The 56,091-nt window shown below is 32.5% G+C and overlaps 3 protein-coding genes, 3 long non-coding RNA genes and 2 pseudogenes across 9 annotated transcripts; 4 read left to right on the top strand and 4 right to left on the bottom strand.

The window, feature by feature from the left end:
- The first annotated feature begins 8,921 nt into the window (after nt 1-8,921).
- Nucleotides 8,922-9,818, top strand: LOC129905164 (rRNA-processing protein FCF1 homolog). The gene is made up of 2 exons (XM_055980571.1): nt 8,922-9,032; nt 9,098-9,818. The coding sequence occupies exons 1-2, from the start codon at nt 9,030-9,032 to the stop codon at nt 9,695-9,697; spliced, it is 603 nt and encodes a 200-aa protein (XP_055836546.1). The 5' UTR covers nt 8,922-9,029; the 3' UTR covers nt 9,698-9,818.
- Nucleotides 9,819-15,197: 5,379 nt separating this feature from the next.
- On the bottom strand, nt 15,198-22,270 carry LOC129905858 (T-complex protein 1 subunit delta). The gene is made up of 5 exons (XM_055981480.1): nt 21,987-22,270; nt 16,468-17,120; nt 16,264-16,403; nt 15,518-16,202; nt 15,198-15,455 (listed from the first exon to the last, which is right to left on the bottom strand). The coding sequence occupies exons 1-5, from the start codon at nt 22,075-22,077 to the stop codon at nt 15,438-15,440; spliced, it is 1,587 nt and encodes a 528-aa protein (XP_055837455.1). The 5' UTR covers nt 22,078-22,270; the 3' UTR covers nt 15,198-15,437.
- Nucleotides 22,271-24,443: 2,173 nt separating this feature from the next.
- On the top strand, nt 24,444-25,707 carry LOC129916490 (putative nuclease HARBI1). The gene is made up of 3 exons (XM_055996513.1): nt 24,444-24,853; nt 24,903-25,038; nt 25,669-25,707. Exons 1-3 carry the CDS (start codon nt 24,444-24,446, stop codon nt 25,705-25,707), a joined length of 585 nt encoding a protein of 194 aa, XP_055852488.1.
- A 2,950-nt stretch (nt 25,708-28,657) lies between these two features.
- Nucleotides 28,658-30,039, bottom strand: LOC129906059 (uncharacterized). 2 transcript variants are annotated; one of them, XR_008770712.1, is made up of 3 exons: nt 29,729-30,039; nt 29,476-29,664; nt 28,658-28,823 (listed from the first exon to the last, which is right to left on the bottom strand). It is a non-coding gene; the product is annotated as an uncharacterized LOC129906059 (long non-coding RNA). The 2 variants fall into 2 exon arrangements; XR_008770713.1 differs by lacking the exon at nt 28,658-28,823 and adding an exon at nt 28,849-29,128.
- Nucleotides 30,040-30,647: 608 nt separating this feature from the next.
- Nucleotides 30,648-31,961, top strand: LOC129905653 (uncharacterized). The gene is made up of 4 exons (XR_008770628.1): nt 30,648-30,728; nt 30,811-30,880; nt 30,933-31,556; nt 31,620-31,961. It is a non-coding gene; the product is annotated as an uncharacterized LOC129905653 (long non-coding RNA).
- Nucleotides 31,962-33,456: 1,495 nt separating this feature from the next.
- LOC129912759 (cytoplasmic dynein 1 intermediate chain-like) lies at nt 33,457-35,159 on the bottom strand (annotated as a pseudogene).
- Nucleotides 35,160-37,270: 2,111 nt separating this feature from the next.
- LOC129912991 (uncharacterized) lies at nt 37,271-38,600 on the top strand. 3 transcript variants are annotated; one of them, XR_008771954.1, is made up of 4 exons: nt 37,271-37,362; nt 37,417-37,914; nt 38,132-38,230; nt 38,302-38,599. It is a non-coding gene; the product is annotated as an uncharacterized LOC129912991 (long non-coding RNA). The 3 variants fall into 3 exon arrangements; XR_008771952.1 differs by lacking the exon at nt 37,271-37,362 and having other exon boundaries at nt 37,431-37,914; nt 38,302-38,600; XR_008771956.1 differs by lacking the exons at nt 37,271-37,362; nt 37,417-37,914 and adding an exon at nt 37,922-38,042.
- Nucleotides 38,601-44,976: 6,376 nt separating this feature from the next.
- LOC129912979 (uncharacterized) lies at nt 44,977-48,370 on the bottom strand (annotated as a pseudogene).
- Between the last annotated feature and the right edge of the window lie 7,721 nt (nt 48,371-56,091).

Raw genomic sequence — 56,091 nt, 5'->3', positions numbered from 1 at the left:
GGTTGAAAAATGTGAGTTTTCCTATTCATACTAGTAGGCTAAATTTAAAACTATTTCATAGGGCACGTTCAGGAAATATTAGGGACTAAATATTTAGGCAACGTCTTTTTCTGAACGGAAATTTGAGTAAATTGGGCACGTTCAGGAAATATTAGGGACTAGATATTTAGGCAACGTCATTTTCTGAACTGAAATTTGAGGAAATTGACTAAATTAGTTTGGATATGATGCTATTGTCAAATTTCAAAATTTACTTAAGTATTTTACCGATCGCATGGGGAATACACCAAATTTTACTTATAATGAATAAATAATATTAATTATACGCGATAATGCACTTTTTACTCGTTTTTCACACAAATAAATTTAATTTTGCTAAATTATTTCTTTAATTTAAAACAATCTGCTGTCATTTTGACAAAAAAAACTTTCCTAAATTTTTAGGGAAAATTTTCTTGCCTAACTTTCCAGTTAGCTTTCCAATAAAATTACCTAAATTGGAAAGATTTTTTTTTGACAGCTGACCAATCAGAGACCGAGAAATTACCTAAATATTTAGTGCCTAACGTTTCTGAACCTGCCCATTCTTTATACAGCAACTGATGCTCTGTCATTTCCCCTAAAGCCTGAAGACATCAATCTTGGTGATGCGATTAATAGAACTCAAGATATAAGATTTTTAAGCGGCTTTGTTTTGGAGACTTTTCTGTTTAATATTTTTTGTTTGTTATTTCGAGTTCAAAGCTCTCCAAGAAGAGAGCTGATATGGTTAGTTAAAAAAGCTTATATCTTGATTACTATTTGTCGTATCACCGAGATTGAAGTATTGAGGCTTAGGGGAAATGACAGAGCATCATTTATTATTATCAGAATGTGAATTTTTGCTTACAATAGCCTACTCACATTAATTGGAAAATTCACGTTTTTTAACCCATCGAAAACCATATAAAGCCGCGATTAAAAGCTGCCAGACTTTCGATTTCGTTATTAGAACGCATAAGGCTATCAAACTGCATACTCACATTTTGGTTAGGTATACCTCCACTCCCCAAAATTTGCTGTGGGCTCTCGGTCTAATATATTTTTTGTACTAATTTCGTTACATATATATCAACATTAGGGCGTTCGTTTTTTAAGGGTTTTTGAGAATCAATTTCCTAAGTGAAAAAATTATTTCAAATTAATAGAAAAAAATTCCCTTATTTTTGTAGTTTTTTATTTCGCCCCACAAGAGTTAAATATTTTTCTCTTTTGAAATAGTTCATTTTTTTAAACATAGCCTGAAAGTAAAAATATTTGATGAGATTCTTGTCTACATTTAACACCGTTCTCAAAAAGGTATAAACCATCTTTCTAGGACCAGGGGTTTAGTCAGGATATCGTCCCGTTTCTGCTTGAACCTCGTTACTACATTTTTTTAAAAGATTTTTTTTTTGTTAAAGATCGCTTTATAACTAACAGATAGAATAGATGCAAAGGTCTAAGTGTAGAAATAAGTCGATCAATATGCTTTAAACATAACATAATTGCCCTTTGTTCAATTCATGTTTTTAATTTTGAGAAAAATGTCTATTTATTTTAAGAACTGAACAAAATTTGCCGTGTAGTGTAGATACGTGGGTCAGGCATTTTCCATTTTATTTTTTATTTTAATAAAACATACATGCTATAGTATTTAAGAACTTCATCATTTCTCAATTTTTCAAATCAATTTATTTCAATGATAGGAAGAAGTATGTGAGCAAAAAAATATCCGCTTTAAAATTTTGAACACTTTATGTTAAAGGTTTAAAAGATAGAAAACGGCATAACCTTAAAACAAAGCATCAAGCCTTTTACTTAAAGTGAAAAATTGTAATTTAAATGGAAGTTTTTCTTTTGGCCAAAGTTATCGAAAACTCATTACATATAATAATCGTTTTTATTTTATTTAAAGATAACACAGGGATACAAAAACTATTTCGTGGATACATAATCTAACAAGGGGAATGTACAGAGAATATAAATATTGATACTATTCGAAAAATTATAAAATACTCTTTTAAATATCATTTTATAGCGAAACCTAAACTAAAAGATCAATTTTTTAATAAATGCACTAGGAACCTAAACAATTTTCTTTATGTTCGAGATTCTTGATAACTTTTCGTAATTCTATCGTATAAAATAGTGTCTAACACACTGTGTGTTATATAAGATACCTTCAAAGCTCGTTCAAAAAAAAAAAAAACACCCCATTTAGATTATTGAAAATCCCAAAAAAAAAATTCAAAATATACTGGCTAATCGCAATCAATCTCTAATTTTATTTACTTTAGACTGTTTACCATCAACATTTTAAAAAGTCCACCGCCCTATTCTCCACTTACATTAGATCTAGACCCTTATTTAGCCTTGCAGCAAATAATCAATTACCCTTAAAATGTGAAAATGATTAGCACCCACTTCAAATAGCCCTTAGAATAAGAATTTGTTCATCCCTTCAAAAAGAAAGAAAAAAAAAACCAAATGAACCAACCTATACAAAACCCAAACGAATAAACTTCAAGTAAATAGATATCCAGATTAAAATGAAGAACCGTATCCCCTTTCCAATAATATAAGGTATAGGCTTGGGGGCAGATAGCAGATTTATATTTATTTACACAACATCAAGCTCAAGCCCCTATTTTTTTGTATAAAGAAAAAATATAAAAAAAGAACTCCACCAATGACCGAGATTTGTCTTCTTCTTATTCGTCTCCTTTTCTAAAGTCGCATTTATCATCCTTAACAGAATAAAAAAAAAATCCGATTCCAAAGAAAAATATCCGATTCACACCATTTTGAATTTCGAGAACTTCATATTGCGTTGTGATTCCTTATTTTTCTTTCGGACTTTTATATCTATGTATATTGGATGAGGGACTATAAGGACTAACCCTTTTACAATAAGGATGCTGCCTTCCCATCAGGAATATTATGACACAAAAACGATTTTCTTCTTTTTGAAATCATACCCAACCGGGTCAAGTGTTTTGATTGGAAAAAGTGTAAATCGAGATTAAGTTGACGACAATGTCCTTAAGAGATAGAGAAGGAGTAGAAGAAGGATTTTGAAGTTTCTGATCAAGGTTATGAAGGCTAGAAAAATAAATACACAAAGTCATCTTACTGTTTATTATCTTTTTTTTTTCAAGATCCTTGATATCAAACACGGAAAATAGAAAAAAAAAAACAGCCTTGATTTTTCTTTTTTTAAATCAAACAAATATCCTGTCCTTTGTTTGATTTGTTTTTTAATTAAATTAATATTATCATCCTATCAGATTTTGAGACAATGAGAACAAAGAATAAAATCACCACCGGAAGTGCGAACAGATTTTTATTTATTTTAAAATGCGAACACATTTACTCGCAAAAATAGAGAAAATAAAACATGTCCTTCTGTAACATCCGCTCTGATATGCCGCCATCAAAGGAACAAATTTACTTACTCAAGCATTGTATTTGTATGTGCCTTTGATTAGTGTCTAACGAACCGTTATCATAGTTGATGTCAGTTTAACAAAAGGTGGGCAGATCTAGCAAAGGAATGGGAAGTTGGGTTGAGGGTGGGTGGTGATTTAAACTTTTTTGAACAGCAACTAAACATATAAAAGTCTCTGTCGAATAAGGGGTAGGGGTTTGACGTTTTCATTGCAGTTAAAATGATTAAAGGTTTCTAATTCCTTTGTACGGAAAACGGGGCATGGTCTTTCTAGGAAGCGACTCTTGCTGTTTTCAAAAACTTTTTTTTTTTTTGCTTTCTTTTCTTTAAACTGTACCTACTATAAGCTAGAAGCTATAATACATGTCTGTGAGAAGAAGGGGCATTCTCACCATATGTGCGTGTATATTGTAGGAAGGACCCTTCTATATGATACGGAAGTAAAGATAACGCTTTAGAAGGTTCTTATCAACTAGATTCCATTCGTTTGGCAATTCAAATAATGGCCAGAGACGGAATGGATTTCTTTTTTTTTTTCTGTGTTTGTTAATGAAATGGGAAATTGTAGTAGTAGAATCAGTTTTGTATTAGAATTTGATTTAGAAATTGAAATAAGGGTGTGGCTATACTGGTTTGAATTTAATCACAAAGAAGATGGATGCGTTTAAAGTTGAATTTTTTTTACTGTTGCAGATAATTGTGAATAAAATTGAATGCTAGTTTTCAATCACAGTAATAAAATCTACAAAACTCCACCAATGTCAAGCATAAAGCTTCAAAAAATCTTAAAATGTCTATTAATTCAGTTAGAGATTTCAGATTTGTCTATGATAGGTGTGTTCCAAAATTACGAGTTTAATTAAATTCATTTGAATCGTATTCAAGATTTGGGGTATAGAAGTGATATCGCTATTTTTTTCTGGCACAAAAGTATGGAAAATTTCAAAGTCCAAATAATTAAAATTTCAACCTTGTTTCAAAATGAATTTCATGCTCAGATGATAGTTGTATTATTATTATTTATAAACCAACTCACAAACGGTCAGATAACTAAATCGTTTATTCCTCAATTTACCCACAAACATAACAAATTGTAGTAAATGAAGCACTTTTTTCCGAAATTCATTCTAATTTTCTAATGATGCATAATGCATTGTTATAATAAGTAATTTCTGTAAAAAAAAAAAAAAACATGTTTTAGCTACTTATAAGTTGGTTAGTAATTTTTTTGATAAAACTTTGTAGAAAATTGCGAACTCCTTTTAAAACTGATTTTTTTTTTTTTTTTGCGCAAAGTGATCTTATTTTGAGCAAAAACTATTTTAATATGTTTTTAAATAAACTGTTAAATGGACTAGGTTTTGAAAAATTAATTTTCAAAATCAAAATTTTGAAAAAGAAGCGTAAAAAGAAATTCGAACTAATTTTTTTTTTTTTTTTATTTAATGTAATTCCATAAGTACCAATTTTGTTTTCAAAATTCAATACTCTTATTTGTTTTTAAACAAAAACAGAAAACTGGATCCAAAAATATCTTGTCGTTTATGATAAATTAAAAAAAAAAAAACTACTTTTTTTCAAAAAAGTCATATATTTTCATTGAAAATTAATTTTTCAAAAACTGGTTCATTAAACACTTAAGCAGATTTATTTAGAAACAAGAAAAAGTCTTCTGCAGAAAGTCATTTTTGGTGTAACCGTTTATTTTTTATAATTTTATTTTCCAAATTAAGCCAATTTTTTTAGAAAATTCTTGTCTTGACTCAACCTACATGCTTTAGTTTTTTGGTACATTTCTCCAGTATATCGTTCCTCTAAGTCAGGCATGTCAAACTTGCGGCCCGCGGGCTGCATGCGGCCCACATCGTATATTTGTGCGGCCCAAGCTTAATTTAGGTACAAATTGCATTTTCAATTTTTAAATTCAATTTTTGTTTAAAAAATAAAATTTAAATGTCTCTTATGAACACGAACAAACCGGGGAATCCAATAAAATTGTTTTGAATTTCTCCATTTCAACACGATGTTCACTGCAGAGATTTTAACTTTTTGCGATTTATGTCGCAATGGAGAATTTCCAGCTTATATGAGTTCTTGATGGGTGAAAAGGTAAACAAACATTTTTTGTATTGAAAACAACCTTTTTTTTTGCTCTATTTAGTATTGGAGTGCAGTTTGACCAATGGGAAAGCAGTGAAAAAGTTCCATACGATTTGTTTCATCCTAAGTGAATTTTCGGGAATAAGCTCTGAATTTGTTTATTTGTACAAAAGATTTAAGTCAACTTTCAAACAACCAAAAATTCGATTTAAAGTCGACTTGCAGTCGCTACTTTTTTCTTAAATGAACACCAATGAAAAAAATTCGCTACTTTTTCCCGAAAAATCCATCCTTTTTTAATCTCTTTTTGAGACGGGTTTATAAATATAGAATCAGTACGTAATCATTTGCAAATGGAGCTAATCGAAATAAAGTGTGGCTCCGTTTAAAGATCCAAATTCGATGAAGCTGGGATGCCTGTGTTGAAATATGTTAAAATATGTTTACTGTATTCGTTCACACTCTATTTTTAGTTTATAATCTAATACTTTTTATGTTTCTTATCAGAAAATATTTTCAATAAATTTTTTATTCATTAATATTGTTTCAACAAAATAAGTCGTCTATTTTATTTTCTTGCTTTTGTTTGCGCTGAAGATATTTTAAATTCTACAGCCTGAATTTTACAAATATTTACCAAGCAGATTTGAGAACACTCGAAAATTGGCATATGAAATCATTTGTATGCTTGGAAGCACTTATCGATGCGAGCAGCAGTTTTCACTTATGAATCGAAATGAGTCACCTGTTAAATCCAGAATAACAGATCTACACCTTGGGTCTGTTTTAAAAGTAATAACAAGTAGAGAAGATGGTACAACAAGTAGAGAAGATGGTACAGAAGGTGGTTCAAAACAATCAAATGAAAAGGTAAATATAAATTCAGGGTCCCCAACATAAATACATCAGGGCACAAAATAAAAACATTACGGTATTGGTGGCATTCCGGATATTACTTCAGAACAGAGGCCCCAATACCTATTAATTCTTGGCTCCAAAAAAAAATATATTATATTTTAGGGGCCTCTAAGCACTTAATTTTGAGGCTCTAAAAATAATTTTTCACGGGCCCCAAAATAAAAAAAATTATGTCTGATGATGGAAAATAAAATATGTATTTATTACTTCAGAACAGAGGCCCCAAGAACTATCAATTCTAAGCTTAAAAAAAATTTATTTTAGGGGTCTCTAAATATTTAATTTTGGGGGCCCCTAGTACAAGTGTTTACTACTTTTATGAGAGACATTTTAAGTAAGTATAGCAAAGTGCATAACGAACATATTAAAACATTAAAATAAACCTAAAAATAAATAAGCCATACAAAAAAAAAACGTATGGCGTATACGTAATTTTTTTTTGTAACTAAGGGGCCCCCAAATATCAAAGGGGCCCCAAAATTAGTCTTACCCCAGGGCCCCGGCGACTCAACGTACGCCACTGTCTGTTTCATAAAAATTCTAATGATTTCTTTTTTTTTTGCGGCCCATAGAAATTTAGATCCTGCTATTTTGGCCCGTGAATGCCATTGAGTTTGACAAGCCTGCTCTAAGTGGTTGCCAACCCAAAAACCACACATAGAGAAAAAAAAAACTATTTTCATAGTTAAAATCGGGATAACTATTTTAAAAAGTTCAAAATAGTTATTTTTGACTATTTTATATACAGGGTGTCCTGGGATGAGATAAGAAGATTTTGAGGGATGATTCTTGGGTACCTATATTCTAAGAAAAAAATTGTTTTACAGTAACTCTCTACCTACAAAGTTGATACCCTTTAGCGATGATTTAAGAAAACGCTTACTTTGGTATGCCTTTACTCATGTTAATGTTATTAACTCCGTTAATACTTATGATAAAAACTTCATTATTGTCTTGATTTTTAGAAGTGAGAAATGCTATTCTTTGTACCTATCTTAAAGAAATGTTAGTATCTTTTTTTATTGCTCAGATATTAATTTTTAAATGGAATTATTTTTTTCGTACCCATGATAATTTTTGACTTTGGGCCGATTTTCTTCGATGTTATAAACATAGTGTTTTATAAAATTATTAAAGCAATTATGAACAAAAATGTTGTTCACAACCCTACAAACAATTTTGCTTCTATAATGCTTTACAGAAGCAACAATTGCATCTGTATAGCTTTATAGAACCAAAATTGTTTGTCGGGAAGTTTGCCAGAAAACTTATAGATTTTATGATATTTGGGAAAACCTCCATCAGGTAAAATCTCTTAAAAAATGTGTTTTTTTTGCTTTAATACTGATACGCTGTTCGAGCTAAATTTTAGCCGAGATAAAACTCCCATACAAGTTATCGATAATTTGTATGGGATCCATTTAGCGCAAGCAGCGTACCAGGCTTTAGTCAAAAATGCATCACTTTTTAAATTATTGATGCCTATTTCTGTCAAAAAAAAACTGATAACCTTGATATTTTTTATATATTTTGTAAGAAAACGATAAAAATGGATTATAAGCGGTCAAAATGGAAGAAATAATTGAATTTATAAAAGAAAACAAGATGATTATGTTTTTTTTTTATGAATTCAATTTGTTCTTTCGTTTTAAGAAAAATCAAAACGAACGTTATTTGAATTTTTGAATGATAGATTGTGTCAACTGCCAATATCAGTAATGCCAAATAGCAAATATTTTGTATTTTTGTTGAAACTTGGCATGGAATTTAGAAATAGAGACATGATGCAGCTCTGCGCTGCATCCAGATTTTTCTCCCATAAGAGCCCGTGTTATTTTATTTTGCTGCAGGGAAAAAACTGCACGTCTGTTTTGACCATTACTCTTTCTTCAAATATATTTTAAATTCTATTTGCCAAAAGAGATAATTATTTTATCCGATAGCAAAATTTCCAGATTTCAATTTTTTGCTATAGCCTCCCATACAAATTATGCAAAAATTTTATCCGAGCTAAAATGAGTCCCATACAAATTATCGATAACTTGTATGGAAATTTTATCTTGGCTTAAATTTATTATTATATTTACACCCATTTGCTTTCCCTGCAGCCTAGTAAGCAGATCGAGTTAAGCCTAGTAGATATATTTTCAGAGAGGAACTTAGCTGAAACAAAAAAATTCACAAAGTTGGTTGGGTAAACATATTGTTTAGAAAAAATAAATATATGTTTTTGCATTTGGTCAGTTTCTCGCAATCATCGATAGTGTTCGATTCTATAAAATTAATCGATAACACAACAGAAATACTATCCACATTATCAACTACACATCACTAATAGAATCCCCACCATGTTGGTTTGTGTATTAACTATAACCGTTTGCGGAAGATTCATGTCCTCACTACTTAACGTTCGTCAAAAAATTGACATCTATCACCAAATGTCAGCCGAATTGCACGTGTGTGTTGTGTGTAGATCTCTTGAATGTTTTGTTTTCATTACGAATTTTTTCTTCTTCCACACTTGTTAATAAATTAAATAAAAATGGTAATTTCTTTATTATTTTACAAAATTTATATTATATTCACATAAACAAATACTCAATTTTACAGGGCAAACAAAAGAAAACAAAAAAAATCCAAAAACAACGTAATGCTCAACTTTCACGTCTAATGAAACCTACCGACAGGCGTATCAAAGAAGAACTACGTAAAAAACGAAAAGTTGCCATAGATCCACTCAAATTGAAAATAAATGAAGCTCCACAAACTAGTTCAGCTCTATTCTTCCAATACAACACTCAATTAGGACCTCCATATCACATTATTCTCGATACCAATTTTATAAACTTTAGTATAAAAAATAAGCTGGACATAATTCAAGGAATGATGGACTGTCTTTATGCCAAATGTATACCTTACATTTCTGACTGTGTTCGAGCTGAATTGGAGAAACTCGGAGCCAAATATAAACTTGCTTTGAGAATAATCTCCGACCCGAGATTCGAAAGAATGCCATGTTTGCATAAAGGTGATTATGCTGATGACTGCATTGTTAACAGAGTTACACAACACAAGTGTTATATTGTGGCAACAAACGATAAAGATTTAAAGAATCGAGTTAGGAAGATTCCAGGTGTTCCAATTATGTATGTCGCCGCACATAAGTACACTATTGAACGAATGCCAGAAGCTTATGGCATTAAGACATGATTTTAAAGGAAAATAGTCTTTAGAGTGAAATGTAATCAAAAAAGTTTTATTTTGTATATTTTTTTTTTTCTATACAAACCATTAAAAAGTGTTTAGTTTGACAAATTGAACAAAGTTTTAATACGTTTTTGTTTTATAGGTATATTGAAGACTTTTTGACGAACTATCTTGGAACTAAATTAGAAATCAAATTTTTTGATTGTCATGAAGATCAAAACTTTTACTCTTCATAACTACGGTAAAACTAATATTCAACCAATTTTTGGTTAAAGTTTTTTTTCAGAGAATTCGGCGGACACAAATTTTGCTATTCTAAGATTGTGTTTAATAATGTCAAATCAAAATTTTAACACAATTATCACTATCAGCACTATTCCCCGAATCGATTAAACCCTAACTCTGACTCCATTATTTTACTTTAAAATACTAGGAGCCCGTTGGGAAAAATTAATACACATACATATATACGAGCCCTAGCAATACCAGCCATTTATTGATGATAATAAAAAATAATATTCGAGTCCAAAACGTTGTCACTGTACTTTTATATTTTTACTTATATAGGTACTATATATCAAGTTATGCATTCGTAAAAAAAAAAAAGTTGAGATAACATTTTTCCATAACATTACGATGGTAGAGAATGCCAAAAAAGTGGGTCCCGGGAGTCCGTCTGTCTGTCTGTCTGTAAACGAAGCTACAGCCTAAACGGATGGACCGATTGATGTCAAACTTGGTATGTAGCGTTATTTGGTGACTCTTCAGAGGGGTTTTTGGAATAAATTTTTTTGGACCAAAAATAACGGTACTTGTCATATACCGATTCTAGTAAAATTGAAATGTCTCAAAAACGGCTCCAACGATTTTGTTTAAAAAATTCAAATGTTAGTTTTAAGCTAAGGTCTATCTTTAAATGAAGAAATTTTATTTTGAAAATCATTATTAACGGTACCTGCCATAGAACCGTTTTTTCAAATCCCATTATCTCCGAAAGTGCTTATACGATTTCAACGAATTTTTTTGTGAAGAAGAATTTATATATAATTTAAAAATTCAAAAATAAAATTTCCAAAAAAATAATTTTTGGATTTTTAAAAAAATTTTGAAATTTTTTTTTTGAAAAATCAAAATTTCGAAAACGGGACATTGAATTTTTTTGAAATTTCGGTTTTAGATGTTGATTAGTGATTTCTACAAAATGGCATACCAATTTTATTTTAAAACTTTTTTTCCAAAAAATTATTTATAAAAAAGTAGTTTTTTAAAAAACGGCTCTAACGATTTTGAAAATTTTTTGTCCAAAAATGCATCTTAATATATCAATTAAAACTGCATTCTTGTTTTGGAGGGCAATTTGATTTCAGATTTTATTTTATTTTTTTAAAAAACGAATTTTATTTTTTTCCCAAATTTCTATATAAAAAGTCTTAAAAATTTAAGCAACTTTAGCTCTAAGAGCAAGTTCGTGCGACCCAGTCGTGCATTTTATTTTTATATGACTTAAGGCAGACTTATGGTAATATAGACCAAACTTTGATTTAGGTTTCGTTAACTACTGGCTTAAAGAGTACCTATATTCAGATCTTTATAATAATTATTACGAAATATTTTAAACAACTTTTTAAAAAAAGCTTGTAAAAAGCTTTATTTCTATATGCTTCCAAGGTATGGGCCCCTATCCGAAAAATCCATATAAAAATAATCGAAGGAATGCAGCAAACATTTCTGAGTTTTGCTCTAAAAGACTGTAACGGGCAACTGGAGTGGGACCTGAGGATGGGATTCGTTGGGTAGGATGAATACGGAAGCGGAAATTGCAGGAAATGGATGGGATTAGATATAGGAAGGTTCCGAATGTCTGGTAGACGGGGCCGTGGCATGCTGGCGATGCGCGGGCTAGCTCGCCGGATATAGGGGGGGATCTTGCCCCTCCACCAAACCTCACCTCGCTTCAAAAATTCAATTCATGCCAACGGTGATCTTCACTTTTCTCAATACAAATAGTTCATTCACACATCAAATTACCTTATACCACCTTTTTGGAACTACCCTGCAGATGTTGTTTTTTTTCTTGCCATTCTAGCTTGGCCTTGACCACACGGATGCGTGTGAGCTGTGGCGATGATAAGAGCTTCCCAGCGGTGGGTGCTTCCTAGTCTATTTATCTTCGTCAATGGCCCGACAAGGCAGCCACAACAAGACACTCCCATGTATTGATAACTACAACTTACCTCCATATCAAAAACGATTATGGTCTTTCACTTGATGAAAAATTGCCGATGTTGTTGTACATCAAATTTTTTCTGTTGATATGGACTGTTCTGTCCTTCAGGAAAAAATTAATTTTGATCCAAACTTTATTTACAACTATAATAAATATTCTACCAACTATTATAAAAAAAAATCCGAAAGCTTAATGATGACTACTCCTACGGACTTGATAGATTGCCGGTTATTGTCCGCAAAAAATGAATAAATGCTTTCATTCAGCCACTTATTCACAATATCCTTTTTTAAATAAAGTCGTCGTTATTAGCCCTGTTCCATTGGAGGTGGTAGTTTACTACTAGTAGATGTTTTGGTTAATCTAGTACTATCATCTACTCAAGCTCTTCTTCCCGAGTAGATACGATTTGTATTGAATACGTTAAAAGTGCGTTCCATTGAAAATCGCTAGTAAAGTACTAGTAGTACTTTGCCACCTCCCAAAGGAACAGGGCTATTATTACCTATTTCAGCATTATTTTTAAATTAAACAGCCTAGGTTTCCCTCCTGTCTTCATCTAATGAATGAACTCTATTTGACTAATAGAAAATACAGGGTATTCCACATCTACCGCCACAGACGAAAACCATGGGTTCCTAAGGTAATTCTGAGTGGAAAAGCCTATTTAGTAATTTTTTAGCTTTCGCTTCATTATCGAGTTAAAACGGGTTTTATGCTTTTAAATGTTGCTTTCTTTAAACTGCTTCATTTTCACCAAAAATGTACTGGTTTTAAAAATTTTAGTTTTATTCAAACAACAATCAAAAACCATTCACAACTTTTTTCTGTTTATCTAAAGGTTTTCCGCTAAAAAACCGTTAAAAGTTAATTATTTTTTTTTATAAAGATGTCACCATGACAAAAATATAGTTGCTAAGCCAAAACTATTCTTCCGGACCCAAAATGCACTGAAAAAGAAACATTTTTTGAATGCTGTGCTGTGAAACAGCACCAACCTGGGGTTATGGAGCTCGTTCCAAATCCAAGGTCAGTTTGGTGCCATCAGCTTCTGGTTTTTATAAATTGCTAAAATACTACCATAAATGACTTAATTGTAAGTTTTTCGAAGAATTACTTATCGTAACTATCTATAATTCAATATAAGTATAAGTATATAAGTATATAAGCAATGGCGTACGTTGAGTCGCCGGGGCCCCGGGGTAAGACTAAATTTTGGGGCCCCTTTGATATTTGGGGGCCCCTTAGTTACAAAAAAAATTACGTATACGCCATACGTTTTTTTTGTATGGCTAATTTATTTTAAGGTTTATTTCAATGTTTTAATATGTTCGTAATGCACTTTGCTATACTTACTTAAAATGCCTCTCATAAAAGTAGTAAACACTTGTACTAGGGGCCCCCAAAATTAAATATTTAGAGACCCCTAAAATAAAAATTTTTTATATAAGAATTGATAGTTCTTGGGGCCTCTGTTCTGAAGTAATAAATACACTTTTTTTTTCCATCATCAGACATAATTTTTTTATTTTGGGGCCTCTGAAAAATTATTTTTAGAGCCTCAAAATTAAGTGCTTAGAGGCCCCTTAAAAAAATATATTTTTTTTTTGGAGCCGAGAGTTAATAGGTATTGGGGCCTCTGTTCTGAAGTAAGTAATTCGGAATGCCACCAATAACGTAATGTTTTTATTTTGGGCCCTGATGTATTTATGTTGGGGCCTCTGAATTTATATTAAATTTTCCATTTGATTGCTTTGAACCACTTTTGAGGATCCCCAAATAATATTTTTTTGCTTTTTTGGGGCCCAATGTATTATTTGTGGTGGCAAAGATTTTTCAAGTAATATTTTTTGGGGCCCTAAGATAAAATTATAATTTTTCTTTTAAAAAAGCAGTTTATTTTTTTGGGGGCTCTGGGGTAACGTTTTTTAAAATCAATATGCATATATTGTGTGGCTACCAATGCACTATACATTACACTGAATGACATAATTTGTCTCCCTGGTTACTTCGTGCTAACAGTTTCCTTCTCTGCATTGTCTCCAGTGGGGGCCCTGGGGTCGGTCGGGGGCCCCGGGGCACCGCTCCGCTTGCCCCAAGGGAGTGTACGCCCCTGTATATAAGTGACCTCAACTCCAAAAATTTACAAAGCGTTTCGCCCAGGTACGACAGTGGGCTCATCAGTTAGATCTGTCGTACTCTTACTAAAACGCCTTATTTTGGTCACTTGAACTTATATTGAATTATATTCAATCACTCCACTTAAAATAAAAATAATTTTAATAATTTTTTATTTTTTTTTCTTCGTAACTATCTATAAGTACACAAATTATGTGAAAATAATCGTATACAAATCTCAACGCTCTCGGTGGGACTTTTACCTAACATTAACTCTGTTAAAATTCTTGAATCTTCAAAAGTTCATTAATAGGCCTATTCCCTTGGTGGTGGCACTCTTCACTTTTACTTCAAAGGCACTTTTTTTCAAAGGCACACGCTTTCAACGAAATTCTATCTACTCAGGCAGAAGGGCATTTAGTACATCTAGTGGTAAATGTACTAAACCATCTACTCACTAGTTATTTTCCAACGCCAATGGAAGGCGGCTTATAATGATCAAGGCAAATTTCTTGTTGAAAAAGAGGAATTGCTTGACAAAGGACGACAGTTTTAAAAGAAAAGTAGTTATACTTTCCAGTAGCTTCAGCTTACTCTAGCTGAGAATCCGGCGTCACAGTCGAAAGTCTAACGTAAATATTTCGAAAAGGTAAAGGCTTTTGTTCCAGACCACTGATATCTATAAAACACTATAATGTAATATAGAGTTCAGTGGGCAATACAAAATATCCTTAAGTTTTGTAAAAAGTTGGGACAGAGCTTTAGCCGAGCTCTTGACGTATGAGTGAATGTTTTGGAAGGAGGTGGTTACCCAAAAAGCTCGAAAAAGATAGAAATCTTGTCCTGTCTATTTGATGGAGCCTTGCCCCTGAATACTTGTAAATATATATTCGAAAGCCTTGAATGTAAAAACAAAATATTTGTTTTCATATTTCCCCAAACTCCACAAATATAAAAAATTAGATAAACTCAATAGTTGCTCGACTTTAATTTTAACTGTTATGCCAGACTCATTAAAGAATTGTGAACTACAACATTTAAGTTAAATCCCTTTCCCAATTTCTGAAACATAAATAATCAGAAGAGGATTGTTTTTGAATTCTTTTCCTTCAAACAAAAAAATATAAAACTGTTTTTTTTTTTAATAGATTAGCAGTATTTTATTTGTTTTTTTATTTTTATTTTTGTTTTATGATTTGTTCTTTTTAAAATTAAAATGCAAAAACTAGTTAAAAGAAAAAAATACATATGAGTAGTGTGTGAGAGTGAACAAACATTAAATTTTTTTTTTTTTAATGAATACGAAAAATAAATTTCGTTGTGAATGCGTCAAGTTGAAGCTATTAACTGCTCATTAGAGCGCAGCGCATGATGTGAAGTTTTAAGGAAGAAAAACATTTAACTCATTGTATTGACCTGAAATGAAAAAGATATAAAATTATCCTGCTCAAAGATAAAAACTGTAAATCTAAACTTACAATATCATCAATCTTGAGGATTGATCTAACTGTCTCTGTAGCTAGGGAAATTGCTGAAATACTGACTAACGAAGGCTGGACAACATTTTCGGCGAAAATATCGGTAATGGCTCCTTTGCGGACATTAATACCAGCATTCTTTTCACCTTGAGCATGTCGGTTCCTCAATTCGGTCACGGTGGCAATTGGATTGAGACCAGCATTCTCGGCCAAAGTAGAAGGTATGACTTCGAGAGCATCAGCATAGGCACGGAAACAGTAGGCATCGACACCTTCAACTGTTTGGGCATAAGCAGCCAATTGTAAGGCCATTTCAATTTCAGGGGCTCCACCACCACAGATCTGAGAGCGTTGCTTAACCAAACAACGAACAACACAGAGGGCATCATGAAGAGAACGAGCAGCTTCCTCGAGGACCAGTTTGTTAGATCCACGGCAGATGATGGAAACAGTGCGGCCGGGGTTTTGAATTCCGGTAATTTTAACGAATTTACTGGTTCCACTGGCAACTTCTTCACACAAATCAGCGTTAACAAGATTTTCGGCGACAAAGTGATCGAGGGAAGCAATAGGACGACAGTTCAAAGTCTTGCAAACGAACTCAATGTCTTCACGTTCTACATCTTTGACAACTAAGCACTTGATTTTGTCCAAGAAATGTTGAGCAAGATCAGAAACGGCATCTCTATAAAATGGAAGAGATTATAAGTTTTTGGAATGAAATTAAGGACAAGAGATATACAAACCTCAAGATGGATTTTTGGACAAGAAGGACATTGCAACCAGCCTTCTTGATTTGCTTGACAATGTTCAAAATGTATGAACGTTCTTCCTTCAATACACGATCCATGGCTGCGTAGTCGGAAACAATGACACTGTGGTCCATCTACAAAAGAAGATATCCAAGTTATTTATTTTGACACAAGAAATTTAAATATTTCCCAACTTACATCTGTTTTTGGTGGCGAAATACAGAATTGAATAAGACCAATCTTTGCCTTTTCAATGCGCTTAGGTGCGTTGGTACCAGCCGAACGCATTGTGAATACCAAACCATCAACCAATTGGGTATCTTCAATGGTTCCACCCAAACTACGAATAACTTTGATATTTTTCAAATCAACAGTTCCTTCCTTGCCGAGTTCGGTCACTTTCATGACTGCCTCAACAGCCAAGGGAGCCAATAGGCTACTCTGTTGCGATACAACTTTCGAGTTCAACGAAGTTGATGCACTCTTAATGAGTGTCTCACGATCGGTCAACTCAATTGGTTTGGACATCTCATTCAAGATTTCAATAGCTTTATTGGCACAACGTTGGAAAGACTCGGAAATAGCAGTTGGATGGATACCCTTGTGGAGAAGTTTTTCACAGGCTTCCAATAGAGCTCCAGCAATGACTACAACTGAGGTAGTACCATCTCCAGCTTCGACATCTTGTGCACGTGAAAGTTCAACCAACATCTTGGCAGCTGGATGGAGAACATTCATTTGCTTGAGAATGGTTGCACCATCGTTGGTGATGGATACTTCTCCATTGCTCGATTGGATCATTTTATCCATACCACGAGGACCCAAACTTGTACGAATGGCATCGGAAACAGCTGGAAAAAAAAAAACAATTTTCAATTTTTAACTTTTGGAGAGATAATTTAAAGAAGCTAAATGTTGATAAAAATCAAACTATTTTTGCAAGATGCTGCCACAACTTTTGCTGACCGTATATTCGGAGGATCCAGCTCAAGCTAAATATGTAGAAAAGCAGTCGAAACACTGCCAAGGGAACATTAATGGCGGGTTCCACAAGGTTACCAAAACGTGTTTTCATGAAGAATGTAGACGAGTGTACCCAAGGATGTGCACTCTAACTCGTTGTTACAGGCAAAAAGTAGAGCTCCTTATAGGGCCAATACGAGAAACAAGGAGTCGAGTCTTTTAGGGTGATTTTGTTCACTAGAAGTTGAACATAACTTGAGGATTTTTATCTTCAACTTCTGAATTTGGTTTTATTCACTCGAAGTTGACGTTTTTAACTTTCGATTTTCAACTCGAGAGTTTATCAACTTTCGGTTTTCTCAACTTCCGGAAAAAGTAGAAGTTTGCCGACCAAACTTGGGAGTTTACTTCAAAATGTTTTTTTTTTTTTTTATTTTTCTGTCAAAATTTTGTTTGTTTATTGTGAAAACAAAAATAATAATCCAAAGCAACACAATTTTGGCATTACCTTTTCTTTTTAGAGGAATCAATGCAAAATGTTGCCCCGCTAATTTAAAGAACAAATTCATAAAACAAAATTCAAGAACAAAACAAAAACTAAAACCATTTTTTTTTCTTATGCATTTTATTAAAACATTTAAATAAAAACATTATGTGTACGAAAATATTCAATATTTTTTTTGATGACATGGGTTTGCAAGAAGTTATTTTTCTAGTTTTCTTGTTAAAAAATTCTGCTTTAGATCACTGTGGACGCGACGCAGGGACGTTTGAATATTTTCACTTCTATCCAATTACAGGAACTTCAATTATAAAATTCGCACTTAGGCCCAATTTATTCACTCTCCATTATTTTTAAAGGCTCCATTAAAAATTATAAAACTGTCAAATCGCATACAAATTTTAAAATTTCCCTTTTTTAATGGCCACTTTAAATTTAATGGAGTGTGAATAAATTGGACCTTAATATTTTTTTGAAATTGGATTGCTTTGCATTTTAATATTTTGAAAAACGGGGCGGCGTACGTAAAATCGGACAAAACTAGATAAGTTATTACTTATAAAGTACACAAACCAAATAAATTTAAATACCGATTGAATTTCTTTAAAACAAATTTGACATTTTCAACACAAAAACGAACAAATTACAAAAAACTTCGATTAAAATGACATTGAACTGGCAGTATTTGTTTGTGCTGTCACAAATATCCTAGGGATATTTTTTAAACTGAAAGTTGACCAACTTTTGTTTTACAAACTCGAGATTTGAGAAAACGATAGTGAACAAAATCAATTCTCAACTTTTGTTTTAACTCTCAAGTTATAGTCAACTCTCAAGTTTGTCAACTTGGGAGTTTGCTACAAGTTGAGCAATAGTGAACAAAATGGCCCTTAAGGTGTTTCGTGACAACTTCTTTCATGTGTGTTTCATGGAAAATTCTTTCAAATGGTGAAAAAAATCTACACAATGAATTCAGACAGGAATAGAACCCTGTCGTGATAAAAACGAATATGCAAACCGTGCTGAATATGTTAATAACACTCTTACACAGAGATCAGAAAGGTTCTTTATTGTTGCCATATTCATTAAATGCTATGAAATAAATGTCTATTAAAAGAAATAAAATACACGACTTTTGTCGCACGTATGTACTTGCTCTTATGGTAAAAGTAACTGTAATGTTAAAGCTTTTTACTGAACAAAATTAGAGAAAATTTAAAATTTGATATTTTTAAGGAATTTCCTAAGTAGTGTACAAAAAATAAAATCTGTTTTTATAATTAATTAAAACCCGTTTTAAATGATCTCTTACACAAAACCAAGTATGCCATTCAACTTCTTGTATAAAAAAAGAATTTTTAGAAAAAAAAAAATCGAAAATCGTTAGAGCCCTTTAAAAAAAAAATAAATTTTTATAAAAATGTTTTAACATTAAAAAAAAAAGTTGGTATGACATTTAAAAAAATTTGTATTCAATACAAAAACGAAATTTCGATAAAACTCGACAACCCGTTGTTTTTTGATATTTTTATACATCCCAAATCTTTACGGTTTTCGATTTAATGCATTTTTTGTGAAATTTCGATAAATCACGACTTTGCAACAGTATTTTGCTTCCTCCGCTCATAATTGTTTTTTACAATTCTTTCACTTAAACATTGCCTAATAATAAGAAATAATTAATTAATCTAAATATTTTTTATTTTATTCGCCATTTTGCTACAAATGAATTAAGGTCCATTTTCTTCACTCGGAGTTGAACATAACTTGAGAATTTTTAATATAAAAATTCTCAAGTTTTGTTCAACTCCGAGTGAAGAAAATGGACCTAACTTTTCCAAAAATCGAGGCTTTTATTCAAAAAGAAATAAACAAACAACAGTCGAGAAAATTTGTTTATTTTTCTTTGTTATTTTTCTCTGAAAGACCCTGTTTTGTTGCTTTTAAATTGTTATATCTTTAGTTCTAACTTTAACTTTGGAAACTTTTATGCATTTTTGAAAACTGCAATAACACGGCAAGTTTTCAAAATAATAAACCAGTGTCACACTACACAAATTTTTTTCAGGGTGTTGCTCTGAAATAAAAGTGAGAAATTGTGTTTTCATACAACATGGAACTGTTAATTCATTTGCAGCAAAATGGCGAATGAAATAAAAAATATTTTGATTAATTAATTATTTCTTATTATTAGGCAATGTTTAAGTGAAAGAATTGTAAAAAACAAAAACCAATTATGAGCGTAGGAAGCAAAATACTGTTGCAAAGTCGTGATTTATCGTAATTTCACAAAAACTGCATTAAATCGAAAACCGTAAAGATTTAAGATTAACAAGTTACCAAATTCTGAGAGCCCTAAGGTTGGCCTATCAGCATACTTCGTGTGATCCATTACTTTTGGGACACCCTGTATAACGTTTATTTCTGTATAAACATTTTGTCGTTTACGAGAAATTCATAAATAAAAAAAAAAAAAACGTTCTATGGCAGGTACCGTTAATAACGGTACAAATTTTTTTTAATTTAAAAAGGAGGCTCTCATGTGTTACACTACACACACAAATTATAATTAAAACCGTTTACGCCGTTTTTGAAAACAAAAATAACTTTTCTATGACAGGTACCGCTATTTTTGGTCCTAAAAAAAAATTTAATTTCTTCTCTAGGAAATCACCCAAAACTGATGTTACCAAGTTTTTTGGCGGCAAAAGAATACGAGTTGTCTAAAATAGTTTTTCAACTAGATGAAGCCCCCACCAAAACCTTTAAAATTGTCAATTGTAATAAAAACACAAACTCAACAGTGATGAGCTTTGGAATTGTATTTAATTGAAATACGACCTAATTTCGAAATTATTTCTTCACAATTTTATAGATCGCATCTCGAGGCATTGTTAAAAAAGGTAAAAATTAATTCTATTAAACTAAATATGTTTAAATAAAAGCCCTATGCCAAAACGAGCAGAATTGGTCAAGTCCAAAGGCAAAACATTTGTATATTGCAAGTAAAAAAAAATGGCCAAGGTTTATCATTCAACGAGGAATTTTATTGAGGAAGGAGAAAAATAAAAAAAAGGAAATTGTATTGCATTTATATCCGTTACTTTTTTTAATGCTAACTCATTTTTTTAAATCAAGATTTTACGAGGAAAAGCTTTCACCTCAAAAATAGCATTAGGTCATATCTTGCCCAGAATTTTTTCAACTCCAACCAAGAGGAACGCCGCTGTAGAGTAAGACCTTGTCGTAAGAAACGCACGAAAGTGGAAGGCAACTTGGCATACGAAAGTGGAAGGAGCTGTTTAAAGGTGTTTTTTAATAATAATAAATAAATATTTTTCTAGCATTTTTTTTTACTAAGATTCGTGTTTTTTCAGGTTTGGTTTATTTTAGAATTCTGTTGGTCTTTTGTTTTCAAAAAAGTATTGATTTTTTTAGGGGAAGTTAAGTTTTTGATAATTTATTTAGATTTAAGGCCCCCGCACAGAAGATACTTTCTATCGGCTAATATTTAATAAGTATGAAAAATGTATGAAAGTTCCTACAAATGATGGAAAATGTTTTTAAATGTTGTATGAGAGTGGTGTTCAATGCTTATATGTAATTCCACAGGGAATATAAAACTTAATGGAAATTCGTTCAAACTTTAAAGCCACCATATTAGACAAAAATATGTTTATAAGATATCTATTCTAAATAAATCCCTTTTATCTTTAAAAAAATACCTGCATAAAATAGGTGTGCAAATTGGTACTTAAATGTATCGGCGTGCTTTTTTGGACACTGATCCTGACAATCGAGCCTTTAGAAAAATACACTCTTTTACTTTCTTAGGGTGACAAGCGCCTTAAGGCGACTCTACAATCCATAGTGGATTTAGTACTTAAAACTGAAAACCCAATAATTACCGGCTGGGGGAAAAAGTCCGTGACACTTTACAAAATATTTATTCTAATTAAAATTATCTTTGCTTTCCAATAATAACACCAATAAACAATTGGAAATAACTCTTTTAAATTAAATTTAAATAAAAATTAAATAAAAAAAAAAATCAATCAGGTGACTCATGTCGGGGGAACATTCTAGACTGAATTTGTTTACACCCTCGGGATCCCTCAGCAGATGCAACTTCAAATGAACACAAATCTATCAAAATCATTATAAACTTATGAATTTTGCATCACATATCAATATTTATACATTGAATAACACTTTTAATTAAATTAAATGGAGTTTTTAATTTATTAATTACCTTTAGCTGCTTGAATATTGCTCATACGGACATCAGCCGGCTTGCTCTTGTCTTTGAAGGCAGCTCCCTGAGGTTTTAATCCAGCAGACATTTTACTTTTTGGTGCGATATTATTTCTGAATTTAATTAACACGAAATAAATAAGTTTTGTATTAATTTAAAGCACGATTAGAATGGATTAAAATTTTTCCTCGCGATTTGAACAAAAGCAATGAAGAATATTTTCTTGAAGAAAGAATTTTTTCTACCGCAACTTGTGACAGTTGTTAAATGTCAACGCTACTGTCAAAGTGACAAGCATCGATGTGCTCTGAACTGATTTTTGTAAAATTAGGGTACGTTCAAAAACTGTTAAGGTGCAAACAGGAAAATAAGATAAGGCGAGGCGAAATGAAATTTTTTTTACAAAAATAGCACAACAAAATTGAAGGATCACGATTCGTGACAGGGCGCCTCCACAGGAGATAATTTTTGTCATGTTGAAGTGTCTTAAGGCTTGGCCACACCAGAGGGTATGCGGTAGCGGTACGGGTAGAGGTAACGGTACTTGTATGAAAAAAATTCCAAACTGACATATCAACGTTCAGATGTGGAACTTTTTTCCATACAAATATCGTTACCGCTACACGTACCGCTACCGCATACCCTTCGGTGTGGCCAAGCCTTTAACAAGAAATGTCTTGTGGAGGCTCTCCATTTCTTGTTATGATTCAATGTTAGACAAAATCGTGTCTTCGATTTTGTTTGAACACCAATGTCTAACATTGAATTTGACAGATGCGTTTTTTTTTTCTTTTGGAAGGGTAGTTTTTTCATTATTTTTTATCCTCTCATGAGCAAGGTTGTCTCCGTAGAAGCGGACGACAAAATATATTTGTTTGTTTTGCGAATTTTTGTATGTTTTATGTTGAATTGAATTAGATTTAATGAAATGGTATAATACTTTTTGAATTTATTTATTTATTGTAAATTTATTTAACAGGTATTATAATTGATTTTGTAAAATAAAGCTTGTTTATTTCCTAGAAGGAAAGAAAAAAACAAACCAAGCAATAGGTACATGCATAGTTTGTTGATGAGTGCATGTGTAAATTGACAAAATTTAACAAAAAGAAGTATTCATACAAAATTGACGGCATATAAAATAAATTTTGTCCGCAAAAAATCATACATCATCCTCTGGCGAACGAGGCATATGAAATGAAATGTCCGAACAAAATTTGCCCAGCCAAGAAAATGAAAATTGTTATGTTGTAGATGTTAGACATTGAGTTAGAGAAAAATATCTCCTGTGGAGGCGGCCTGTGATCCTGAGGAAAAGCAACATCACGATTCGTGATCCTGATGAAAAGCAAGATCTCATGTAGTTGTTGTTAATACGTGTTAATTAATGATCTATATGGATCAAGTGGGATAGTAAAAAACGGCTAGATGCAAACCCTACTAACAATTTTGCTTCTATAATGCTTTACAGAAACAACAATTGCTTCTGTAAAGCTTTATAGAACCAAAATTGTTTGTCGGGAATAGCTTATTTTTTGGTTTAAAAAACAATTTATGTAGTTTTTTCCAAAAACAAATAACGCTAGAAAGAAATAAAAATTCCTGATGTAAATTTCCCGATTTTTCACTTTTAAGGGCCACCCAACTAACATTTCTGCTTTGGTAAAGGTATTACAGAAGCTACATTTCAGCTTCTTTTTAACTTTAGTAAGGTTGTTGGGCATGGAAAAAGGAGAACGTTATACAAGTTTGACCCTTTATAAGAATGTACTCATAAAAGTTCTGTAAGAAGCTTAAACATAGCTTTACCGAAGCTCTACCAAAGCTCTACCGAAGCTTTGAGATGTGACAGATAGCTTCGAAAGATTTTGTATAGCTCTTTAATACATCTCTTATCGAAATTAAAAAAAAAAAACAACTACAAAAACAAAAAAGAATTTTCTTTTTTAATTGGTATTGATTTGATTTTAAATCATGAATTTTATCTTTTAATCTGATAATAGGTGTGTTTTTTTGTTTATCTATATAGATTTTGTGCAAAAAAACGACATCGAGATTTTTGAAATCGAAACAATTTACGTGTTAAATACAACAAAAACTTTATCTGTATAGATTTTTCAAAAATCCAGATAATTATCCAGTACCCACGTTCTGTAACTTAGTCGAGAACTTCTCGCATCGAAAAATTGTGAAACAAAAATTCCAACCGTTTCTCTATCTGGAAAAATAGACTGTATCTGTATCTCGATGTGAAAAGCCACCCTGGAGATTTCATATTCCAGTTCAATAGTGGAAACCAAATGTCAAAAAATTTCTGTTAAAATTTCAAAAATTTTAATTTTTAAAACATTGGGTTGTGTTAAATAAATTAACAATTAAATAAATATAAAACAGTGATAAAAAAATTTATAAAATAAATTAACAATTAAATAAATATAAAACAGTGATAAAAAAATGTATCATATGGTAATATACGATGAGTACAATCGACGAAACGCTATGCGAATCGAGCGCCGGCGTCTTCGTGATGCTCAAGATCCGTTCGAAATGCCGGATGAGCAATTTCGTGCGGTTTATCGATTTACTCGGGAGTGTGCCTTTAAACTAATAGAAGAAATGAGCCCTCATATGGCAAAAGGGCAGAGAAAAACTTTTGTGCCTATCCCTTTAAGGATTTGCACCGCCCTCCATTTCTTTGCAACGGGCTCGTTTCAAAGAGATGTAGGGCAAGATTTTACAGCTGCTCTTAGCCGAACGATGGTATCACGGTCAGTAAAAGAGGTGTCCACCGTTCTACAAAATAAATTGATGCCAAAGTGGATCCAGTTTCCAACTGAAGAAGAATACGAAGCCATTAAATTAAGGTAAATATTGCATATGAATAAAAACCATAATTAGCAGATTTTGTTTTAGGTTTTTTGAAGAAACTGGATTTCCAGGAGTCATCGGTGCGGTGGATTGCACCCACATCCGAATCAAAAGGCCGGATGCCGAAATTGAATGTGCTTACCTCAACCGGAAAAGTTATCATTCAAAAAATGTTCAGTTGGTAAGTTTTATTAATGTAATTAAAAAATCAAATACATTTTCCAACGCCTCTGCTTAAAGGTATAACTACATACCCTACTTTTTAAATAGAATTATTTTATATTATCTTGAAACTTGTATATTTATTGTATATTTTATTTTTTTTTCACGTGCGTTGTTTAATCGATAACTCTTGAAAGCCTTTAGAACATTTTATGGAATCTTTTATACTCCATTCAGGAAAAAAAAGTGTTATTAGGATTAGCAAGGAGTTAATCCCACATTAGCCCTGTTCTATTGGAGGTGGTAGTTTACTCATGAGTAGAAATCCAGTACAACAACTACACATCCCTCTATTTCCTCGAGCAGATCATGTGTTGATTGTATATAGTACTAGATCTACTCATGAGTAAACTACCACCCCCAATGGAAAAGGGATAATGCGAGATCAACTCCTTGCTAATCCTAATAATACTTTTTTCCCTGAATGGAATACCTATAAAAGTTCTAAGGGCGTTAAAGAGTAAGCGATTAAACCAAGGAGTGTAGGTACATACATCATGTGTATGTCGTATCAGCCACAAATCATCTTCGAAAGACGACGCACGTGAAAAAAATAAAATATACAATAACAATACCTGATTATTTGCAGGCAAACAAACTTACCGAAAAGATCATATCCATTGTGTAATGAATTCCATTGCCATGAGCAGTGAGAAAACTTCTCTCAATTAAGGAGTTGAAACTTGAAAGGATGAAAAACTACCTGCAGAGTTTGCGCAGATATGAAAATAATTCCTTTCTTTTTGCTATGCACGGATGTGGTGAGATTTCACAGTGCTTCTGTTGATTGTATTTGTATGCCGTCTTCGATGGTACCTATTGTTTCAAGAGAAAGGTTTATGTGGTTTCTCGAAAGAAGACGTGGTTACTCTTCAAGTTGATGGTCATGTACTTGATGCAAAACATTTATTTGTACCGAGTGGAAACCAATGTAGCACAAATGTGGTAATTTAGTACGAGGTGTTTATATCAGTTTCACTCCAATCGGAAATGAAGATCAGAACTCTGAGGTGCGTTCTTTTTCTAACAATATTTAACTATTGTAAACTATCGTTAACTGAACCCATGTGTTGATGTGTCAAAGTGGATTTTTTTGTTTACAAAACCAACTCAAAGACTTTTTTCTTTTGGAAAAAAGCGGAAACAATGTAAATAAAAAGAGAGTTTTGTAATTCTATGATGCGAGAGAAGTTATTTTGACTAAAAAAACATGATTTTTTGTTATAATTATGGAAATAAAAGTTTTCCCAAAATAATTTTTTTTGATAGTTTGAAAGTTTAACAATATCTAACAATAAATCGTTCCTAAATGATTTGTAAAAAACGCAACAATTTCTAACAATGACACTTCAACAATATTTTTCGACATAACAACGATAGTTTACTATTGTTCGAAAAAGAACGCACCTCTGGTGGTGTAGGAGTGAATGGGCACGTTCAAAGAGAGTCAGGCGATTGTGCAAGTACTATTCAACAATAAAAAAATGTAATTTGTTCAAAACAAACAGTTTTCTCCTCTCAATATTTACAAATTTTTTAAAAAGCTGCTTGGCCAAGTTATCTGGATAGCTCTTCGCTAAAAAAGATATTCCAGATACGGGTATCCCAGATAGCCTATTCGATAGGTGTTTGAAAGTGCCCAATGTAATAAGACTGATGAACAGCTCGGATGCAATTAGAGGAGCGATTCCCCTTCAACTCTCACATTATTGAGGAGCGTATCCCAAAGGATTATGTAAATTGGATTGAAATTTTCTTCTAGCTCGGCTCTAAACATATGTATAAGTAATTCTATTCAAAAAGTAGTATACCTTTAAGCAGAATAAAAATACTTGAATAAAAATAATTTTAACTTTAAACTGTTCTTTTCTAATATAGATATGCGACTACCAATTGAAAATTCTGGGGGGATTTGCGAGGTTTGGTGGGGCTTCACATGACGCCTACATTTGGGAAGCGTCGAGGATAAATGCATTGCTGGAACAACGTTATGAAAGTAACGGCCGCAACCACGATTCATGGTTGTTGGGTAAGTTAGTTGTAAAAGACTTCTTAATTCTTAATCTTGTGTATTTTCAACATCTTAATTGAAGGTGATTCTGGTTACCCTTTGCGTCCATGGATAATGACACCATATCGCTCAGCAACTAGCCGAGATGAAATTAACTACAACAAAATACATTCAAAGGCCCGAAATTGCATCGAGCGTCTGAATGGCAATATAAAGTCAGTGTTTCGGTGCCTTCAGCGCACGTTATTCAGCTCGCCGCAGGATGCAGGAACGATTATAAATGCTGTTTGTGTTTTGCATAACTTTAGAAAAGGTCACGGAATAAGCGATGACTCTATTTTTGATATTCCTATCAACATAGACGAAGACATAAGAGATCCTGAGGAGCCAAACGTTTTCCTAAGAGAGGCTGTAAATATACGTAACAGAATTAAAAGAAGTATTTCTTAGTTTACATATATCGTTTAATAAAAAAACATATAACCATATAAATGAATAATTAATGTTGTTTTGAAATTTAAAATTATATAAAGGAAAACGAAAAATGTTTACATACATTTTTAATGCATGTTGTGTTAAGAGAAAAGAATAAATAAAGTAAGTAATTAAATCATATATGATAAAATAAATACTAGGTATACTAAATGTGGTAATTTTTATAAAATTTTTTGGGCGGTGTTTGGAGAAAGGTCATCCTCTTCATCAAGTCCTTTAAATACAAATATTATATAATGAATACAACTATCTTAAAACCCATAAAAAATAATTAATTAATACTTAGTATTGAACAATATTTGTTGAGAGACAAACATTTTTTGATTTATACAAAAATAACAAAATATTTAATAGGAAAATTAACTCAAATATATAGTATATAGTACATACTATATATTTGAGTTAATTTTCCTATTAAATATTTTGTTATTTTTGTATAAATCAAAAATTTTTTGTCTTTCAACAAATATTGTTCAATTGTATGTAAGTATAAATAAATTATTTGTTATGGGTTTAAAGGTAGTTGTATTCATTATATAATATTTTTATTTAAAGGACTTGGTGAAGAGGGTGACCATTCTCGAAACTTCGCGAAAAAAATTGAATGAAAAATATATATTGGTCTTAAATCTTTAATTTAAACATCTCTTCGGAACAAATTAATTAATAAATCAACTTTTTGTAACAAATCATTGTTTTGCTTTTCAATGATTTCAATTTTTTTTTCCATGTTGTCGATTTTTGTATGTATTTGTTTGATGTCTTTTACCAATGCACCATGCATCTCCTTTGCTGTTTCAATTCCAGTCTTGAATCGAGCTGATGGTGGTGCTTCGGTGGACTTCGGTTTTAAGGAACTTGATGGATCAGAAGTTTTGATACTTGGCTCAACTTTAGATACTTTTGGTGGTGGCTCCAAGTTACTCTCATCGAGTGTTATATCTTCTAAGAAGTCATCTCCTAATAACTCGACGGAGAACATAGGTTCCTGTAAAAAAAAATATTTACTTTTTATTAAATTAAAGTTTTTAAAAACTTACAGCAAGTGGAGCCACGCCTGATTCTACAGCCGTTGAATCACCATGCACTGCATGGGTTCCCATCACACCCAAAATTTGCTCCTCAAAACCGTTTAAGTCATTTGGAACATCCTTGATGCTCCCTCCACCTGTTTTATTCAAAAAGCTTCTTTTCAGGTTAATTTTTTTTTTTACCGCAGATTTAAGATCTATCCAACACTAAAAAAAAAAACATGTATGCTAAAAAGCTATATAATATTTAAAGTCTTAAGATAAAGGCATTTCATCAATACCTGTGTTTTTTGGCATTGCTATCCGTATCCACAGTTTAAGTTTACATGTATTACAATAACAAGACCCAACTACCGATAAGAATAGAAGCTAAGTATAGCTGCGAATTGAATTTTTACGAAGTATTTTTGTTTATTTGTTCCTTTATCTTGGTACATGCATATAACTTTTTTTAATATTGATATTTGGGGAATCCTACTGCGTATATCTTTGCCAAAAAACACAACTAATGACTGCAAAAAGAAAATGACACTACGCCTTGGTTAAACTGGACAAAAAACGCAGACGGGGCTAAACAATTTTCATGTTAAATGCAACAACAACTATGACTGCATTTTGCTGTCCCATTTAGCACAGACGTAGTAAAAAAAACACCTAATAGTAAGCAATAAATAAATATAATTTGTTTAGAACCGTTATTTTTGTAAAGAAAAATGGTAGTAAAAATTAACATGAACTAAGATGAAAAGCATACTATCGGGATATGCAAAAAAGGAATTCGCCAGGTGGCATGGAAAAATATACAACATTTTCAAAAGTTATTTTGATTACTAAAAGTGTAAATAAACAATTTACATACCTTTTTCCACTGATCGGTAGTTTTGTTACTACCGCCCAAGGAGTTTAATTTTGTAGTTAAAGCCAGCCAATCTCCCTGGCTCTTAACATTAGCGTTGGTTGTTCCGAATTGCCCCCTTGCAAATTCTAAATGCGTGGACATATATTCCACCAGCTTTTCTTTTTGATTTTTGGAAATTCTTTGGTTTTTCTATAATAATGAATTGATGAAAAATTCAGTTTTGTTTTAAAAAATAATATTTAAAAATATTTACCGGCTCTTTTTTTTCAGACATCTTTCATTGATTCCTTTCTCACATTATTTTTGCTTGTGAGTAATTTTGACAGAAAAATCGAGGAATTATCTCGATAATTTTTTTACAGAAACAGTTTTATTCACATTTTTCCAGGCTTCCAGTCAATTTTATTCCGAAACGTTTCAAGTCGAGAAAATTCAAGATACAGACACAAGCGAATGTGAGAAAACAGTTTTTGTGCCGATTCACATTATTTTTGTTTCGATTTGCCTGTTTCATGCGAGAAATTTCTCGATGCGAGAGTTACAGAACGTAGGCACAGATTTTACTTTCTCTCGATAGAAAACAGTACTGTGATGCGTTCTTTTATTCGACAATGTTAACTATTGTTAACAATAGTTAACTTTCATCGTTCCTAAATGAGAAAAAAGTTACAAAGTGTAACATCGTGACGTCACAACATCGTTCCTAAATCCAGTGTTGAAGTGTCAAATAGTTACATTTTGTTACTTTTTTCAACTCAGCTCCTGGACTTGAGTTTCAATGTTAATCTGTCAAACACAACTAAATGGAGAAGAGAGGGGATGATGTGAGAAGAGAATTTCTTGTTTGTTTCCGTATTTGAAATTATTGAATGCATATTTTTTTTTCAATTTGCTTAGAATTCAATTAAAAAGAATTATTTCAGTACGAAATTATTTTTTTCTTGTTTATTCATTCATAAAATTAATCTCAAAAATTTTTCTTTTGACAGATCAACAAAATGTAACATTTAGTCGTTCCTAAATCAAAGTTGACATTTTGTAACAAAATCTAACAAAAACAAATACAACGATTTTTTTGACATAACAACAATAGTTAACATTGTTCAATAAAAGAACGGATCACTGCCAAGGTACATTACAGGTATTAAATGTCAGATTCCATTGAACGACAGCTGCAGTTGACAGATATATGACAAAAAAATATAATATTTAAAATTGAATTCAATTAGGAATAGCAAACAACACAAATCAATGTAAGTACAAGCATATTTTTTGAAAAAAGATGAAAATTGTACCATAAAATTTGTTTTGTTTTAATTTGATTAATAATTTTAGGATTCACGTTTTTGCAAGAGTGCGATATCTTCCGCAAAATTAAAGAAAAAAACCTGAAACCAGATGGAAAGTAAAACAATTTATTCTTACAATGAGCTAGCATAATTTATCTTTTTTTCTAGGAATTATTTCACAAAAGAAGAATTCTGTGTATTGTGCGCTTGTGTCTTAATCGTGCCGGTACCTTCAACCCCCATGCAAAGCCAAATGTAGTGTAAAATGCTCTTGGAATGCCCGCTCGTTTGCGAAAACGTTTATTCTTTGACGATAAACATGGATAAATGATAACAAAGATCTTGTTGTTAATCATTTGCCTCAATAGAATGCCCACCACAAAAACAGTCTCATAACTTTTTAAAAATATACACGTCATGTATGTGCGCTGCGAAGAAAAGCCGAAAAATATTCCCCCAGGAAATACTTTTCATCCCAAACAGCAGACAGCAATAAGCAAGACAATCCTAACATCGCATTATGCAGCTCATTCAACACCCATATTCTTCAGCTCCCTAAAATTGACCTCACTTTATGTAAATGATATCAGAACCAAGACCCGTTGATGAAAAGCCATCTTAGAAGAAGATCACTTCACTGCCTGTGCAAATGATGGTATCGACGTTTATAAACTTGGACGACAAGTGATGTGGAAACAATATCATCTTGAAAGTTGATGTGGAAGAAATATTTGAAAGAACGTTATAGTAAATGTTTCAGAGCATCATTTATGTCCCCAATTTTGATTGCGGGTAATTTTTTTTTATTAATTCTCCTTTTTTGGTTCGATATATTCCTTATTCTTTCTTCATCAGATGAACTCTGCCTGCATTGATGTCGTCCTGTTTCTGTAGGACATGTCTTCTACAGATGGCTCTAAAGCCCCCATCGGGATCCCGAGAAAATGATATCTGCATAAATCTTCTTCGCAATTACTTTCGAAAGGAATTAAACCCCACTCAACCAACCCTACAACTGGACATCCGGGTCTGAACACCTCGAGGACAACCGCCTAGACAGCAGACTTTTTAAATAAAGTTTATCCATGTATTATATTTGTTTATATTTTATAACTTTGTCATTATTTAACGTTAGGCCCCCTTTGTGCTAACAAAATTTTGTATCTATCAATGTATCTTAGAAATAAGTTATTTTAAGTCAATTGGAAGTTCTATAAATCAAAATTAAAATTAAATTGCAATTAAACAAAAAACTTATTTGCAAGCTAGCATTCTTGGTCCAGCTGTGGGAGTCCTTACAAAGGCGGGATATTAGTGAAATAAGAATCGTGGTTGATAAGTTTCAATTATTACAACTTAAAATTTTTATTTGAATAGTTTTGAAGTCTCTTTTAATACATTTTTCTTTAATTTAACCACATAAATTCACTGCCCAACACACAAAAATTTTCCCGATCGTTGTTTATCATGTCTTACTAAATGGAGGGTGCTGATTCCGAAAACAACATTTTTAGTTTTTTTTCTAGCAGATCTAGTTTTTAAATTATTCATACATAAAAACTCATACAAATTTTTTTTTGTAAATTTTTATTTTGTATTTTTGTTTAGCTACTGAACCGAAATACATTACAGTCGAAATAAATTTTTCCAGCGAAACTTTAAAAACGCATGTGATAAAAAAAACATACAAACATACCTCCCGAAAAATATTCCCCCAGGAAACACTTTTCATCCCAAACAGCAGACAGCAACAAGCAAGACAATCCTAACATTGCATTATGCAGCTCATTCAACACCCAAAAATCCTTCAGCTCCCGTTGATGAAAAACCATTTTATAAGAGATCGCTTCACTGCGTTCAAACTTGGACGACATGTGCATGATAAGTGAAGTGTGGAAACAAATGGCATGTGAAAGTGGTAATTGTTTCAGAGCATCATTTAGCTCCCCAATTGGTTGCAGGTAATATTTTTATTGATTCTCCTTTTTTGGTTCGATATATTCCTTATGTACTCTGCCTGCATTGATGTCGTTTTGTTTCTGTAGGACATGTCTTCTACAAATGGGTCTAAAGCCCCCATCGAGATCCCGAGAAAATCTGCATGAATCTTCTTCGCAATTGCTTTCCCCTCCTAAACAGTTATGCAGAGGGAGGAATTAAGGCAAAACACATGGATTCCCAACCCAACTTAACCAACCCTACAACTGGACATCCGGGTCTGAACAACTCGAGTACAGCAGACTTTTTAAACTAAGTTTATCCATGTATTATATTTGTTTATATTTTATAACTTTGTATTATTATTTAACGTCAGACCCCCTTTGTGCCATCAAAATTTTAAATGTATCTTAGAAATAAGTTATTTAATTATTAAATTGCAAATTGCAAAATTAAAACGTAATCCGTTTTGCTTTTTCTCATTAAGATTTATCTGACAAGTTTCCAATCCGATATGAAAATTAATTGAACAAATTTGTGCGCGCCTCACTGCATAATCTCGGAACTGCAACATCAGACTTACAAAATGTTTCCATAAAAAATTCAACACATAACTTTGTATTAGTTTTTAGAAATAAATAACATACTCAAAGAAAGAATTACTCAGCTTTTGACTAAATTTACCTATATATTTATTTAACATTTAACATTTTTGTTTCATGTTTTTTTTTTTTTATAAGTAGGTACCTACTCAGTAAATACTCTTTTACTAATTTTCATTATCATACATACACAAAAAAAAAAAAAAAACAATCACCGATGCCGAGGGCACTTCGGTATTCCATAAATCAAGGCGACCACTGCCGTCGACAGAAGCGAACAAGGCGGGATGAATTGGAGACCATAACATAATTTGAATTTTCTTCAAATGAATATAATGGTTTAGTGTCCTACAAGTAAATACAAAAAATGTAATACATATTGGTCGTTATAGTAGATATTAAATTTCACCTTAAGACTCCATAACTTAATTGTCCAATCAATGAACGATGTAAGAAACAAATCATCAAAATCTGTTGTAGATTGATTTGGATGAGTTGATATTCCCGTCACTGGACCCAAATGTTTCTCATAGACTTCAGACACACCCGAACGTATTCCATGTCGATAAGCTTGAGTAGAAACAACAATTTATTTATAAGCAAATGGAAAATCACAACAAACTTTTACCATAATAAACATTGCCATCTTCACTACCCATAACCAGATTGTTAATCTCATTCGATGGAAAGGACATGCAACTGATAGCAATTGGGTTCGATTGCCGTGGCTGCAATTCCAGTGTATCTTGCGGCATCGACAACATATCCAAACTCCATGAGCAAAGCTTGCCATCGGCTGAGATCGATAACACATTGTCTGCATTCTGTGTGCCAACCATTTGCAAACAATACACTGGATGCGTATGTGCAGTTGCACTTAGAGGTGTCCTCTGGTCCTCTGGATGGGTGTGCGCTTTTCCACTCGATTATTCCATAATACAATATGACCGGAATACGTTCCACCGAGTATAAGGTTTTGATTGAATTTAGCAAAGCATGTTGACATAACGGCACTTTAACAATGGAATATATCTTCGGGTGTTTGTTTTTTATATTTTGTGTTCCAGACCATTACAACACCATCTGGTTCATTGTGACTCTCCTTAAAAAAGTTAGTGGGTTTTAGATAGAATCGTAGAAAAAAATACAAATGCAAACCTCATTATTGTGATATGAAACAACAACCAGTTCAGGAAAATGTGTTGACCAATCCATTGAAGTGATGCATCGATTCTTAGACCATCGGTCTTCGTGGAAATCTCGATTCAATGACAACCTAGCATGTGTCCTCTCATCGTTTGACTCCTATCACCACCTCCAATGTATTCGGTGTAGATGTCGACATTCTCAGATAGAGCCCTTTCGATGACACGTCCAGCGGGTAAAACAAACCTTTGAAAGTCCGCCGACAAGATGATCATCTGTTTTTGTTCTTCCGATAGTTCCTTAAGTGAAAGCACAAATGTTAAATTAATGTAAAGAGAGGAGAGAAAAAATTCACTTACTTTATTTTTCTCTTCAGGTTCTTTTTTGTATTCAAGTGGTGTTATGGCTGATGAAACTTCCTTCATAGTGGGCAAACCATGTGGTAGAATTCCTGGTGGTAGTTTGGAATGGAAACCATTGTCGATGTGTGGCAGCGATCTCTGTTCGTCATCTCCTTGGGCATCATAAGTAAGCATGGGTAAAACAGGAACAATTCTACGATTTTTTTTGTTTGTTTTTTTTTTTCTCTCATTTTGTTTAGAGCTTTGTTTTATTAAATTTTAATTTTTTAAATAAAAAAGCAAAAGCAAACTTTTTGACAGACAGTTGTCAAAGTTAATGTTCAGTGCTGCCAAACTTTAACACGGATTCCAAAAATCTCGATGTCGTTTTTTTGCACAAAATCTATATAGATAAACAAAAAAACACACCTAATAATATAATAATAATATATATAACATTCCATTGATTTTTGGGATACCTATTAATAATAATTTTAAAATTATATCATTTTTGTACCACACCCAGGAATAGAATTTCGTGATTTTTCAATCACCTAAGCAGTGGGTTTGTAGGAAAGAGGGATGAGGAATGAAGGGGGAAGATGCTCACGAAGGGAACTGAATTTTCTTAGGGCAGTAAAGTTCCATTGCTAAATTTTTCCTCTTTTTGACGTTTGTTCCTAGAAAATTTAAAAATGGAACGTGATTGGGCAAAACAGTGTGTAGCCACCGCATGTGATTTTTCAATTGGTTAAAAAATCACTGTGTAGCCAGGCACTAAGGCTATCTAGAAGTGTTAAGAAGAAGCCTTGTAAATATCAGTTAAAGAAGACCTTTATAAGACCTGTTTGAAACGTTCTAAAGAAGCCTTTTATTTTCAAGTGACATAAGGCCTCTATAAGACCTGTTCCAAGAGGTTCTTGTCAGTATGCAAAGTTTTTATCCTGCACACGGAGAAAAAATAAGGTATGAACCACCTTATTTCTGGTAAATTTAACTTTAATGTAGAGTTTAAATAGGGATGACTCCCAAATAAAATGGAATTTACCTTACTTTTCTAGTAAATTTATAGCTTATGATTAACTTTACAGTAAAGCCTTTTTTTGTATGAATTTCTAATAGAAATTACTAGAAAGTTAGGTACATATTTTACCTTACTATAAGGCTGAAAATACTGATTTTTAAAGTAAATTGAACTTCTTTATGGAAGGTATATAATAATTTAGTTACAGATTGGATCAAATAAAGTCAATTTCATTTTAATTGATGACATTTTTCTAAATAAAATTGTATGCATTTATCTTACAAAAATTAAAATAAAAAAGGTAATTTTTGTAATTATTGAAAAGCATAACTAGGTAACACGAACTTAATCCTCAAAGCTATTTAGAAGTAAGTAACGTATGACCCTGTTATGTTTTTCAATAATTACATAAATTACCTAGTTTATTATAATTTTTGTAAGATGCAAACAAACAATTTTATTTAGGAAAATATCATCAATAAAAATGAAATTGACTTTATTTGATCCAATTTTTTTCCAATTCTTCATGAATTAATTAGATTGAATGATGTTAATGCATATGGATACTCCTATATAATTCTAACACATGAAAAAAATTTGCTATCCGTAATTACGGAGCCAATAATAACGCATAAAAGAACACAAAAAGTAATGAAAACATTTCACTTATAAAAGAAAAACACAAATGGGAAAAGAAATTTTTACATTTTATTTCTTTATTAATTATTCCGCACCCGGACACCTGAAAGGCTTGGCCACACCGGAGGGTATGCGGTAGAGGTACGGGTAGCGGTAACGATATTTGTATGAAAAAAATTCCACATCTGAACGTTGATATGTCAGTTTGGAATTTTTTTCATACAAGTACCGTTACCTCTACCCGTACCGCTACCGCATACCCTCCGGTGTGGCCAAGCCTGAAAGCTTTGACAAAAAAAAAAATATCCAAAACAAATGGAAAACAAAATGGCAGACTTTTCAATGACAGCAATTAAGATATGGGGAAAATTCCTAGAATTATGTAATATTATGACCTTAGTGTAAAGTAAAACTTATTCATAGAATAAGAATAGTTAAATATGTAAAATATGTTTTACTAGAATCTTAAAGTGAAAAGAGTCGTACACTTTTTTGGATGAAGGTTTATTTTACTCTACGTAAAGAAAATATTGCTACTCGTAAGGTATATACTACTTTATTTTGTTCACCATAATTGTCTTGTAAAAATTACTTTACGGAGCCAAGAAATGTTCAATACGTAAGGTAAATTTTACTTAAAATCTAGGGCTCTTTACTTTAATTTCCTTACTAGTCATCCCAACTAACATTTTTGCTTACGGGTTGCAAGTCTAAAGGGCTATTCGCACCTATAAGGCTGGTATACTACCCACGGTAAAAAAATTATCAGTAAACGCTGATATTTAGACTTCTAAAAAACTTTTTAGGAGTATCTTATAGTGGGATTATAGGTGTGATGAGAAAATTATCTATAAGCACACTATAACGATGTCGAGAAGCATTTAATCCTATAGGAATCCACGACAGAGGTCATTAAAAGCTTCTTATCATCATAACAATTTTATTCTTATAAAGCTTTACAGGTGTACAAAATGTAGCATCTGGAATTGTTTATAGAAGGCATGATACTCAGCTTCTCGATTGTTCTATAAAGGACGCCAAAGAACGGGTTGTAACTTTACCTTTTCAAGTACAATATTGAAATAGCTACATTTTGATTCATGAAAACAAATTAAAAAAATAAATACTTTCATAAAAATATACATGTAAAAGTCTACGTGTTTTTAATAATCGCTACATGTTTTTCAATTGACTGCGAACATCGAGCATTTTTAGTGGGTTTGTTCTTTTGCATGACCGCAATCTCTGGATTCTTCTGTCCCGATTGTTCTACTCCCAAGAGAGCTTTAACAGCACCATTTTCCTCAGCTACTTAATGCGTTGTTTGTACTTGAGGAAATCTTGAACTGTTTTTGCCGAGCGACCAGTTGCATTGGTTTTCAATTCGTAATAAATACCAGACGGTTCTGTCTGATACAGATGTGGGGTTCCGTCGGAGTCAAAACCCATAATCTGGGCAGGTAATGTGAAAGGGAAGGCGTCCTTTGCTCTGTGTTTATTTTTGTTTCAATTAATAATGTATAAATCTTTTGTGATATTTGTCTATGGATCAGCTCATCTGTCATCTGTGAAACATTTTTTTAGCTATGTACATTTTGTTTTGTTCATTTTATTTCTATAAAAACAATTTAGTGATCATTTTTGCTATAAAAATTAAATTATTTATTTCAAAAATAGGTACTTATCAACATTCAACAAAATGTCCAACAACATGCACGACATTCGGCGAACAAGAAAATCTTCCAAAATTTACTCAACAAGTTACAACACGTTTGAGTGAAGTTATTTTGTTCTTTTCAACAATAGAAAATTCTATTTTAAATTCCTTTCATTTGTGAACATTGTAGAATATCTTGGCAACTTAAGCATTAAAAGCAAAAAAAAAACGTAAAATCAAAGGAATGCAAGAGAGAAATTCCATATGCCGAACACCTCCAAGAGCTGTGAGAAGAACTGGCCAAGGACCCAATTTGTTTTGGGTGCTACGAAGAGAATGTATCTTGATCTATACTAGAATTTCTCTTTAATACTTGTTTATAATCTCGGTTAGACTGAAAATAAAGATCAATTCGATTTAAAAGCAGCTTCCAAAAGGGTCGACAAAGAAGGCAAATATTGAAAAGAACTTCCCATGATGATTAATTGATGATTACACTGGTCAACAAGGTTTTTGTTACAGACACCAAGATATACTTTTCTATAGGTTTTTTGGGTGCTGAGCTCGAATCCGAAGTCAGAACAATTCTACCACATCACGTTTTTGAGATAATCCCGCTAGAAAATCGAAAATGCCACTTTTTTACCAGTTTTCGAGATTTTTTCTTGGCTTTTGGTTATTTGTTTTAAATAAATTTGTAACGGTTTCTAATAGAACTAAATCTTGTCTTTCTAAATCCGTTTAAATCTTTTAAAAATCTCTTATCTTCTTTGAGAAATCTGAAATTGAAATCAACGTGTTTGGTATATCTCATATTTATTTGCTTTTAATAGTAAATCTCGAAATGTTCTTTGCCAATCGCTTTCAAATTTTGACACAACGTTTCATTTACATTCCAGTAAGTTCTTATCTTGTTTTTAACAAGAAAAAAATTTATTTTTTTCACACTAGTAATTATTTAGTATAAGTATCTGACACGGTCACGCTTTGATGTATCTCACTGCGATTCACCACCTTCGCAAGTATAAAAACTTGCAAGATTCTAAATGGAACGTTGTGTCAAAATTTGAAAGCGATTGGCAAAGAACATTTCGAGATTTACTATTAAAAGCAAATAAATATGAGATATACCAAACACGTTGATTTCAATTTCAGATTTCTCAAAGAAGATAAGAGATTTTTAAAAGATTTAAACGGATTTAGAAAGACAAGATTTAGTTCTATTAGAAACCGTTACAAATTTATTTAAAACAAATAACCAAAAGCTAAGAAAAAATCTCGAAAACTGGTAAAAAAGCGGCATTTTCGATTTTCTAACGGGATTATCTCAAAAACGTGATGTGATAGAATTTTTTTGACTTCGGATTTGAGCTCAGCACACCAAAATCCTATAGAAAAGTATACCTTGGTTTCTGTAACAAAAAAAAAGTTTAATTTTGGACTCGAATTCCGATTTAAATGTAAATCCATCTAACTAAAATTAATAATTTTGTTTAATAAATTCATTTACAGGTATGGTCAGAGGAGAGGAAAGTTCTTCAACCGAAGTTAAATGCCTTAGTTGAAATTCGACTGATGATAAGACTTCTATGATCAAATAGCCCACCTGTTGGAAACGTCAAAAAAAATTATCATTTGAACGATTTGATTGTCGCAAGTCCAGAACACTCATTGCTTAGAGAAATCATCTAGATGCTTAACTCGCTTCAAAATTCTTCAAAGCAGTTGACAACGATGTCCAAGTACAAGGGATTGGGTTCGATTCCCAGCTTAAGTGTGGTATGTAACTTAGTTATTGACTAGTTAATTTTTATTTTCGGGTCAGGAAATTTATTCAATTCAAAGTTTATTGAGACTTTCATTTAAATACATTTTTTTTAAAGTAATAATACTAAGACTAGGTTCATTGCTGACTTGGACTAATCTAGCTTATGCATAAATATTCATAAAATGATTTAGATATCCTGTGTACAAAGTAATAGATAACTTTACTAGTTAGTAACATATACAGGGTGTCCCAAAAATAATGGATCAAACGAAATATGCTGATAGGCCAACTTAAGGGCTCTCAGATTTTGGTAACTTGTTCATCCCAAATCCTTACGGTTTTTGATTTAATGCAGTTTTTGTGAAATTTTGAAAAATCCCGACTTTGCAACAGTATTTTGCTTCCTCCGCTCATAGTTGATTTTTGTTTTTTACAATTCTTTCACTAAAACATTGTTTAATAATAAGAAATAATTAATTAATTAAAATACTTTTTATTTCATACGCCATTTTGCTGCAAATTAACTAACAGTTTAATGTTTTATAAAAACTCAATTTCTTACATTTATTTCAGAGTAACACCCTGAAAAAAATTTATATCGTGTGACACTGGTTTATTATTTTGAAAACTTGCCGTGTTATTGCAGTTTTCAAAAATGTATTCAAGTTTTCAAAGTTGAAGTTAGAACAAAAGATATTACAATTTAAAAGCAACAAAACAGGGCTTTTCAGAGAATAATTACAAAGAAAAATAAACACATTTTCTCGACTGTTGTTTGTTTATTTCTTTTTGAATAAAATCCTCGATTTTTGTTTGTTATTTTGCTCTGAAAACCTCTGTGTTTTTGCATTCAAATTGTAATATCTTTCGTTCTAAATTCAACTTTGGAAATTTTTATACATTTTTGAAAACTGCAATAACAAGGCAAGTTTTCAAAATAGTAAACCAGTGTCACACCATATAAATTTTTTTCACGGTGTTGCTCTGAAATAAAAGTAAGTAATTGAGTTTTTATAAAACATTAAACTGTTAATTAATTTGCAGCAAAATGGCGTATGAAATAAAAAGTATTTTAATTAATTAATTATTTCTTATTATTAAACAATGTTTTAGTGAAAGAATTGTAAAAAAACAAAAATCAATTATGAGCGGAGGAAGCAAAATACTGTTGCAAAGTCGGGATTTTTCAAAATTTCACAAAAACTGCATTAAATCAAAAACCGTAAGGATTTGGGATGAACAAGTTACCAAAATCTGAGAGCCCTTAAGTTGGCCTATCAGCATATTTCGTTTGATCCATTACTTTTGGGACACCCTGTATATTTAAGTGTTGTTCAAGGCACTTTTCAGAGTGTACATATTGTGATAAGGTAACTACTTAAAACTAGATAAAAACAAAAATAACAAGAGTCAAAAAGGACACAAATGTCCCCCAATTAACACGAGGAGATTTTTTATTTTTCTAGTTTTACATTTGAACACTTCAAATGTAAATTAGCTGGAACGAAAAATGTATTTTCATCATTTCATTACTTTTTAAAATGATAATCAAAAAGACGATAATCGTCTCACATTTTGAATCTTTAAAGCTATATTTGAAATCATGCCTATTGAATAGTTTATATAAAATAAAAGTTTTATTCTAAAGCCTGGTACGCAGCTCGCGCTAAATTTTAGCTCCCATACAAATTAACGAAACATTTTATATCAGCTAAAATGGATCCCATACAAATGATCGATAACTTGTATGGGAATTTTATCTCGGTTAAAATTTAGCGCGAACAGCGTGACTTAAGTGACCTAGTAGTCGTTCACTTATCTTGTCAGATTCAGTTTTACTCTTCAAATTTAAATTGAGCAAGCACTACCAAATCCGACTGATGTGCCGTAGCTGTTTTTTTTTTTACCATAACTAAGTAGGATACCCCAATATCAACATTGAACTGAAATTGAGGATTTCAAAGTGATTGCTTAGAGAGACCTTGTCTCACCGCATCTTTACTTGACAAACTCCAAACTGCTCTTAATACCTTCACTCTAATCAGTTATGAGCAGTACTGATTGTATGTTACACCCCAATAAGATTAAATTTTTAACCAGTTTTTAACCATTGTATAACATACGAAGTCTGTCGATTCCAAAAACTTCAACATTTACAAGGGGACTTTTGTTCCTTTCAATTTGTTCCTTACGCAAACCAAATAATTAACCAACCCAATGGAATAGAAATAAAGTAATCTTTTTTCCGAAACCCAAGGACCAAATAAAAATGCATATAGCATTGAAAGCCCCACCTTAAAAAAATAGCTAAGGTTTTGAAATGCCTAACTTAACTAATCCAAGCTCATTTATTTGCTGAATTTTATTTATTTAATTAAAAACAGCACTTCATTTGATTTCAGTAGGTACTTTGAGCATGTCTCTAGTTTCTAAATTGTTATCGATTAGTCATTTCAAGGTCGGGAATACAAAAATTGAGCGATATACAAACATTTAACCCTCTACTGCATGAATTAATATTAGCGGACGAAAAAATTAAAAAATGCTTTACATGGGTTCTTTGGGTTGTTTAAAAACGGGTTTCATTAAAAAAATTTGTTTAAATTAATTTGTTTAAAAAATTTGTTTATAAGCCAAATTTGGCTTCGTATGCATTAAGGGGTAAGAAATTTTACTAATTTTTTTACTCAGATTATGTAAAGAATACAATTAAAAATATCAAAAGATAAATATTTATCATTTAAAAACAAAATAAAGTAAAATAAATACATTGCATTACAAAAGGTTAAGAATTAATTCAAATTTGGCTCATTTTAAGACATGGAACCGAGAAAAGCAGTTTGTTTTTGTCCGTTATACAGGGTGTCCCAAAAGTAATGGATCAAACAGAATATGCTGATAGGCCAACCTTAGGGCTCTCAGAATTTGGTAACTTGTTCATCCCAAATCCTTACGGTTTTCGATTTAATGCAGTTTTTCTGAAATTTCGAAAAATCCCGACTTTGCAACAGTATTTTGCTTCCTCCGCTCATAATTGATTTTTGATTTTTACAACTCTTTCACTAACACATTGCCTAATAATAAGAAATAATTAATTAATCAAAATATTTTTTATTTCATACGCCATTTTGCTGCAAATTAATTAACAGTTCCATATTTTATAAAAACTCAATTTCTTATTTTTATTTCAAAGCAAAACCCTGAAAAAAATTTGTATAGTGTGACTCTGGTTTATTATTTTGAAAACTTGCCGTGTTATTGCAGTTTTCAAAAATGTGTAAAACTTTCCAAAGTTGAAGTTAGAACTAAAGATATTACAATTTAAAAGCAACAAAACAGGGCTTTTTAGAGCAAAATAACAAACAAAAATAAACACATTTTTTCGACTGTTGTTTGTTTATTTCTTTTTGAATAAAAGCTTCGATTTTTGTTTGTTATTTTGCTCTGAAAACCTCTGTTTTTTTGTATTCGAATTGTAATATCTTTCGTTCTAATTTCAACTTTGGAAACTTTTATACGTTTTTGAAAACTGCAATAACACAGCATGTTTTCAAAATAATAAACCAGTGTCACACCATACAAATTTTTTTCAGGGTGTTGCTCTGAAATAAAAATAAGAAATTGAGTTTTTATAAAATATGGAACTGTTAATTAATTTGCAGCAAAATGGCGTATGAAATAAAAAATATTTTGATTAATTAATTATTTCTTATTATTAGGCAATGTGTTAGTGAAAGAGTTGTAAAAATCAAAAATCAATTATGAGCGGAGGAAGCAAAATACTGTTGCAAAGTCGGGATTTTTCGAGATTTCACAAAAACTGCATTATATCGAAAACCGTTAGGATTTTGGATTAACAAGTTACCAAATTCTGAGAGCCCTAAGGTTGGCCCATCAGCATATTTCGTTTGATCCATTACTTTTGGGACACCCTGTATATATTTTGTCTGGCTCACATTCTTTCGACTGCCGAATTAAGTCTTGCTCCAACATTTTCCCAGATCTTACAAAAACTAAAAAGTAATAAAATTATTGAAAAATATTATAGGTGAGCCCCCTTCCCCCTAAAATTTTTGTGGTTACGCCGCTGGAAATGGGGTAAACATGAGAAAAATGTCTCTTAAAGCGAAGGGGCTCCATTTCTGAAGTAAAACATACTTCCAAGCTAAATAACAATGTAAAGAAACAAAATTTTCCAATAAAAAAATTTAACAAATTGTGTAGATTTACAACCCCTCAATGCATACGAAGCCAAATATGGCTTCCGTACTTTTTACCCTCCCAAGACCAGTCCAATAATTTTTTTTCAAAAAAATATGGTTCACAGCATACACAATTAGACAATCGATCAAAAAAAATTTTTTTATTCCACTTTACTTTCCAAACAAACGCAGTAATTAGCACTTAAAGTATGAATATATTCTACACATTCGATTTCAATGCACACGACTGATCGACTCACCTGTGATCATAAAATACACCTTTATTTTGTGTCGGACACACGAAATAACTATCTCTATGGGTTCTCAGAAACACAAAGAAGAGGATTGTAATTAATCTTTACCATTTTTTTGTGACAGAGAAGAGAAAAGTGCATACAAACAGGCAAAACCATATTTGGCTTCGTATGCAGTAGAGGGTTAAAACTGACACCCGCAGCGGCATTGTTTGTAACGTCATACCCTACTATTTGTTAATAAAAAAAATAAATTGAATTATTAAGCTGATGATACGAAACGAATTATCTTCACAAAACAAAAGCGCAGACACACTTCATTTACTATGCAGAGAACTTATTATGACACCTCAAGTTCCAGATTTTTAGTCACTTTTTACTAGTTTCGTGTTTCTGTTATGGTAAATCTAGCCATAAACATTTGGTGGTAGCACCTTTTCAATATGTTGTTGTTGTTTAAAGATTATACATAATCGAATTAACGGAAAACAGCAGCCTTAATGGAAGTATGGAAACATACGAAAAAAAAAACTTATGATTTTTATTTCATTTTTAATTATTTCATCAAACTAATAATTAACTGAAACTGAATGTCAACAAAAAAAAAATTTTTAAAATTGCATATTATGTATATCGTATTTAGGTATATGAAATAATAAATTGCCTTAAAAAATATGGCATCAATATCGGTAAAACAACGACTTCTTCAAGCAATTTCTAAGCATCTTGTAAATCTACACATCACCACCAACATCACCGTTGGCCAATTCTTCTTTATTATCGTTTTCATCTTCGGCAACATGATGACGTTGCGGTGTTCTTGATGCATCCAAGAAAGCAGCAGCTTCAACCTACAAAAACAAACAAATAAATATTATAATCAATATGCTTTGACTTTTTTTTTTAAACAAACCTGTTTGAGCCTTGCTTCTTCCCCCCGTTGCAGTGGCCGGTGCACTAATTGATCCAAATATATCATCTAATCCAACTGTTGATTTTGGTTGACTGTTATCTCCACACAAAAATTTAAAATCATTATTCAAAAATTATGAATTTTGAAAAATTAAAAAAAAAAACTTACCCAAAATATCAGGTATTAGAGCTGAACGCAAATCACCTGAATCAAATGATCCCAACAAATCAAAGCTAGCCTCTTTTGTCGATGCAATATCAGGCTGACTTTAAGATGTTGTTGGATTTTGAGTCATTGATTGGCTTCCTCCTCCGTAATTCAGCAAATCGATTGGTGGAGCTGGCAATGTGCTTGCATAAGGATGCTCTTTGCTATTCTCTGTAATGTCTGGCATTACCAAAGGTGCTTCTGTTTGTTGCTCAGATACTTCTGAAACCGGATTGGTTGTAGTTTCTATATGGGGTATGGGTGGTGCTGGCCTTGATCGTGGCGGCTGGTGTGGGCGATCGGGCACGGATCCCGCAGTTGGTTTGGTAACTACAAAAGAACGAACAATTTATTCGAGACTCGGGAATAATATATTTTTGTTTGATTACCAAAATTATCAACCATTTCTACATATTCCAATTATTATGAACTAAATAGATTGATTGGATTATGTTTTGGTTTAGCCGGTAACCAAGGTGGATTCTTTGACGGGCGGCTTTCATTGTCAGTAACGACAATCGAGAGAGACACAGTGACGTTAGATGGAACATGTTCCTGGTCAGTTAGCTCGTCCAAATCGTTGGTTGTGAATAAGGGTTTCCTGCGAAACTCTGAAGGTCTAATTGGATGTCTTTTGACAGCAAACACTTGAACAGCATCTTCGGGTTCATGAATAAGACCACTGTACATGAGAAGGGCACAAACCATTGTGGCTGCACTGCAGCCACCACTATCACTTGTCTGAATGATAATACTTTTTGGATATGCAGTCAAGAAACCATACATACATATCTTTAGCAACGGAAAACATTCCATGTAAATGCGGTGCTTTGGATTGAGGACATGTGTAGATGGAGCCGTCTCCGACTGTCCGGCGTACCGGTGGAGGTAGACGTAGACAGTTTCGATTGCCAAAATTGTAGACGCTTACTTTTGCTGGTGGATAACGACTTTCGATGGACAACCGGATGTCTTCAATGTTTGTTTTGTAGGCCGATTCGAAGCCTTCAGAGGGACATGGCATCATTAGAATACTTGATGTAATGTAACTTATCTCGATGTCAACTCGACAGGAGGTGTCCTTGAGATTCTTGAGAAAACTGCTAGCACCACCTCGGATTGAGGAGAAAAGACTTCCTGTTTGTGCGGCAGCTGCTGCTTTGGGTGGCTGTGGTAGATTTTGTCCTTGGTAGTTGTATTGTTGCATGTTGTTGGTGGCAGCAGCTGGTGGTGGTCTTGCTGGACGCTGCTGTTGATGTTGGGGAAAACTATCTGAGACATTGTTGTCTGAATAGGCCGATAGGTTGGGAGAATGTGTTGGCCTTCGTGGTGTAGGTCGTGAGGGAAGTGGAGAGAGCACAGGTGCATTTGTTGTTGCTGGACTGTTTTCCGGTGAACCACTTGGTGGTATTACTAATGGTTTTTCCCTTTTAATTAAACAAACATGTAAGTCATTTTTTGCTTTTCAGAAAAAATTACTTACCACCAATTCAATTGGTCTCTTTAATGACCAATTTTTCGTTTAAGATATCCCAGCCAAACGATCTAAAATTGTTGAAATGTTAAACCTATTTGAGGGGTTCACAGTTATTCACTATTTGATGACATCATGGAAACAATTAAATCCGGCATCTGATGGCTTTGTATAATTTCCGTTTGTAATTCGTAGCTTGGCTGAAACTTCAAATGGATGTTTTTGGAAACATAAACAATAAAGAACACATCCTTAAGCACAGATATCCAATTTGGGGTCTTTAACATAATTGTTCCAGGTGGCAACCATTTCTGGAGATCTATACATCGGGGTGGTCACGGTTGTGAGCTGTTTGTAAAAAAATAAATAAATTTAATATAAAGTTGGGAACCATGAAACTGACAAATGAAAATTAATATTCTTGGAAGATGAATTTAAAAAAATATTTTTATTTGAAATGAATACTCTAGACACTCGTTTTTCAGCCCCGGTTGAATCGAATTAAAAAATAAGTTTCTTTCGCTTCTTGAAAATTTAGAGTGCAATATCGGTTCAAGACTTTTGAATTATTGGATTAAAATCGTTTGAAGTCCAATGCAACTAAAAAAATCTTTTTTTCAGATACGTCTGGTCGTTGGATAGGAAACCAGCGGTGTGGGTGCTCTTATTGTGATCACCATGGCGTGTCTGAACGGCATACGATGCTAATAGAACTGGCGGGCAATAGATTTCATAAGACAATATGGCATTTTTTACTTGCAAGTAAAACAGACACAGAGTTATGTCTTGGATGAGTTATTCGGCAACATCCTCTGGATAAAATTTGCCTCTTAGGCGGAACTGTATCTTTTTTCTTTACATCTTGGTTCATTACCTTTTTATATAATTTTATCCATGTTAGGTTACCCCTCGAATCGGTATATTGCAATCGAAAGAAGCAAACTTCACGTAGGCCAATTGTCTTAACAACTTAATTGAAGAGCTGTTTGCCGCTGTTAGTCATCTGTATAACGAACTCCCCGAAACATAATAATTGTTTGTTCAGTATTGTTATTCACAGGGTGATAAAATAAGATAATTTTGATCAGATCAATAGGCGTTTTTCTTCTTAAGTTTAGAACAGAGCCTGAACTGACAAACAAATAATTAAGTTTCTTTTTTTCCTCTGAACGTTCAGAGCTTCAAATTGTATTTCTTTTTTCATTCCGAACATTTTAAGGAACATGGTCAGAGCGCGCTCAGCGAGATCAGAATAAAATGAATGAATGCAAAACCTTACAAAATATGAAAAGTAGTGGATGAGAGTAGTCGCTGCAGTACTGAATTTAACCAACATATTTTTTATTACATCTTGAAAGAGGCAGACTAACAAAACTGAAAAAGTTACATGAAAGACTTAAACTTGAATAAAATGGAAAACCTTTTTTTTTTGGTCTGAACTTTCTTTAAATTTTTATTTTTAACCATTAATTTTGTAAAATTGTTTTGCAGGCAACGGATGATTCGCAAAAAGACTACAAAAGCATCCCGAAACTATTCCAGCCAGATCGTTGTTTCATCAAAGAAACCTAAAATCCAATATTCGGCTGTTTTGTCGGAAAAGCGTTTTGGAAAACTACGCAATTGGAAAATATTCCACCCGAGCAATAATTGGAGTAAGAATAAAAATGCAATTTTCTTCCCCTATATAATATTCTTTCATTTTTGTATTAATTTACAGGATTAAACAATGAATGCTCAATGCATTTATCCAGGAGCAAGAAAAATCCGTTCGCAATGCCATTGCGCAGCTTATTGGTGTTTCGATTCATTATGAAAAGAAGGGATAATGGATCCAAGAGGTCTTGCAATTTGTATACAGCAATTGCAGTTCGGTTGATCGAAAACAAAGTGAATTGGGATCATCGATCTTTGCTCAATAACCGATGTAGCACCAGAACAATTTGTCGCTCTCATGAAATCTATTATGGTGATATTTTGACCGCTGCTTTAACTGCTACCAAAACCAGTGGAAATATGGCTACTCTTCTAACAATCAAAGTGGAGATGAATCTATCAGCAGTATGGAGAAAATCCAAAGGCAACTAAATGAACAACAGCGTAAGTAAATTGGTTATCTTTCTGCAAAATAAGGTTCCCAATCGTATAACTCTAAAAGAATCATCTTTGTTCAGTTCTATTCTTATTTTAATTGTTTTGTTTTTAGATACAATCTTTGAGATAAATGCTGCTAGCTGAATAAAATGCAAAATTCATTGGAGAAATTGCATCACTTCAACAAGAAAACGATAAGCTAGAAGGCGAAAAGAATTTTCTCAAATCGAAATTAGATCAAATGAAGGCTGAGTTCCATTTGGACATAATCAAAGCCCTGGAAGGTAAAAATGCTGAAATAAAACGTCTGCAGACTGTTAGTATGGGCCTTCGAACTAAGTGTGATGAAGGGCATAGAAAATGTGCTATTGCGGGTAAATTTGAAGTGTATTTGTTTATAAAAATAAAATATTGTATAAATAATTTCTCGTTTTTTATTTTATTCGGTTTTATTTTTTTCCTCCCTCCTGGTGAGTATTGAATAGCCCTATTATGCTTCCAATAAGAATTCTGTGGTAGGCTTATAGGATCGAATACCACTTTCGGCTACTGATGAGAAACCTTACAGTAATCTTACAGTGTACTTCTTCGCACATTTATAGGATCGAATACCACATTCGGCTACTGATGAAAAACTTTACAGGAGTATTTCATCGTACTTCTTATAGGTTTAATAGGAGTAAAAAAAGGGGGCCTTTTTGATGATAAACAGGGTTATATGAGTCTTTTAGGTGTGAAATTAGTGATGACAAAAAGCTTCTCACCATCGTTATATCATCGAAATTGTTAGTTGGGATATGGAGTATAAAATACTAGATTAATTTTTCTCCGTGCAGATATGCAATGTTTGTAACGCATCAGAAAAAAACTTTGCATTTCAATGTGAGGTTTCGATTACCTCCCAATTTTCCAATCATCTTTAATATTCGATCATATGGTCTACTGGTAAGGTGCTGGCTTGGTATGCAGAGGTACGTCCCTACTAACAATTTTGCTTCTATAATGCTTTACAAAAAACAAAAATTACATCTGTAAAGCTTTATAGAAGCAAATTGTTTGTCGGGGTGGTGTCGATTCCTGGCCGGGCCATGTTATGAAAATAAAAAATGTGTTCTTTTTCATTTAAAATAATATTCTCATCATTTCATAACAACAGAAAAAGCAGTGGAATTTTCAAAAAAGGAAAAGAAACAAAATAGGAAAAAATTAAAATAAATTAAATAAAATGTAGAAAATGCAAAAAAGAAAAAAATCAAAAGAAAATAAAAAAAATTAAAAAAAATTCAATTAATTCTCTTTTTTTTATGCATAAATTCAACATTTTCTACAACACCTACAACAACTTCTATAAGGCCTTATTATAACATCCTACGCAAGTAATCCGGTTTGTGCATTAGATAAACCCTCTGCAGAAAGACCTCCGTAAGGCCATTTTAAGCTGTTTGTCACAAGCTATTAGCTTGTGGATTACCTGTGAAGGAAAGTCCTATGCAATTTCAGTAAAATGCGCCAAAATGATTTGCATAAGACCTGTCCTTCTTGTTATGAAAGCCACCTTATGAAAGCTAAATTGTTACTTGGGTAGTTGGGCACCCAAGTAACAATTTAGGTTTCATAAGGGTCAATGCAAGCTATTTTTTGACTTGTTTAAGAAGAAGGACAAGTCTTATGCAAATCATTTTGGCGCACATTACCGAATTTCCCCAAGACCTTCCTCCACAGGCAATCCACAAGCTAATAGCTTGTGACGAACAGCGTAAAACGACCTTATGCAGGCCTTTTTACAAAACAATGAAACATTTTAGTTAAACTATAGCTTCGCTAAGGAAACTATCATTTGCATTGGATGTTATAATAAGGCCTTATGTAGGTTGTTATAAGATGTTGAATTTATGAATAAAAAAAAAAAGATTTTGTTGATTTTTTTTTTCTTTTAATTTTTTTCTATTTTGTTTTTTCTTCTTTTTTGGCCATGTCAATGCTTTTCCTGTCGTTCTGAAATGTTAAGAATTTATTTTAATTGAAAAAGAACACATTTTTTTTTTATTTCACAAATGGCCCCGGCAGGAATCGATCCCACGTACCTCTGCATACCAAGCCAGCACCTTACCAGTAGACCATACTCGAATATTAAAGATGAGTGGCAAAAAGGGAGCTAATTGAAACCTCACATATAAATGCAATGTTTTTTTCTAAAGTGTTACAAACATTGCATATCTGCAGGATAAAAGCTTTGCATACTTATTGGTGAAAAACATTGCATACTTGAGAGATGAAAACATTGCATACTTACAAGAACCTCTTGAAACAGGTCTTATGAAAGCCTTATGTCACTTGAAAATAGAAGGCTTCTTTAAAACGGTTCAAACAGGTCTTATGAAGGTCTTCTTTAACTAATATTTACAAGGCTTCTTCTAAACACTTCCAGATGGCCTTAAGGAGACCTCCTTTGTTTCCAAAATGGATGATTTGCGTAAGTAAGCCTTAAACTAAACTTATACAAACTATAGCTTGCCGAATCGAAGAAAATGGACCTTATGCAAGTAAAATTGTTACTTGGGCAGTTACATAAAAATATATAAACCGTGGATCAGAACTTTTATCTTGTGATATCGGAAGTAAGGCTGAGGTTTAAGCCTGGTACGCAGCTCGCGCTAAATTTTAGCTCCCATACAAATTATCGAAAATTTTTAACCGAGTTAAAATGGATCCCATACAAATTATCGATAACTTGTATGGGAATTTTATCTCGGCTAAAATTTAGCGCGAACAGCGTACCAGCCCGACTAACAATTTTGCTTCTATAAAGCTTTACAGATGCTTCTGTTGCTTCTATAAGGCTTTATAGAAGCAAAATTGATAGTTGGGGTGCTTTAGCACTGGTTCAAGGGTCATATATGTAAAAATAGCCACATTCATGCTTGAACCGAAGTTGACCCGCAGCTAATCCGCCGAAATCGGCGGGTTAAATGATTGAACCAAAGCTGATCTACGTTTGTACAACTGGGACTTAAAAGAAAATTGCATCCCAGTGAAGATCTCGCTCTCCATTCACATCTTGATGAGCTCTTAATTTTCCAAACTATCCCTAACCACCAAACCACCCTGTCATAAAATTCATCAACAATATTCATTTCAAATTTCAAAACATCAAAAAAAAAAAAACTCCAGTGAATCTGTCAAAAAAAAGTAGCCGTTCCGTGTGGGGTCTACAATTCCTCAAAAATTCTTGAGAAAAATTTTCAAAATCTTTCAAATAAAAAGATCTAGAAAATTATCCAAATTTATAATTATATTTCGTTATAAACCTATTAACTTATTAAGTAAGTAAAACAATTTTAATAAAATCCATTCAAATGTTATTAGAAAAATCAATATTCACTACACGCCGGGTTTGAAAGCCCTCAAAACGAAAAAAAAAGTTTATTCGTTCATGTAATCTTGTTTATGAGTATGCCACTCTTTCGCATTCCCACCCGGAAGATAATTTTACTAATTAGAATCTTTTCTACGAAAGAAAACAAAAAAAAAAAAAACTCTTAACACTTCAATGCTAAAAAACATAACCACCACCCCACCCAAGAGAGATAAGACCCAAGTCGATTCTAACCTTTTGCAAAAGGGCCTTCAAACGACTCACTCACTGCCGCGCCTCCGTTAAATTTGCCATGTGCATCAGATTATAATAATGAAAAGCTAAAGTGGGCCATCAACGACTTCAAATCATATAAAATCCGCTGGACCAGATGGTATAATATCAGCCGAACTTAAAATTAAATCAGATATTCTAATTCTCATCTTAGAGATAATTCTGAATGGCTTTGTAGACTTGAAACACATCCCTGCCCTACCCAAAGCAGGCAAATTCTCTCACGTCAATCCGAAAGGCCTCCGACCTATCAGTTTATCATAATTCCTTCTTAAAACTAGAACGAATGATTGATATCCACTTGCGTAATGTTATGGTTCCCAATTTTATATCTACAGCACAACACGCTTATTGTAAAAGGAAATCGGTTGAAATAGCACTACATACTGTAGTGCGCACTATTGAATATTCTTTCCATCACAAAGAGAGTTGGATTTCTTGATATTGAAGGCGCGTTCAACAACGGCAGCAACAGGGATCACAAATGCACTCCCTCTCTCTAGAAGACTTCTCAGCAAGAAGATCTGTTAGTAGAGGTATACCACTAGAAGGGGTACTTTCCCCCTCCTGTGGAACTTGGTGGTTAACGAACGACTAGTCAATCTACAAATACAGATGGATTCAAAGTGATTGCCTACGCTGACGACGTCGACATCAGCGGCGGCCTTACCCATTGCGAGACTCCCGGCGCACATAGGAGTATTTGCAGTAAAAACCTGGTCATAAGTCGATTTTCTGAAAATCAAAATTGACAATTAAAAGTTTGGCAAAGTTGGTGCAAAATGAACATGTGTCAATATGCTGCACTTATTTTTTTGTTTTTCGATCGTGTCTTGTTAAAAAATGAGTTCAAAGTTAACTGTTACATCCTACCTTATTTTTATTTCAATGCGAAGTACTTTATTAAGTGTTATTCAATATGCGATATCTAAGTGTTTTAATAGAAATCTAAAAAAAAAAATACACTTCGCGTCACTTGAATAGAAACAACATTTTTTCTTTAGAAAATAGCGATTGGCGCTTTGGTGAGGTAACTTAGTAGATTTTTGGTTTTGCATTTTCAAAGAGGAACTTTTAACAAACAATGTTGTAAAAACAAAAAACCCAAAATAGAAACCGTATGGATTCTAGTTGCGTTTTTTCGCAGTACCTCACAAAAAAACAGTGTTTTTTTTGCGTCACTTGAATAGAAACAAGCTCTTAAATTAGATAAAAATGATGAAAAATCATGGAAAACACTAATTATAGTAAGGCAATATTAAGCTTTGACATTATTTGCACATTATAACCAATTATGAGCTACGAGCTACCAATAGGCACCACAGAAAATGCATAAATAGAATTGAACATTGAAAATGCAATTGTACTGTACACAATCGTGGACCTAATTGGAGAAAGTGATAAAAGTGTTTGGTAACTTCTTACAAATTAAGAAAATGACATTTTCTATAATTTAAGGATTGAATAAGTGAAATAAACTTTCGTTTTCATCCGGAATGCATCTGTTTTGTTTTTATTGCGTTGTTTTTTCTTGAACTATCCTTGTGCAATCTCTAAGACGGTTGTTCTTCCACGTTCCTAAACTTGCCAAGAGCTTCTACCATTATTTCTTTGTAAAAGTCAGCATCTGTTTTTGAAGCGTGAAGCTTCAATTTTGCTATTGCACATCATAAAAACAAAGCGTATTACTATAACACATTTTAGTGCCCTTTATTGGCGATGCGATAAAGGTTATTCTTTAATAAACTATTGAAATAGGGCTAATATTAACGTGGTCCATCTGAGTTGGTATGTTTTCCTTTAAAAAACCACTCTTTACCTCACTACTTTTCAGTTCGAATGCAACTATAAAATAGTTAACTTATTTGTAATCTTAATAGAACTTGAAATGTTGTTATTTTGCATTTTGAGGCTTTTTTAATGTTGTGCACCTTTTATAACTTCCAGGATGGAACAAACCAACACGTTTCCATCGCACTAACACCACGTTTTTGACCGTTTTTAGCGGCAAAGTGAAGAAAATTGCAGCTAGTTTTTAAGTTATTTTTTTCTCTGCTCGTGACTTGGGTCTCACCTGTCTTATTTTTTGATTTGATCACTAGTTTACGATATTTTAAAAATTATCTCATCCAAATTTGGCAAATTTTCCAATATCTTTCTCGATTTTGCATAGTGCAGGTGCATTTCCAATGTTAGCTGCTATTTATGCATTTTCTGTGGTGCCTATTGGTAGCTCGTAGCTCATAATTGGTTATAATGTGCAAATAATGTCAAAGCTTAATATTGCCTTACTATAATTAGTGTTTTCCATGATTTTTCATCATTTTTATCTAATTTAAGAGCTTGTTTCTATTCAAGTGACGCAAAAAAAACACTGTTTTTTTGTGAGGTACTGCGAAAAAACGCAACTAGAATCCATACGGTTTCTATTTTGGGTTTTTTGTTTTTACAACATTGTTTGTTAAAAGTTCCTCTTTGAAAATGCAAAACCAAAAATCTACTAAGTTACCTCACCAAAGCGCCAATCGCTATTTTCTAAAGAAAAAATGTTGTTTCTATTCAAGTGACGCGAAGTGTAAATGGAGAATTTTTCTTCAGTTATTTCGTCGGCGTAAAGTAAAGTTGTTCTAAATCCACTTTTTACCGAAAATGAGTTAATGATGCAGTTTTACTAATTTGAGGGTGCTCTTTCCGAATTTGAAAACCGTTTTTGTCAAAAAAATTTCATTCCGCAAATAATATAATTTAATGGGACATAGAACAATAAAAACAGAAGTAGCCTTTTGAAAATAAGCCCGATTACTCCTGATTGTTCTAAGTCCCATCATATTTTGTTCTAAGTCCACTTTTTATTTAAGGAAAAAATGTACTTGTATAGGAATTGATCTATGTCCGTTTTTGGGTTTTTAGTTTTATAAAATATTTATAAATAGTATGCACCTACTAATGAGGTAAACTTGTATATTTTATTCAAAAGAAAAGAACAAACTTTATACAAAACATAACTTGAATGGCAAATGAGCAGAAAATTGTCGCTTTATACCAATTTGAAACTTAAAAATCGTCTCCTGTAAAATTTGCTTTTTGTGACTTAGAACAATTTTGCTTTACGGCGACGATTTATTAACGATATTAATAAAGTTTTGGAAATGTTTGATGGTGATTTCTATTTCAATTCGGGCTTAGAACAAGTATGTATATAAAAACTTGTTATTTTTGTTAAGCTATTATTTGAACTTTAATAATTTTGTTTTAGTAAACCCCGTTATTCTGCTATGAATTGAAACTTATGAGTTAGTTAATATATTCATAAAGCCAGAACTATAATTGACTGAAGCGTCGAAGAAACAGCGCTCGCAACCGCATTAGACGGATGAAAACTTATCGAAAATACAAAGAAAACAACAATTGATAGTAGC

The sequence above is a fragment of the Episyrphus balteatus genome, chromosome 1 (genome assembly GCF_945859705.1).
Source record: "Episyrphus balteatus chromosome 1, idEpiBalt1.1, whole genome shotgun sequence".
Classification (NCBI taxonomy): domain Eukaryota; kingdom Metazoa; phylum Arthropoda; class Insecta; order Diptera; family Syrphidae; genus Episyrphus; species Episyrphus balteatus.
Note: the sequence above shows the minus strand (reverse complement) of the source record. Positions and strands in the feature narration are given on the sequence as shown.

Bases quoted from the DNA above. Each gene is read 5' to 3' on its own strand.
- LOC129905858 (XM_055981480.1), bottom strand. From the start codon at position 22,077: ATGTCTGCTGGATTAAAACCTCAGGGAGCTGCCTTCAAAGACAAGAGC. The intron at 17,121-21,986 runs GTAATTAATAAA...TTTTTTTTCCAG, and splicing joins CAATATTCAAGCAGCTAAAG to CTGTTTCCGATGCCATTCGT. The intron at 16,203-16,263 runs GTTTGTATATCT...TCCATTTTATAG, and splicing joins GTCCAAAAATCCATCTTGAG to AGATGCCGTTTCTGATCTTG.
- LOC129916490 (XM_055996513.1), top strand. From the start codon at position 24,444: ATGTATCATATGGTAATATACGATGAGTACAATCGACGAAACGCTATG. The intron at 24,854-24,902 runs GTAAATATTGCA...ATTTTGTTTTAG, and splicing joins TACGAAGCCATTAAATTAAG to GTTTTTTGAAGAAACTGGAT. The intron at 25,039-25,668 runs GTAAGTTTTATT...GATTATTTGCAG, and splicing joins ATTCAAAAAATGTTCAGTTG to GCAAACAAACTTACCGAAAA.